We start from the raw sequence: 60,948 nt of genomic DNA, 5'->3' as shown, positions 1-60,948 counted from the left end.
GCAGCAAACGGCTGCCTGGGAAGTCCAGCACTGAAGTTAACATGAAGATTCAGTTGTCCCCTGTGGTCAATGAGAAACAGTTTTCCAGAATAGAATTCTTGTCTGTTGATGTTATCACGTGCAGAAGCATAGAAAGATGAAACTCAGAAAGGGAGAGTAGTTTCTTTTCTTTCCCAAGGAGGATACAAGCCCCAGTGCAGAGGAAAGCCTGAGGAGCACAAATGACGATGACAACACGGTGCCTTCAGCTGCAACTCTGGCAGTGTTGGGAGAAGATGCCTTTGGGCATCCCTCATGAGTCTGGAAGTCATGCATGGAGATGTGCTCCCCCAGGGATGGAAGTAGAGGAGGATGGCTTTTGCCTTTCTCTCACCAGCTGGTTAGCATGGGTTAGGGCTGGGCAGGGGGAGGAGGGAAAGCAAGCATGGAAATCAAATTCCTCCTCTTTAACCCTCGAAGGTCCTCCAGGCTTATTGCTGCAAAGTCTTCTGTATGCAGCTCCTGTCTCAGCCTGAGGAAAGCCGGCTGCAGAGCATGAGGTGCAGCTGAAGGAGGCCTGCCAGTCTCCAGGCTTGTTGTTAAAGCCCTCACCTTTCCTGGGATTCCCCTCCTGACTTCCCACTGTCACCGCAGAGGTGATGCCCTGGACAAATCCCTCCCTGCAAAGGCTCCATTTGTACCCTTGCAAACAGCGTCAAGGTCTCATCCAGCCCCGAGCTTATTGTTTCTCCAAAATAAGGGAAGAGAGACATGTTCTGGAGATCTGTTTACAAGTCGGACTATCTCCAGTTATATAATGACACAAGCCTGGCTGCCAGCAAATTGTTGCTCTGAGCTGGGGAAGACAATTAGATCGCCTCTCCGGGCGGTGAGCGCGCACAATGCAGGCTTTGTGCCACCCTGCCACCAGCCCCGGCATGTGTGAGCGAGCCCGCCTCACCCGTCGTCTTCAGAGGAAGACGTGGCAGAGGGAAAGGAAAAGCCCTCAGCCGCAGGGAGCCAGCGCCCAGGGGGCTGCTGCACCCGTGCTGGGGCGGGCATCCCCGCTGGGGGCTTGGGGTGCCAGGGATGGAGCCCGTCTGCCAGCGCCTTCCTGTCCCGGCAGCGAAGGGATGACGGTGAATTGGTTGTGGCTCCACAGGGCAGAGACGGGTCTGACCCCTCTGCTGAAACCGGGATGGGAAGTTTCGGTGTTTGGCTTCCTGCGCTTCCTGGTGCACTGACAGATTTAGGCTCTTGCTGAAACTCCTGGCGCTGCCCGCAGAGTCAGTGGAAAAAATGTGGTGTCTAGAGATGGGAAATACCAAACCCGCTCAGAAATGCGCTCACTTAAAAGGGAAAGGTGGTTTCCGGGTGAACTTGCATTCCTGTCCTCAATGGATGCGGATGGGAGCAGGGCTTTGGAAAATTCAGTCTGTGCTGCTGCAATGCAACCTGCCATGAACAATAGCTGTGTCCCGCTCAGGAGCACACCTGGGCCACGGCACACTTCCAGGAGGGTGATGCTACCCAAGCTGCATGCCTGGCTGATGGGGAGGGACCTGCCACTGCTGTCCCCTTGGCGCGGTGGGGCTGGGGCACGCCGTGGGGCTGCACGTGAGGTGCACCCTCTCTCAGCTAACCTACATGCAACAGCTGCCCTGGTCTTGGCAGGCAATGACGCATGGAGAGAAAAGATGGTATGAAATAAAACGCCGCCCAATGTCGTCAACACCCACAGTTTAATTCAGTGAAATTTCTTGTTGCTACAAGGAGTTAGTGAAAGAAAAACACTGGGAAAAGAATGCTCTGTGATGAATAAGGGTACACATAGCTGCGTTTCACAGGGGAAGTGTTGATAAACATCGCTAAACCCTCATGCTTCCGAGGAGCTGAGTGCTGATAGGCCGGGGGGGGCAGAGGAGACTTCTGCTGGCAGCTTGCTAGGGCATGGCTGCCCACGCTGAGCACTTTTACCTCGTCCTCTGCAGCATTACCACAAGCTTTGTGGGAAGCTGAGCATTTAATTAAACACACCACTGCTCTGAACCAGGCAGGAGGTTCCTACTTGCCGGGACAAAGGTGCCTTGGAGACTTTTTCCTGTTGAGACCATGGTAAGCATCCTTGGGTTAGTGACACTGGTTGCAAAGGCTATGTGTAAATCCACACTGCAGACGAACAGGTGCATCCTCTTCTGCACCGAGGCGGAGTTCCCTCCACGCTTGTGAAGCACACCTGCCCTGCATGGCCAGCATACAGTTTACTGGACACCCAGCCCATCCACACAGATAGCAGCAAAGCCCTAACAGCAGCCATGCACTTGCCTAAGACACAATGCTACCTTCAGCCCAGCCCAGCAAAAACAGTTCCCTTCGGAAGTGAGTCATATTTCTTCATCTTTCGAACCACTTCAAGCAAGTTGTCTTGCAGACTTTCTGACTGCATTTACATAAAATGCATCCTTCCTTTCTTTCTATTCCTGGTTCCATACATGGGATTATTTTAGATGGCGTGCTCAGAGGTCACTGTGACACACACACACAGAGCAGGGAGCACGCTATGCCTTCGGTAGGTACTCAGCAGCGTTGATGCAGGTGGCAGGCTTTTGGTTTTCCTGGGCACTCATAACAGCTTTACGTGCCAGCACAATGAGAGAAAAGGCTAAGCTGCTGGTCACTGCCAGAAACGCCACGAGTTTGTCTGCAAAGTGCAGCTCATAGACATGAATAACCTCACAAGACCCCTGGAAGTGAAGCTGGGAGTATGGCTTACTGGCAAAGTTGGGGAGGTGTAAGGGAGGATGGAAGTGCAAAGAGGCTTCCAGGAACGGCTTGTGCACGCATACGGCATGGTTAGGAACTGTTCCTCCCTGGGATTTGAGTTCAGGCTATCATTTATATCCCCATAGCTCTGCCAACGCGTGACGCTTGCAGCATTAGAGCTGGAACTCAAGCTCTGAGCAAGCTGGAGGCTTTCATTCACAACTGCAGGACTCAACAAGACTCTTTGGAGTCTGAGGGCAAGTGAGGCTGTACATAAAAATAGCACAAGTCCTTCACAAGTTCCACCTTACGGCTTAGTTTCCGTACCAACTGAAACAGGTATCTTCAGTTTGGAATAGTAACGACTAGGAGATATCTGAAAGACGTTCCTGAGCTTGTGAGCAGCATGGGAGCATGGATGGGGTAGGCTTTGCTGTCTCTTCCTGTACAAGACCAGGCAGCATTACATGGAGCTAGGAGGAGCAGGGCTGAAAAACAAACAGGAGGAGGTGGCTCTTCATGCAACAGGTAGCAGATCTATGGATCTTCTTACCAAAGGATGTTGTGGATATGAGACGTTTATATGGATTCAAGGAGAGTTCACGGAAGAGAAATCCACTGAGAGTTACTAAAAACATAGAAACTGTGTCTGGCTCAGGAAGTTCCTGAGCTGAAAATAGTTGGAGGCTGGGAGAACACTAAGGGGAAGTATTGTGTATGTTTTCCCTTGTTCTTACTTCTCCCTAGGCTTGCACTCATGGGCTCTGTTGGGGTCCGGATGTTAGGTTAGACAGACCTTTGGTCTGACCAAGTGGAACTGTAACCTTCATATTCACAAGGGGCGGCTTTATCCTGTTCTTGCATGGTTACTCCCCAAAGGTCACCATCTTCAAGCATCCTCACTCATTCCACATTCACCGCAGCTCAGGCACAACACACCTTTACCCTGGTCGCAGTTGACCACGCAGCGTACGATCCTGTCTGCTGGTAGAAAAATCTGTGGAACAACTGAAGCTTTGTGAAGCCTGCCATACACATCATCCCTGAGCAGCCCATCACTCTCAGGGTGTGACATTATCGGGTGTTTGGCAATAATATTGACACTGCTACCCCTCGTGCCTCCTTGCTGTCCCATTTGTTCCCACCTCAGCAAACCACGCCGAAGCTGTTGTGAACGCAGCTGTTTGCAGTAAGTGAGAATTCTGTTCTGGCCACCAGTTTGCCAACTTGGTTCCAAGTTTGGCTGTGGAAGCTGAGTCCTTACTGGCACCTCTGTTAAAAAATGCTGAAGCTGCCGAGACAGCACATAGCTCAGATGAACTGCTCTGGGGCTTTATTCATCCTACTTGGGATGTGTTTTAAAGGGTTTATTTGTAGCAATAACATTGAAAGCCTTTCTCACCCCTCTCTTCCCTGAAAAATAGTATTTGAAAGATGAGTCTTTGAATAACAACCGAGTGGCCTCGTTAGCCTTCCCTTCACATCTTCCCAGCTGCTCCTTTGAGGTCTCCTGTCCCGGGTCTCTCACTATGATTTTGAGACTGCTGCAAATCGAGAGTGATCAGGATGGCAGTGACCCCTGAAGGGGAATTGAGAAAAAAAATGGTCTGGGAAAAAGAAAAAAAAAACAAAGGCAAAAAAGGAGAAAAGGTGTATACCTGGAGCCCATCGATCCCGTTTACTCTCCCAACAGTTGGAGAGCAAAGCCTATGTGGCTACAGCAAGAGCTATCTCTGAGATAAACACATCAGTTCAAGATTTTGGGGGCTTCATAGCAAGCCATCTGTTGTGGAAACAAAACACCTAGCTCTGTCGCAGTTTAAAACTTGCTGAGGTTGATGATGTCTGATTATCAGCATGTTTGCAGTACTGCACAAATTACTTGATACAGAATGACTGCCCTAGCTTTGCTATCCCTTTTGTCACACCAACTGTGGATCCCCACTGAGGAAGCTTCAAAATTAGCCAAGCACCACCCGGAGATCTCCAAAAGTGGACTGCTGTCGCGACGGGTGGAGTGGGATTTTTGCCTCCGGTGACATTCACATTGTTGATACTCTTCTTACTTTTTGCTGCTGCTCACATAACAGAAGAAGCTATTCTTAGCCGTGGGGAGCCTGATCCTTAAGGAAAAAAAAATACCCCTCTGTGAGCCATTTCCACAACAATAACTTGTAGCGGGGAGGAAAGAGGGTCGGCCAAAATATGTAGCCCTCTTCACCAAATAAGGCCCCTTGTAAAGGCGGCCCGAGTGCTGCAAGGCTTCGGAAGGACAGGGAGGGCTTTGGAGTGGAAGAGTGAATCAGCATGGCCAGCAGGTCACACCCACATGAATAATACCTCTCACTTCCCTTGAATTGTACATTGTGATAAAGACCTAGCTGCCTTTTTTGGTATTCCAGCGTCTGCCCGAGAAGAATCAGATGTGAAATTAGGTTTCCTGTACCTTAATGGATTAATTTAGTTTGAACTAGAAATGAGGGCATGTGTACTGTCGGGAGCCAAGAGGTCTCGAATGACATACGTCTCCCTTTTAATCCTTTGTGTGTGTGTGCCTGGTGAGTCTAAACATTGATTAAATGCTTTTTTTCTCCAAAATTTCTACAAAATTTTAGGTTTACCATACAAGCAACCCCACTGATCATGTGCAAGTGCATGCAAAGCCAAAGGTGATGTCCACACTGCCATCTGCTTGGCTTCTTGGGACCCATGGAGGCATTAATGTACCACTGCATAAATATCAGCTCCTTCTTTTGTTGTTCTTGATGTTTTCTGTCTTAATAGCTGTGCTTGCCCAGAACACATCAGCTCTCCTGGCTTCCTTCTGAGCATCTGAAGGAGAACCCCCTGGCTCATGTCATTCTTCCAGCGTGCCTCATGGCAGGAAAGATGCAAACTCAACATCTTATCTGCTAATGGGTACTGCAGCAGAGGTCCTGGGAGAGATCAGGCGAATAAAGCCAGGGACAAAACAGTACTTCCAGAAAGGAATCGCAAAATCCTCACGGTGAAATGTTATGTTTTCCTTCAGAGACCTGTAACAGGCTTCCCTCTTACAGAGGGGACATGGCTGGGAATTTCCATGGTGACTGTGAATACACCACCTTTATCTGAAGGTAACTCAAGATAAACTTTTCCATGGAAAATTTTTCCGTGTGACCTGGTGAAGGCTGCTAAGTGTCTCGGACAGTTCTGACTGAACTTTCTTACACTTTTAAACTCTGTGCTGCTAAAAGAAGCATTTGCAGTTTTACCATGAGATTAGCTCCGTCCCTTTAGCGTTACAGACACAGGACTAGCAGGAGATGGCTGTGCCCAGTTAAAAATGCAAGTGCATTACTGCTGGCTTTGCTCAGAGGATACCAACTCGAGCGTTTAGGATGAGATATAATAAGAAAAAGATGGAAGAAAGGTTGTATAGATAATAGGATCACAGAGTGCAGAGTAAAGGGACCATATCAAAATCTTCTTCAATTCCAGATTCTTTATTGCCTTCCCATCATAAAAGTAACAAATTGTAGAAAATTTTAAGTCAAAACTGGTGCCAACTCTGATTCATGGACAGCAATCTAGAGCATGAGATCTTTCTGGGGTTTCCGTACCTCAAACGATACAGAAACTGGTATCTACAATAGCTTGACCATACCTTCAAATAGTGGAAGGAGTTATAATCCTTGTCACCAATTTTTCTGCCATCTCCTTTCTCAGCTGCAAATCCCTGCCACATTCAGGTACTTAGTAATGTGGTTGGGAGTGGACAGAAGACTTTTTTACTGCCAAGTAGAGTCCTGAAGTCTTACAAGTAAACCCACAAACTTTGTTTATCCCAGCCTTTCTGTATTTTGGGAGGTGACACTGGCTAACCCATGGGATTATGGCACAGTTTTTTCTGCATTGGTTCTCTGGGTGCAGTCATAAAAACTTCCATTAAGCCACTCCTGTTATGATCAGCATCACCAGTCACCCAGTGCCACCCACCCAAGCAAATGGCAGAGTACCAGCTGAGGGTGCATCCTGAGCCTTCTCTCAGGGCCGTGTTGTATGGTTACATACTGACGGTATCTCCTGAGATGGAGCAAATTCAAACTTAATTTTTAATAAAGTGTTATTTCATGCTGTTAAGAAATGCACCTTCCCCAGAGCACTGCCATGCTGTAGCAGCTTACTGCTTCACCCAATCATCTTAAAAGATAAAAGAGTCCTAGCTCTTGTGCTGCTTGTGGCTTTTGCTGGCCCTTGTCTCCCCTGGTTTCCTCACCTCTGAGCAGTATGTTTTTGTGGTCACCCACAGGTTCAGCTGCTAAACCCACAGGGGAAGGTCCCTCCACCTCAGGAAGCCCTAAGCAGCCCAAGCCCTGGGCTTGCAGCAGGAGCCCTGCGTGGCACCACACTCACTGCCACCACCTCCTCCTCCAGCCGGCTGGAAGGAGCTGAGAGTTTCCAGCTGTCTTATCCTTCTTCCTTCTTGAAGTAGAATTTCAAGGAACTGTGTCAAGTCAACAGTCTAGGACAAAGACAAGAAAAAAAACAACCACCAACCAACCACAACAAAACAAAAAAACCCCATCAGGAACACCCTGGAATTTCCTAGTGATTGCTGATAGGAGATGAAAGCCGCTGAACAACAGCATCAATGATTACGATGATTAATGTTTCTTTCCATGTGCATACTACCAAAGGAAGAGAGCTTGCTTCTTGCTTGCCCTGAGAGCAGTGTTCCTTTGTCTTGCCCATCTGCCCCTTGCACAGAGCCTTCTCCATTTTTTAAATCCAAAAATGGCTCGTAAGAAAGTGAGGCCTCCCAGCCCCACAGGTTGTCACTGTTCCAGGCCTGTCCTCTGAAGGCTGGTCACAATTACACCGACAATATTTCAGGTCTTTTCCCTTCCCTTTATTCCCCACTTCGCTAAGGGGACCCCATTTTAATTATTATTTAGGAAAAGACAGCTGCTTCCTGTTTGTATCATTAATTTATTTTGTTTCCTGAAGGGAAGCTTCGGTGAAAAGAATCTGTGGATAGCTGGAACGTCTCACAAAATATCACTGGCTGCACGGGCCAAGGTTAAATACAATAGCTAGGTTTATTTTTAAGTGATTATTATTTTTCTAAGTCCATGCCAAAGCAGAGACTAAAATTCTAGCACACATAACTAAGCTTTTACAGTAAATTCCGCCTTTCTTAACTCCCCAGAAGGAAGACAGGCATTCTTAGTTACAACAAAAGCTAAAACACCAGTTTCCCTCCAGCTATTATGAAAACCAAGGCCGGAGGGAGATGAGGTGCGGTTCCCTTTCTCCAGTTTCTCAAACCTCACACTCTGGTGAATTTGATATGCTGAAATCATGCCTGGCCATCATGATAGCCTTCTGCAACGAGACAAGTGCCTCAGTGGGTGGGGGGTGCACAGGGGATGTTGTTTATGCCATTTCAAACAGGGCTTTTGACACTGTCTCCTATAACATCCTTACAGACAGACTGATGAGGTATGGATGACATAAATGGACAGTGCGGTGGCTTGAAACCTGGCTGAACGGCTGGGATCAAAGGGTTGTGATCAGTGGCACGAAGCCCATTTGGAGGCTGGTCACTACAGGGGTGCACCCCAGGGCTTGATACTGGGGCCAGCACTGTTTAATGTCTGCAATAATGACCTGGATGATGGGACTGAGGACCCTCCTCACAAGTTTTCAGGTGATACAAAAATGGGAGGACTGGTTGCTAGAGCAGATGGCTGTGGTGCCATTCAGAGGGACTTCAGGAGGCTGGAGGTATGACTCAACAGGAATCTCAGAATGTTTACAGGGAAAACTGATGTCCTGCATGTGGAGAGGAATAACCTCAGACACCAGTATGAATCGGGGCTGACCAGCTAGCTGGAAAGCAGCTCTGCAGAAAGGGAGCGTAAGTACTGGTGCACAACAAGCTGACCGTGAACCAGCAATGTGGTCTCATGGCAAAGATGCCAAGAGCATTCTGGGGGCTGTATTACGAAAAGCATTGCCAGCAGGTTGAGGGAGGTGGTCCAACACTGGAGAGCTGGGTCCAGGTCTGGATGCCCTAGTACAAAACACGGATGTACTTGAACGAGTTCAGCAAAGAGCCCCAAAGACAATTAAGGGATTGCAGCATCTATCATACGAGGAGGGGCCGAGAGCTGGGACTGCTCAGCCTGGAGAAGAGAGGGCTCAGGGGGTATCTTATCACTATGTATAAATACCTGATAGGGAGAGGAAGGATAGAGACAGACCCTTCCCAGTGATGTCCAGTGGCAAGATGAGAGGCCATGGTCACCAGCTGAAAGAAAGGAAGTTCTGTTTAAACATTAAAAAAAAAAAATAAATATTTTTTTTAAAGAAATATATATATATATATATTTAGCTGTGAGGGTGGTTGTACACTGGCACAGATTGCCCAGAGAGGCTATGGAGTCTCCATTCTTGGAGATACTCAAACCCCAACTGGCCAGGGTTTTGGACCTGCTCTAGCTGACCCTGCTTGAGCTGGGGAGTTGGAGTATGTGATCTCATGAGATGCGTTTCAACCTCAGCTACTCTGTGATGTTGTGAACCCAAGGTGCATCAAGAGAACCAGGAGCAAATGAGGTGCCAGAGCTCTTCCAGAGCAGTGATGAGACATGAGTCATACCACCGATGCCATCGCTGACTACACGAGTTGCTGCAAGCTCCACCTCACACTTGGTCAGGTCTGTCATAACATTTTTGAAGGCCATTAACACCATCCATTTCCAAGCCTTCCACTCAACCCCCGTTCAGTGTCTCACTGTTTTGGCAGCCTCATTCTTTCCGTTCATTTCAGCTGAGAGGCACCCACTGGCCCCAGCAGCCTCGCTGCTGTCCGGTCTTCCCGCTGCAAGGAGTTATTTGGTACCAACACTATCGACCTTTTCACGAGACCAAAGATTAGGGGAGTTTTTATTTATTGCACATGAAGTAACCTCTTGCCCCCTGCCCTGTTTTTCCTGGTTTCCTTTCCTATGTTTGATTCTCTCCTTCACGAGGAGCTTTCACATGCCAAGTTGCTTTGGTGGAAACCACTCCTTGAGAAAGAAAACTTGTACAGCCCTTTCTTCTACTCCTTCTTCCTATACTGAGTATAGCTTGAAAATGAATGAGTGTTTATTTCCTTAGAACAGTAATGCTGCAAATTGAGCCATCAGAGGTAGGATATGCTGAGAAATACTCCAAAGAATGGGGTTTTAAAGGCTTGATAACAAAGTTTTGTATCTAGGGGAAGGATTTCATGCATAGGCATGGTCTTATCTATAGGGTAAGCTACACATTATTCCTTGCACATCCAATGACTGCAATGACTGCAGGTTTGCTGCAGCCTTCCCTTGGAAAATAACTTCATCTTGAAGTGAGCATCTGGTTTGGCAAAGTTAAAAACTACTGAAAAGCAGCCTTTTAATAAAAGTTTTGATAAAATAAGTTTTGGTCTAAGCTGACATTGCTGACAGCAAGCTGGTGCAGGATTCTCAGCAGATAAGTGATTGCTGCACATGGGCTTGTGCAGAGAAAGAAAGGTAGGGTGAGCAATGTGCTTGAGAAGGCATGTCCTCCTACGCCACAGAAACGTAGCACCCTTCAGCTGCACATGATGAGCAGGATGAATGAATGAGTACTGCAACCGCACACAGAATTAATTTCTGTCACATCCCAGGAAATGGTTCTTTCCCCAGGAAAGAAACAATGTTACAACGTGCATTAACGAGCATTGAGTGCAGGCAAGAACTATCATTTTAAATTGTGATTGAATTTGAGGTTTGCCCCCCCCGGGGCTAACTGCAACCAGCTGAGAAGTTTTCCAGCATTCTCTGCAGCGGGTGCTGGGTCACGGCTCGCGCCCCACCGGTTAACACATGCAGTGCTGCTAATTCCCAACAGCGCCCACATCGATGGCTGGGTGAGGCTGGGCCCTTGAAGTATAGAAGATTTGAACTTCCTTTTTATCCGGGAGGTGGGTGGGAGTCTTCCTGCTGGAGGGACAGAATTAAGAAGAAAAATAAAACTTTAACCTCTTCACTCAACTATGGAGAAGACAGTCTCAACATTGGGCAAGGTTTATTCTGCTGGGAAGCTTTGGCTATTCCCATCCTGGGTATAACACAAGGTCAACAGCAGCAGTCTCCAGGAATATTAATCTTTCACCCCTCAGACCGTGCCATGGGTAATTAATCACTTGATTGCATAACTTCTTGTAAGACAGGAAAAATAAGCTGCCTTTGCCAGCTTTTTGGACAAGTTATTTCACATACATTTGAACTTTCTTCCAGTACTTGTTGGGTTTTGATTGCAATGAATAAATTGCATCCAAACTCTTTCCCAGCCACGGAGGAGCCAGACAGCATGGAGGCAAGCAACGTCCCAGTGCAACACTGGGGAGTGGGTCACCGTGCTCCTTTCGGGGTGGTGGTGGTGGTGGTGTCCCTCCAGCCCTGAAAAGGGTGGGGGAAGGTACAGCATCCAATGGAGCAGCTCAGCCCAGGGGGATAGCAGAGCACCGTGTTACCCTGCCTTTTACATCTGTATGTAATTGAAAGCAGGATCTGGCCAAGTTGCTGTTGACTCCAGAGAGCTGGAACTTGCTTAAGAGCGAGGAAATCCTGGAGTTTAATCCTAGAAAGTGAAGTTTTGTTTCACTACAATCACCTGGGACATACCGCTGCGATGGGCCCAGCTGCAGGAGACCTTCAGGCCCCAGAGATCACGTAAAGCTGCAAGGGGTGTGGAGCCAAGCACATCGCTGGAGTGGCTGAGTATCAGCTAACCCCATCTCCCCAGCATGCTGGGGGACTTGGTCTTCATTTTTACAGCTTTATTAAATGGCAGTGAAAAAGCAAGGTTTTCTTTAAAAACATCTTCCATCACATGGTAATGAAATGGGAAACAATGCTGAGAGGCTACCTCATGCCTCATGCTCACGTGGACACCAACCACCCCACTCACTTCCAACCCTGAGTCTCCAACTTTGGGTGGAGGAGAAGGCAGCCCTGTGTGCTTCAGCACTGGTTCACCCTTCAGCAGCCCTGAGCATCTCACCACCCCAAAGCAGCTGGTGGCCGTCCTATGACTCTTTGGATTGCTCCAGCTAAATACTCAGTGAAGCTTCACCCTCACCTTTGAGTAGGTCAAACCACTCTTTTCCCATTCAGCCTGGGGCTAGCGGTGATACAAAGGGGCTAAACTATGGATGAAGTCATGGGTTACGTGTTCTCCTGAGTCCTAAAGCAGAGGGCCCTCGGTGACACACTGAGAGGGAAGCTGGAAAAAAATTCTAGTGGCCACAAGAATCGGAACTGGACCAGGCTGATGGCTGAAAGCACTGTTCTTTAACAGCTCCTGGAAAAGCAGTCAGGAAGCTTGGCTTGAAAGTATTCCTGCAAAGATCACTTCATCTTTTGGCTCTAGGTGCCCTTTGGTAAAAACTGAGAGAAACATTTCCCTGTATTAAGTGTTTCGAGATCCTTGCAGAAAGACTCTAACGAAGCGGATGGCTTAGCTATTAAGGGTTACTGCATTTTACAAGCATTATGGGTGACACGTGGGGAACTGGCACAGTGAAATGCAGTTTTCCAAAGCCACAAAGAACAGGGACAAGGCAGCAGATCAGAAATCCCATAAACACACACGCACGCTGCACCCACTGCTATACAGGATTGTGCTTGCACTTTGCTTAACCTAAAGCTTCTTGGTGCTCCCCCCCACTGTCCCTAAATGACTCTTGAAGGAAGGAGGAAGAGAGCAGCTCCTCACCTGCCTGGGGCATTTGAGACCTCCAAGAAACACCCTACACCTTTTTAGCTGGTTGCTTTGCAGAGGAAAACCATCTATCACGCGAGCTGTGATGAGAGCTCTGATGCCTCCCCGGCTGTGCACATTAACATGTGCTCCTCACCAAGCAATGTGTGGCCACAGGCGGCTCACGCTCCATCTGGGCATAGTTAAAGGGCTATCAAGAATAGGTCATCCACATGAATTTCCTCCAAATCTGGTATTGCACCAATGTAATGACATGACGCTGCTGAAATACAGGCAAATTAAAACCAAGGCCAGACAGCAGCTAATCCCCAGGTACCATTTGCATGAATAAACAAGATAAAGCCTGGGAAGACAAGCGCAGGAAATGGTTCTATTTACAGCTTGATTACACATCTTCCAAAAGCAACTGAGCCAGCTGGACAACTTACTATCTTCAACCACTCTCCTGCTGCAGGATGCTGCCCCTCCAGATTGGTTGGCAACGAAATGAAAGTAGCTTAGAAAGCAACCGCCCAGGCAGTTCAGACAGCTTATCAAAAAAGATATAACTTCCGACAGAGGATGGTGAGACACAGGTAAGGACAGAGTAGAGGGGCTGATATCTTCAGCCAAAATGTAACACAACAGGCAACTAGACAATTTTGGGGCAGCAGCAGAAGAACCAGTTCACCCAAATATCTCATGGCTCATGGACCATGAAGCGTTCTAGTTTCCATCTGTGGAAGCCCTGTTGCCAGCTCAGTTTCCTGGAAGGAGAATCTGCTTAAACCAAGGTTGAGCTACTCCCAAGACAGGCAACGCAGAACCAGTTTACGTCAGAACTTAGGAGGCTCAAAGCAACTGTAAAACTTCTCAAGAAGTAACACTTCGTCTCTGCTTGATCAGTGCAAGAAAGCTTTACCCATCCTCTTGCTTTCTCTACAGGTAATGAGGAGAAGGAAAGAGGAACAGCATAACCTAATCATTTGGGGGATCACCTTATCATGACCAGCTGCAGAGGCTTTGGGACAATAATATGCCATAGATGGGTGCAAATCAGCTAAGCTATGTTAAAAATAATTTTCAGCAGACTGAATCAGGAGGCAGCTGTTTCAGTTCACACAGTTACCACTTGCACTTGGAGCATCCAAGCTGAGCAAGCCAAGGATTGTGTTTTCTTGAGCAGAATTCAAATAGTCAGCTGAAGGTGTGGCTGCTGGGCACTGCTGAGTGGCACCCTTATCTCGACTCTTGACCAGTGGTGGAAAAAGGTGGCTGTCAGCAAGGTGACCACCAGCACCAGGTCCCTGTGCCTCTCCTCCAAGAGGCTGAATGTCAAAGTCCCATGACCTAGGTTTGAAGGAATTGCCTTGCTAAGGTCAGGAACTATTACGTTTCTCCTAGCTCATTGCAAATCAAACATTCTGTTTTGATAAATTAAAGGTTAAATCACGCTGGATTTTGCACACATTTGTAAGAGTGTGCAGACCTGTGAGTGTAGGCAGGAATTGTCGAGGACAGCATAATTGGGAAAGCTTCAGGTTGCATAATGTCTGGAGTCTGCCAGTTAATATAGGACTGCTGCTGCCTCACGCGTTACAAATTTTCCTGAGCAACTTTGTAAAGCATTAGTGGGGTAGAAGCAGATTTTTCTTTTCTTACTTATAGGACTGTTCAGCCAATGAGGCAACTGAATCAGTGGCTTTGGTGGGATAGCCACTGCCCGTGGTGGTGTCCCAGAAATAAAAATACCTCTGGAGTCCATTTTGGAAGTGAGAAGAGAGCGCTGTGAGTGCACTGTAATGCGTGTGGCTCAAGATGGTGATACAAGACTGATTTTACTGATTGTTTCTTCTTCAATTCCCTCTCCCCCTCAAGATGGTTGCAAAGAAGAAACTCCAAAGTCCTTAGGTTATTAATGTCTAAATACCTGCCAAACGTTTCCATTGCTACCTGTTTGCTAGGGAATGGAGAAGAAATCTCTCAAGATTATTTCCAATTCAGATGACATGAAGCTGGGTATCCCCGATGGGAAGACAATGTTTCAATTGGGCCTTCAGATTGTATTTACCCTCTTTTACTCTTGTTTGCTTTTCTAACAAGTATTTTTTCTGTTTGTCCTACAATTCTGCTGTTTACATGAAGGTTTTGACACAGAAACAAGGAAGGATGTGAAGACATATCAGCAACCTGCTCATACTAGACTGCACGGCTTGATAAGGATTTTCCTCTCCCATGGTTTGCACAGAAGTGGAAAAGGGTCTTATGTGGCTGGACAGTGAAGCCTTCAAGAAGTCGAACGTCCCCAGTAAACCAATATGCATATAATTTAAAAAAGCCAAATGAATAGTTCCTTGAGCAAGACCTTCACAGGTGTTACTATACTAGCAAAGGGGTGTTGGGGTCATGATTGTCACTGCTAGCTTCCTTTCTGCAGGCAAAACTTACTGCTAGCAATGGAGTTCATGAAGGTAGAAGAGTATCTCCAGGAACACATGTAACTTTCCAGGGATACCCATTATCTTACCTCCTATATAGTCTAGGCCAGTTGGAAACCATGAAAAACAAACCCTCCAGGAACTTTGCTCAAAATGAGCCAGTCACTGTGAAGAAGTCAGTGCACTGGGCTGGATGGGTGAGCTGTGAATTGGGCTGCAGAAGTTCAGTAACCAGGAAGAATCAATATTTTGGTTGGGAAATACTCAGGTCACTGGTTTGGTTGGAAACTCTAGACATCCAGTTTTTCCACATGGTGCTATTAGCCCTCTCACCCTCCACACCCCAGTCCATGCCCCTTTGAACTGCAGGCTCTGCCTGCAAGTTGGATGGGGCACAAGTGTGCCACAGCATGGTGGGCTGGCCAGGGTGGAGAGTCCCCTTCTAGCTTGGCCACACGGTCACTGTTTGGGTGTTGCAGGGTCTTTAAGTGACTCCGCTGGCTTTGGTAGCATGGTGTGCTCCAAAAGAAAATGTCTTTAGCCCACCAGCCAGACCCGTACAGAGCAGCTGCTTCCTGTCTCCACTGCTGGCTACTTGCTAACAGGCTCTGAAACAAAAAAAAAAAACAAATCCCCCACCTGTCTCTTGGAATGAGCTTTGGGTATTTGTAAGGCACAGTCAGTCATAAAATTGTTGAGGGGAGCCTAGGATCTAACCATAACCTTGGCACCATGCTCCCACTGTAATATTCGCCACCACTCTAGGGTGCGGTGCCTTTGCTTCCAGTTCTTTGCATGCCAGGAAAAATGGAGGCAAAAAGAGTAAAAATAGGCATTAAACATAAGACAGTTGTTGCCTTCGCATGACAGCAACCTCACCTCCCTGCTGCTGTGGAGATGGCGCATGGAGGAGACTTGGGCTCTCCCACAGCCTTCCTTGAATCCCTTTGTAGGTAGATTTGTTTTCTGTGGAGCAATACACATGTTTTTTCAAGGAGAGAGGTTTTGTTTGCCAAAGTGCTTCTGGAGCCTCTGCAAACCTTCCTGTCAACCCAAGTGCTCACCTACATGCTGACATTGCTATCCATACCACCTTGCAGTCAATGCAGCTCCTGTAGCACCAAGGAGACAACCCATCACAAGCTGTCCGTCTGCAGCAATGTATCTTTAACACAAATGACTATGGGTTGCCCTATTCAGTCAGTCGTCCTCTGGCTATCAGAGAACAATCAATGTATCTGCAGACACGCATGAAAAGAAGAAGCTCTTAATTCTTTTTGGCATCCACAAAGCGCTGAAAAATGACCAGTGAAAGAAAAAACCTCCACTTGGTCAGTAATTTTTTTTTCTTTTTGCAAACCATGTGTTAAAAGTGCTTTGCTGCCCAAAGAGACTTCATATGAGGGAAAAGTAAAGCTAAGTTACAACTTCTTAAAAATAGGACATAGTGTTTTATAATTCCTTCCCTCCCCCCGTTCCTGTGCAGAGCCACCCCACCCACATGAAACTGCCTCTGACTCACTCTTGTGTCTCGCTTGGAGAGAAAGGCTTTCCACCAACGGGGGCACCTGGTCAAGAACATGACATTCAGGGTGGTGTTGCCTCTTTACACTTCAAATCATTTTAAATAGCTTTCTATCTGTGACTACAGGGACCTTTGCATAGATATAAGTGTTACCAATGGAAAAGACATGTTGTCATACCCTTGCAGTAAGTAAAGAGATCAGATCTTCTGGAAAATTAGTCTTCTTGGGCCAAGTTGACTCAAAGGCTCGGACAATAAGACATCTCTTCTGTATTGGTTCATTTGCAGCATTACACTCCTCAGGCAGTGAGTTACCCTCTGCTATTCTGGGAACACACATTTGACCTCTGTTACAGGGGTTTATTGTCAACATGTGTCCACTGGGAGCCTCAGCAACTTCTCCCATTGTCTATTGTCTTATAAACAGGCTTACAAAAGCGCTGCAGGAAAGCCAATAATGCACCAAAGTGGAAATTGCTGGTAACTCAAAAGTTTAATTTTCAACTTCTGCGTCTTGCAGTGGTAGGAGAGGTGAGCCGAGCAGAAGGAACGTGCAGCTTGCTTTTCTTGGTGTCCCTATACACATAGCTGCATTGGGATGCAGAGCTGCCATGCTGCTGCAAGCTTGCTTGATGCATGGTGAGGAGGAGTCCACTGACACCAAAACCACCATGTGAACTAGGGTTACTGGTCTCCAATGGCTTCAAGGGGAAAAACTAAGAAAAGAGAGAAAAGCTGGTGGCAAAGCAGCTTTGCTGGCTGACCCTAAAGCGAAGCATAATTTCTTTTTTACCAAAACTCCCAGTTTGTGGCTGGGCTATTGTAGTAAGCGTCGAAAAGCTGTATTTTTACAGTTAACACTGAAGTCACTCAGCTTAATGCATGAATGAAACAAACCCTTGGGAGCATGGTCACCCAAGGGAAGGCAGCATCCTTGGGAAACATCCCAGTGAGATCATTTAGTCATCTTCAGTTTCATAACAGGCAAGCTCCAAACTGTGATGTGCAGAGGCAGAATCCCCCCCTGATTTTTGAGATGGTCCCACCACTTCCAATTTGCTGCTGTGGCTGGGCAAACAAAGGACATCTGCGGGCATTTTTGGGAAAGAGAGCCAAGTTCCTCCCCACGCAGAGCAGAGCAGAGCAGAGCAGATCAGAGCAGAGCAGAGCAGAGCAGCATCTGGCATCTGAGCAACAGGCAGGGATGAGCCAGCAGCTAACTGCTTTTCCTGGACCACCAGATCTGACAGAGGGGCAGGGAAAGGAGAATATGGAATAACAAAAGACTTACATTGGTGTTCTGCCAGAGGCAACCTATCCCCTCCTGTGGCAGGGAAGGGGACGGGGACACTGCATCCCTCAACAGGCATCAGTAGGTTCCAGGACAAACCAGCTGCCAGCTGGTGGGACATGCTGTGCTGTCAACCAATAACGCTCTGCCAGGGCAAGGGGAAGCCATCAGTATGACCAGGGCTACACAAGCATGAAAAGAGCAGAATAAAATAAATAATCACTTAACAAAGAGGAAAACAGAGGGGAAGCCCTAAAGAAACAGACAAGCCGCTGTGGACTCCACCAGCCATCCCTGCCACATCTCTTCCCACATGCCACCAAGGATGGCAAGGGCAAGGAAGAGTTTTTAGCCTCTCTTTGTATTTGTAACACACATGGTGCTCTCCTGACCTTGCTAGAAACCTTTGCCTTCCTCTGAGTGCTGCTGATGCCGACACACCATCCGAAGCTGCAGTAAACACCCTCGTTGGGTGCACCTCTGAACCAGGCTCAGCGATGCCATAGTTCAGGAAAGCAGGACTGAGGTGCAGCCTCGGGCAGCCCTCCCGCCTGCACCGTGCCCTCTTCACCCTCCCTGAGCTGTTTACAGCCCATGGCCATGCCTCTTTCACCAGGAAAGCAAAGGTTCCCATCCCAACAGGGACCATTTAAAAGTTGCTCAAGAGCCTGCAAAGGTTACGTTGTCTCGCTCTTTGAAAGCAAAGCAGTTTTAGCTGGAAAAGAAAGAAAAACACCCAATAGCAGCAGCAACTAGAAAAGAGCAACCCGTGGTGTTTGTTTACAAGAGCACATTCATTGGTGTCTGGAGGGTTGACTCAGTCTGAAATGAAGAGGGGTGGCACCGGGCAAGCTGTGCTGATAAACAAGTCCATCTCCCACCATGGGGTGGTCTGAGAGCTGGCTTTCCTCACCACGCCAGGCAGCCTGGGCCTCCTCCCTCAGTGGACCCTTCCCACTCGTGAAACCCCAGGGAAGCTTGGCTTTGGGGTCTCGACAGGCGAGCAGCCATCACCCTTCCTCGTGCAGGCCCTGCAGGGTGGAGAAGGGTCTTGGCATGAAGAGCTGGGGTTGGTGTCTGCTTGGGCATGCCCATGGAGGAAACGGGGGGCTCACATCCCCTGCGTGCCTCCTTGGTGCCTTGCATGCGTGGCTGCGTGGCAGATACCTAAGCTAAGTAGTCCCACTCTGTCTGCAGCCATTTCACCAACCCCAACTGTGCAGGCAAGACAGAAAGGTTGGGCTTTGGCTGCTCCTGGTGCGTGAGGCATCCTCACACCACGCAGCCTGGTTCAGTGATGAAAGGGACACAGAAACACCAGCAGGACATGTACTAAGATGGGTACAGCAAATGTATAAGGAAGATTAAATAAAAACATTTGGAGGTCTTGAAGTCTCAGAAATACCATCTGTGATTGACTGTCCCTCCCAACACACAGTGGTACTCAAGTACAACTCACCCAGCAGATGAACAATTACTTCTACATTCAAAACACCTCCAAAAGATCTTCCTGAAGTGCCCCTTTTAGCTGTGATTAACGTCTACATTTTGGAGTTAGGAATGACCTGTTTTTACCGGTCAAAATACTACATTGCTTCACAAAAGCAGGGTCAACTTCCTTAAATGAGGCAAATGCAGATTTGCCCTGAGCAGTGAAAAGACACACTTTTAAATTTGCAGAGTTGTAATGTTGAAAAAACCCCAAAAATCTAACAAAAGGACTGACTTTCTAGAGCCATCATTATCAACACACCTTACCATACCCACAAGGAGAGAGGAGTCCATTTTCTTCCTCAGACCGGGCAGTGTGAGCACACCTTGCTGGTACTCCTTCCTCCAGAAAAATACTTTCTTCACATCCAGCCCAACAGAAACTGTGTCCAGGTCATGACATAGGTGAGGAGAAGGGGTACAGGCTTTTGGAGGGGGGATATTGCCTGGCTTCAGGAGTACCCCCATCCTCATGAGCAGTGTATCACCCTCCAGTGTGTATCCAACTTTGGTCTCACAAGTGGGTAATTCAGCTGATCGTTTCTCAGCCCAGATTTCACTTCTCCTTAAAACTGTTTTGCTATTAAACCCTGGAAGTAAAGCAACCATTTGGACCCTAAAACTTCAAAACCTCAAGAGTCACAAATCTTCCATTTATGCCTTTCTTATGTGGTCCAGACACATTTTTCAGGCTTGTAGCATCGTCTGAACCCTGTTTTCCTTTATTTTGCCTCTGCAATTGGCACTGAAGTCTGTTTGCACTATGTAATCAAAAGGTATATTTGTCGCCGCAGCACTACATCTCGCATGGAAAATGGTCTCTCTCATTTCTTCCCCCTGTAATTCTCAGAGTGGCTTGGCACTGTCAGGGACAGGTGCTTAAGAAATGCTGATATATGGCAATTTTGTGTTATTGCATGAAGCTGAAACTTGCTTGCAATGCCGATATAACAGAGGACTACTACTGTGCTTCAGCTAAACCTAGGATTTATTAACAGCACGCAGGCTGGGAACGTGAATGTCTGGCAAACCTGCATCCTCTAGCATCTGTAGAAAGACATTATGAATTAAACCCCCCTTATTCCATTAAGAAATTATTCCAGAAATCCAGAGCACAATTGGCGAGCACTGGTTGTCAGATGCATGTCAATAATATTACTTAATGGGTTTCCCTTGTCTTTATGCATAAGTTCCATTTCATGCAGCCGTTGCCCCGGAGGGCAATTATTACACTTTTCTTGTGGTTTTACTCTTTTGGCCTTTGGCCTCATGCCTCAGAAAACCACCCAGGGTATCCAATCTCATAGAAAGGCTTTGTGGCCAGTTGTGCTTTCTGGAGTAAGGATTTCCCCCCCTCCCCTCAAATAAGCCACATAAATGTTTCAAAACATCCTTGGTTTCCATCAGCCCTACGATGTCATTGCCCACCCCAATGAAGAGCTATGCCCCGTGCCTCTGGCTGGCTGAGGAGAACAGCACCAATAACACGTTCATTTTTCTTGGAGAGGAATAGCAGATACAATAGCATGTTTTATGCAAAAGGACGTTTTGGAGCAACTGTTTTACTCAACATTGTATATTTACACAGTTTCAGCATCTTCAAACATATGACATGGTTAGGACCCTGAGATCTGATATTTACCTGTTTTAATACATGTCAGTAAATATTTGGGGGGGCTTGTTAACTCGAGTGACAAGACTCTTTACCCATGCACTTTCAGTTTGCTTTAAATCTGAAGCTGATTTTTATACCATATTATAACCATATTTATTTAAGTTCCCACATTCTGTCAAAGTCTGTTTACACAAAGAACATTTGTTTTCACTACTGCTTGCGAGGAATGAATATAATAAGCACCAAGGGATTTTAAGAAGTTGAGAGAATTAGTATTTGGAAACAATGCATTCGCTATTTCTTAGGGGAAGATTCATGGAGCACAGACACATTCTCCACTAAATCTATCAGGATGAGGTAGTTCTTATGGAGACCAAGCACAGCCAGCCTCTTCTCAAATTTCAAACATGTTCTAAAATCAAGAGTGTTTCTGGAAAAAACAACATAGGTTTTTTTTTTCTTTCCTCCTCCTTCCCCCAAGAAAAAAGGATAAAATAGGTTAAGATAATTTTGCTTGTTGAAATCAAAATCTGGAGTCTGGCACTGAGAGCTCGCATCAACTGCTGCCCCACAGCATCCCTTCCCACTTGTGCTGCTTCGCCATGATGTGTGCTGAGTTACTACCAAATTATTTGTCAGAGGTTGTTTGTCGTAGCTTTAATGCACCACTGTAAATTTCAGCATGTACTAGAACTGAGTAAGTCTGATTTTAAGACTATCATAAAGAATATTTTAGATCACTGAATACTGCTTGCAGCCCTGAACACGTAGGTATTTGCTTCAAGATTTCTGTGTCTGAGAGGCTGATATTACAAAACATCAGGGGTAATTTTGAAGCTTGGGTTTGCAAATAAGCAAAGGCAAAAAAGAGGGGTCTAGCTATGCCTTGTTTTGTGGTATTATTTAGAAAATGAATAGAGCAACTGCTTGTAAGGCAATCCTCATCTCATTTGCTATTGAGGTGCAGCCTGAGTAATGGCTCCCTAAAAATCAGCTTCAGCATTACCAGTTGCAAATGCTGACAGATCATCAAAATTCATGTCATTTGATTTTAGATATTATAATACCCTTTACACTTCAAATATTCCTAGGAGATTTCCTCTGCTATCTGGAAAATAATGAAGTATGTAATGGGTTATTCCCCTCCTGTCTGTGTCCTAACAAGCTAGAAACATGGGGATATTTCCATTGAAGCATTAAAAAAGAAAGAAAACGAAAAAAGGTCGGCCCTTTTTACCAAACCTTTGATTATAGATTTATTCTGACGCAAATATGCAGTTGAACTGATGTATTTAAGCTATGCATGAGTATCAGACAATACCCCCATATTTTGTACTCTATGTGTTTAAACATGACTGTATTATACTGTGAACCATTGCGTGCTTTCTGTAAGGAGAAATCTTGGTTATTTTGTCTTTTAAAGTCCCTAAGAGCCAACCAGACAAAAGCTGTTCCTGGAGGTTTGTTGTTAGAGGCTAAGCTAGAAAATATTTATGATCCATTTCATCTCCCTGCCGCCTTAAACCTGGCTGTCCATCACGAGCCAATGACATTTTCCTGCAGAAAAAGCTTTGTGGCAATAATTGTTTTCTTTACTGCTCAACAACAAATGGTTTATCTACATATCCCAAGCCCTGCAGGGCACTAATTCCTACCACCCCGTCCAGGTTCCCAACTAAAAACACTTTTAGCTTGAGCTGCGCTGACTGTAAAGCTCGAGAGGCTGCAGGAGACAGGCAATGCCTCCCAACGATTGCACCTGCAGAAGACTAAATGATTATCTTTTACCCACAGCCTTTCTTGGTCAGAGCAGCAACGTGATTCGTCTCCTGCTTTTCCCAGAGCAGCCCCCAAACACCTGTAATTACTGTCAGTCTTTACCCATGGAAAAATGAAAGTCATTCCCACCGGGTAGCCTGCAGGAACACAGACACCGCGAAGGATGTGCGCAGCATAGGATGGCAACAGGAGGCCTCAGTGGTCCAGAGAAAGTCACCAGAGAGAGGCTGAGTCCCCAGATCTTCCCATTTGAGGTGTGCTATGATGCTTGACATCATATTAAATATTCAGCAATCATTTCTATCACTGGAGAACAGTCTCTACACTCAAGACTTGGCCTCTCTCCTAATCAAATTTGCTTAGGCAATAAATTAGTGACAGTGCACGTGTCTCATATTTGTAATATATATATAAGGAACACAGAAATGTAAAGAGTTTCCTCCTTAAGTTGCAAGGTAAGCAGCCAGTTAGGTCCTGCTAACGCCTTGGCCAGGAGATGAGCTTGGAGATGAGCTTGCTCCATCACGGCCGTGCTCGTATCCTTCTCACCCTGGCTTTTGTTCTGCAGCTTACTTGCTCTTCATTTCTGGAAATCATCTCCTAAGAGGCCTGTGCAGGTATCTCTGACAGTTTCTGTCACATATTCAGCACAAGCCCCAAGAGGCAAGAAGCCCTTCGAGATTGTAGATGGTGCACAGGAAAATAATGCAACTTGCGTGAAGCGTCAACTGAAATGAAGCTTGCTGAGTCCCCGACCTCAAACAAACGCGCTCGCCACCACTTGGAAAGCTAGCGGAGAGCCCTGTCATTTAAGCCAAGTCACACAAAATATTTGACTCATGACTAGATTGACATGAGCCAAATTCAGGGATGTCTTTTTCCAGGCCACAAGCTGGTGCAAAGCAAATTTAATTGTTCTATGAACAGTCTCCTGCATTTGTTTAGGGTTTGTCTTTTCCATGGGCCTGTCATCAATAAATGAGTACACAGGAATATTCGCATAACGTTAACAGCCAGACGGCATTTGCTGGAAGATTTGAAGTGACCGGTTACAGAAAAATCATGTGAAGTCTTTCCATGGGTTAAGCGATGAGCCCACTGGCTCCCTGCAGCTGCTGGGGCTTGCTCTGCTATCGAACAGGTTTGCGGAGAGGCTGCACCACCCAGCAGCACCTTGTGCTCGAAACTGAGGGTTGAGCTCAACCACGACCACCATCACGGGAATACAGCCAGGAAGATGCTGCATGGCTTCCCCCGGCCCTGGCTGCGGGCACTGCATAAGGAGAGTGCCCAGTGCCGGGCTCCCATCCCTGCCCTCCCTGAGAGCCACGGCCCCCTCTCAGCTGCTGTTTATTTATCCTAGCGTAAAAGCTATAGAATGAATATCCCAGGTGGGGGGAAAGTGAAGCACCATGCTATAATAAGAAAACTGGTCTCAACAAGGAAGGGAGAGAGGCAGACTCTTGCAGCTAATAATTCTCAGCATGGCCTAGAATAAGGTAAATCAGGGCTGTCGGGAGGTGTCCCCAGGGGTCTGCGCTGCCTGGCTCTCCAGGCATGAAGAGAGGCAGGAGGAGCAGCTGAAGAACTTGTCTAGCTGGGCACGTCCCGTCCGCTGCTTTGTTAAAGGGCAAGACCCTTCACTGCCACAGGTTCTGCATTAAAAAAGGGAAAAGAGGTTTGGGGAATCCTCTAGTGGTGTGTGCTCAAGCCCTTTGGTGTCTGTTTCACTGCAGCACTGGCTTTGGGACCCCCGTCAACCCACAACTGCATCCTCACCCGCTACCTGCCACCTTTTGGGAGCTGCAACCCTCTCCCTCCAGATGCCTGTCTCTGCAGGGGACGATCCTGGCTGCAACCCCTTGGGTTACTCAGGTAGAAAGTGAAATAAAAGGGCTACACTGCTGGAGACGGCAAGGAGGATGCCGAGGAGGAAGCGCGCCAAGACCGGGGCCGCTGGTGACACTGGTGTTCCTCGAAATTGGAGGCAGCCACACCTCTTCCCGCAGGCGGCTGGAACCTGGGGCAGGCAGCTCCTGCTTCCTGTTATTAGAAAACCCCGGGATGCTCTCGCAAGAGGCGAGCTTATTAGCCAGCGAGTCGGGAGCAAAGAAAAGAGCATTGCCCTGCGTAACCCCGGCGGTGGGGCAGTGGGCTGAGACTGCCCAGCTCATATCACTTGTGCACCTATGCCCAAGGAGCAGGGAGGAAGAGAGAGATTGCACACAGCACTGGAATCACCGCAGCTGAGCATGGCAAATATCTAGCTGCACAAACCCATCCGAAATTCCCAAGAATAACAGGAAATCCAGCCGCTAATTTTCCATCCTGCTTGCTTTGGGGCAGGCACGCACCCCGCGAGGGCTGGAGCCAGGGAGCCCCGCAGAGCCCTGGGCGGGGGACACTCAGACGAGATAACCACACGCCTCTGAGTCGCAAGAGATGAAAATAATAATGATAATTTAAAAAAGAAGCGCCTGCCCTGGCAAACAATAGTAGGAAGGCTAAGCACCCACACAGCCACCACGGGGAGGGGACGACCCCAGCCCAGACCCCCATGGAGGAGACCGGGGAGGCAGCGAGCACCTCGGCTGCTGCCATGCTTGCTCACTGCGCGCTTGCTGTGCTCGCTTCTCCCTGCGGCCGCGCATTATCATCATTTATTCATTCCATGACCTTGAAATCCCTCTCCCTCACCAGAAAAACAACGAATCCCCGTCAGAGAAGTGGGCTCTACAAAAGGGAGGAGAAAAGAAAAAAAAAATCTAAAAAAAAAAAATAATCATGCAACCTCCCATGTTGCTTGTATTAGGTCAGATGGGAGAACTTATTTAATTAGTGACTTTTATAGGGCTTTATTTTTCGATGCCCAGTGGAGTAGTTAAGATTGGTAATAAGAAAGAAGTCTGGTCCCACGCCAGCCCTCCTAAGACAATGGTGCAGGGAGGAAAGAGCTGAGCAATATATTTGAATGTTTTCAATGCCTTGGGTTTTTGGGTTTTTTTTAAACTTTATTTTTCAGTGCCATATTGTAAAACCATTTGAAGGGTGTACACGGAGGGGAGAGGAAGGAAATTGTTCAGGGCAGCCCGAGGGGAGGATAACGATGAATAATGGAATGAACCCAGGGAAATCGCTTCTTGCTCAGGTTTCTCCATGGCTGGAGAAATTTCCCCTGTATGAGACCTGCTCAGCACAGAAAGAGGATGGCTGGCAGGTGGCCAAGTGCCAGATTTTTGGTGTAGATGGAGGTGGATGGGTCAGGTGCATAATCACAATGGGTAACTGGGAGGAGAAGGCATAAGAACAGTGCCAGTTCCCGCTCTGTTCATGCTACTGTCCCTTCTTACAACCCGTTTCTGCCACTCATCCCCATCACAAAAATAAACTGCGAGCTTTTTCCTACTGCACTTTCCAGTGAAGGAATAAAGAAGGAGCGTCAGATTCATGAATTTCCCACTGTGGGACTGTGCCTTTATTAGCATGCGGGACCAGCTGTGGGTGTTGGGGCAGGGGGCACCTTCCCCAACAGCCCTGGACCATGCAGCATGCATCCTGAGCGGCTCGGGGCCGCTTGCTCGGGATGCAACACAGCAGAGAGAGTATAAACCGAACCAGATGCTACGTTAGAGATTTTATGGCAACAGGGTTTTACTCTCTTCAGGCCCAAAAGCTGTGCCACCCGCTCACTGCCCTTTGATAGGGGAACTTCCAGAGGCTGAGAGCAAAGCTCTTCAGCGCCAAGTGTTTGAAGGAAGTTCACAGGCCACCATCTAAGACAGTAGCCTCACCAGTGGCCAAAAAGCCCCATGCAGCCTGGTTGCTCAGTAGCCAAACTTTGCTACTTGGGAGGGGAGTCAGCCTGTTTCCTGACAGCAAGAAGAATAATGTAACAGCGTTCAATAAATTCCTAGCAAACGCAACCAAAAAAAAAAAAAAAAAAGGCAACAAAAAAAAAGCGCAGACCTATTGAGCTTTGTCCTTTGCAAAATGAAAAATATGGTTGTTTTGCTCCACAGGAGGAACAGCGGAATCAGCTTTAAAATCGACAGTGGATTTGGCCAGATGCCACAGCCCTTTTGGCTTCAGCTTCCTTCCAATAGTCATCTCCCTGCCAATTTGGAGTGCACAGGACACAGCTACACACCTGATGATACGCTGAGTAATGGCCTTGGCTTGCAGCTATCTGGTCCATGCAGCAGGGAAGTGGGAGGGTGGCCATTTATCAAAGGCATTCACCTGAGCAGTCGTGGCTTCCCCATGGCTGCAGCTCCCTGGAGCGGGAGCCGGTGCCGCATCATGCTGAAAGGGATGTGACTGTTGGTACCTGAAGGATGCGTGATGGTCCCCGGGGTTCAGCAAGTGACAGGTTGCAGAGACACGAGCTCACAAGTCACCAACGCCTCTACCAGCATCTCACAGCTTCAAAGGAAAGCAAAACAGACATCCTGACATTTAAATTACGTGATTTTGTACTGTAGGGGTGGTATTTGGAGGGGGTGAACTCCTGCATGCTTCTTCTGGACCTGTCTCTGGTGTAGGTGCTTGCATCAGTACGAGCTCCAGGGCTGCTCGCTGTGATGTGCTGACATCCTGCTGTTAATGGGTTCCTCCCCCTATCACTTTAGGGATCCCCCTGCAACACTGGGTGGTTTAGGCTTCCCCCTGAAAAGCATGCACAGCACAGGGGTTGCTTCAGCCCGAGCACCACGTGGTGCCTGTGCTCCCTCCCAGAACCCAGCCTGCCTCTCGCTGGTGCTTCGCAAACCCTTGTCTTCTCCAACCCGCTTCTTGCTCCATCCTCATCGACCGCAGCACCGTTGCAAAGTGGAACCCCCAGCATCACTTCAGGTCTGCAGAGAAGGGATTTGCTTGGGAGAGACATGGGAAAGTCAACCACACTGCACTGCCACAGCAGCTGAGAGGCCAGAAGGGCTCTTGCGCAATGACAGAAACTTTAGGAGCACGTCCCGGTATCTATACGGTTATTTGTATCAGAGCGCTGACAAGAAGGAGCTTTCAGCACCGCAGCTTGGGTGACAATATTTCTTTCCTCACTATTCCTGTCTTGACATCAGTGAGAGAGTCAGGGCTCCACAAGGGCATCGTAAGATAGAAAAGACAAGTTAGAAATGGGAAAGGACATGTTGTAAAAGTCACTATTAAGCCTTCCCTTCATTCCCTCCACATTTTTTATAGGGAAAAATGTTCCCTCTGCAAAAAGAAATTTGGAAAATTTCCACCTATTCTACTGGCTGCATCCATGAGAGTATTTCTGCCTCTGGCAATAGCTTCTGCTCGAGTCTCGCTGTACCGATGAGACATACGGCTCCGACGTATGGCTCCAGTATCTTTCTTGAGCAAGGGCTGGTGTGAGCAATACAGCAGGAGGTGCTACAAATAGGCAGAAAGTTTTGCAAAAACACGGAGTGGGAAGAGTGCCGTTGCAGCTGAAACCTGTGCTTGCTACATCTAACGCAAACAGTCCTCTGCTTCCAAAATTGCACAAAGCCGGCAGCTAAAATAACTGCTTTTTGACCTTTTTATCGTGCCCCATCTCTCTGAGCCTTGCCATTCTCCTTTTGCCTGCCCCGGCCACCTGCCTTTGTCATTAGCAATAATCAGCAGCAATAAATAGGCGACATTTCATTGCTGCGGAAGCAGCCTGAGATATTTTGGGCCAAGCCAGCCAGGCTGGGGCTCGCAGAGCCTTCTGGCCAGTGAGAAAAGACACTGCTAAAGGCACCTTGCCACCCATCCTGGAGTTACAAGGTCTGCTGAGAGCAACGTGCCTGAGTGCAGCAGCTGGGAGGGTTGGGGATGCCCCAGCTGGGAGCTGGCCGGGCTGGAGGGGAGTGACCACCCAGCAGCGGCTTCTGGATCAGCAAAGAAAAGAAGGATTAAAAAACCCAGAGGCATCCTGGCTGGAAGCAAAACCCAAGTATGAAGCAGCTCTGGTGGGACTGGGGGAAGGAAAGAGGGGACATCTCTGCTGGGGGCAGGCACTTGGCAGCGGTCTGTGCAGGTCTCTGCGGGGCTTGGGAAAGGGCAACCTCTTGGGCTTCAGGGGCCGAACCAATGCGGCTGAGAGGGGAAGGCACCCCAGAGCGATGGGGAGGATCGGGTCACCAGGGCAGTGGGATGGAGGTGCTCAGATCGTTAGGGTGCCCAGCTCTCCAGGAGCTATCTGCAGAGGTACCTTTAAGGCACTGGGCCTCGCATGCTTCAGTCACGTTTTAAAAATAGGACAGGAGGCTTCTACATCACTTAGGTATTTTGGAAAATTTTACTCAGCCTTTCTGCAGCTCCTGTCAATCCTTCTCACTGCGGTGCCGAGACACATGCACGGCATGTACACAAATAGCACGCTTCCCTGGCCTCTCTCAGCCGTGGCAGGAGATACCTCGAAGGACTTCCCCAACCCTCCTCCACACCTCAGCAGGCAGGGTCTGGGGGGAAAACACCTCTGGCTTTCCTGGCAGCCGTATCCCTGTGTCCCTGCAGCATCAAACGGGACAGTAAAAAGCCCACAGCCCCGGGGTGAAGGCATCTCTGCAAGGAGATGCTTTTACCTCCAAGGCAGAGGCGATGCTCAGGTGCAACCTCCTCTGGGTTTCCAGGGATGCTCCCACTACAGCAGGTGCTGGCCCAGTGCAGAGCCCCTGAGGTCTTTGTTGCAACCCAGCAGAAAGATGACTTCATGTGACGTTGCGCAGGTCCCTTCACCTGCCCTGCAGTCACTGCTGGACAAGAATATCAATGTGTAATTGAAGAAGCAGATCAGGGGAAGAATACTGCCCGATATACTGCCAGCCACAGGGAGTTAGCAGTGGGGAAGAATGTTTCCTATTTGGGCTTTGTCAGATCAGAGAACTCTGCAAAGTTCAGCTCAGACAGTCCTACCCAGATTGTAGGGACTGTTTGTTCCCAGTTTTGGCAGGGTCGTGAATGATGCATGAGTAACAGCATCCCTTAATTAGTGTAATATGCTGTACCAGGTTAGAAAGCACTCTCTGGTTTTGTTTTTCTTCCACGCGCGTGTGTGTATTTTTCTTTAAAGGAGAAGAGAACAAACAGAAAACATTGCAGTTGTGTTTTTGTTGGTTGGGGCACCAATGAACCCTGTTCTGATTGGGCTGGTTATGAATCACTGGAGAGCCATATCCACACCAAACAGCACTGCAGCCAACCTGATGTCTGCTTGGCAGTTGTACTGAACAAAAGCTCCTTAATTATTGTTTTTGCTGCCTGAATCTTAGTGGAATAAAGAGAAAAAACCCAACCACCTTGGAATTTATGGGACTGGGTGTGTAGGAGGGTGTGCGTGTGCGTGCACCTGCGCGTGTACATATGTACCAACACACGCATGGTTTACTTTGAGTCTCAGGAGAAAGGAGAAAGCTCCATCACTGATTTCATTTTGCTTTGTCTTTCTGACTCCCTTTCTTCCCTCCTCTGGCTGTTTTTGTTTGGGGCATTTGCAACGTGCCCATCACATCCCGGCCATCAGGAATGATGTTTTCATTACTGTGACCACAAAGGACATTGCCTGTCCTCCCACCCTTCCTCCTGCGGTGCGTTCCCCCAGTGCCGCGGTACAGCTCTGCCAGCCCCTGGCCGCTGCCTCTGCCTGCTCTTCAGGAAGGGACCCTTTGCCCACACACCCCTGCTGCCAGTCCTCCACCCCCAGCATCTTTCCCACTCCTGTGCCAAGAGAAGCACTGCCACCCACCCCAAAATCCCGGGCTTAGCCCCTTCTCCTCTGACTCATGTTTTTTCCAGGAAGGGATGCCTCGAAATCTCCCTCCTTTTTCTCCTTTCCTCCAGGGTTTGCCGGAGCCACCAGAAAGGTGCCGCTGGACAACGCTGAGCCTTGGCTTGGGTCGGCACCACCTCTGCTTTTTGCCACAGGACCTCCTTGGTCTCTCCTCTCATGGGCACAGGGCGGTGAGGGATGCCACCAAAGTCACTGGCACTGAAGGCTGTGGAGCAGAGCGGCACCAGGATCTCGGACCGGTGCGGAAAGAGAAAGCTCTCTCCCACTGGGTAACCCGGCAGCAACTGCTATTTCAGTAAACATATCATTTTGTGCTCAGTAAACACACATTCCAGAGGAATGCTCTCATTGTTTTTTTGCTCTGTAATGCATTAATGAAGAAATAAAGTTTAGGTTGTGTAATGGTGACAGCTTGAAGTCATTTTGCCTAGTGTTATTTCTCAGCAAAGGCTCAGCTCTCCCTGGAACGGGAGGAAGAAAAGAAGACCAGATTTCGCCTCAAACTCACCAACATGTGCAAAAAAAATCAAAACATGACAGCAATTAACTCCCCTCCACACGCCCCAATAAAACTACCTCTCTCGCTCGCTCCGAGCTTTGTCACGTATGGGGCTGTTTATGGAGAAGACAATACAAAGTGGGTTTATACAAGGCTCTTTTAATTTTTGTTTTATATCCACTGGAACCCTCAAGTAGTGAATTCATTTCCTGATATAGTAAACATTTCTGATGGCCAGGATTCTTTCTCTTTTCCCAAATGAACACAAACCCCTGGTCTAACTCACCAGCAGTGCAGTCTATACAAACAGACCCATCAGCTACATTTTCAAAGAATGCATCTTAAGCACGCAGCTAGGAAAATAAACAAACAGCAACGCCTTCACGACAGCCCGACAGACCCCACTGCAAGCAGGAAGTTTCTCTCCCCAAAATTTGCTCAAGCCCTCAATTGCATGTGGAAAACCTATCAGCTTTTCCTCGTTTTCCACAAAACAATCTTGTCCTCGCAGTTGCACGCGGATGGCTGCCGGCTCACTGCTAAACGATCTGTGCAGTCCCTCTGATTTGTGACCCTATTTGCACTATGCAAATGTCTTCTGACAGCTCTCTTTTCCTGTCATTAAAACAAACAATGGCCCCTGTAACCAAAAAGGAAATCAGTAACAGGCGAAAGCTGTTCTTTTTCTTTGCCTTTCCCCCTGCCCCCCCATCCTGGTTCTGGGACTAACTGCTAGTAATTACCCTGAAATATTCACAACCCTTTTCCTCTCCCAAACTGTTTTACTCATCCTAGTGGCCAACGTAACATCTTTAATATAATTGCTCTTCTAAAAGACCTAAAAATGAAAAAACCCCTAATGATCAACCAGGTAAAAAACATTTTTTTTTGTTTATATATATATACACCCTTCTATCCATACACATATGGACAAAAAAAAAAAATATATATATATATATTTTAACTGATTTGAGGAGTTTTGAAAACACTTCCTAGCCTTCCAGGAATAATTTCAATATTGTTCTGAAAATGGAGAAACTGGAAATAACGAGAAAAAGAAGATAGTCATGGGTGAGGGAGGATGTGCATGAGGAGGAAGACATACCTGTCTCTCCAGTCACCTCTCCCTCCCCCCACAAGCCACACATCCAGCCCAGAGAAGCATGCTGCTGGTGGCCATGCCTTCTTAATGGCAAGTGGGAGGCACCTGATTCCAGCCCCTCCCAGCACACAGGTGCTCTGCATTTGATTTCAGTGGGAAAAGGGCTGCACTCTGAAACTTCAGGGTACTTACACACTCCTGGGATCTAGTTCTTTGTCTTTTAAAGAATACGGTATACATAACCCTAAGCTGGGCCAGTTTTTCCACCCCATCACACAAGCCTTGTGCCTGTAGGGCTCAGCTGAAGTCAATGGTGCTAATGTTGACATAAGATCGTGATGACCAAGTGGGAAATTAGTCCTGTAGCACTTGATTGTCTTTTGCAAAAATTTTCTAAATGCTCTTAATGGTTTTGTTTGTGGTACGTGTTGCTCACTCCTGATTATACTTCTGCCAAGTTGTACTTTTAACTGTAAACACTGGCCTCTCAGAAAATGTGAAGTAAAGCAAACCAGAAAAGATGTTCAAAATAATGTTACAACCTAATTTAATTTATCCCTTGGTAATTACATTTGTAGGAAATGAACAATGCAAACAAAACAGAGTCCAAGCCTTTCCAGGCATCACAATTGCTTTCACATGTGGATGCATCGGTTACAGCCAGCATACGGTTAAGTCTCCAACTGCATCAGGAGAAGTGTTTGGAAGCTGCAGTGGTGTGAGGGGACACCTGCCTTGGGTCCCTGCATGTAGGTGCCACCTATTGAACATCAGCCTGTCTGCCCATCCAGGCGAGCCAGCCTGGGCAGCCCTCCCGTCGTTCCTCCTTGTTCTGTAATTCCCATCCTTAATTCTTCCAGCACTAATCGGTCCATTCCACACGTCGATCCTGGAGGAAACGTAGCTGGATGACTACTCACCAAACTCAGTTGACCATGTGAGTGTAGTCCTGTCTCCTGGCCCTGTTCCAGTAAGATATTTACACACTCACCTAATTTTAATTGTATGAACTGCTCCCCAGATCAATCCCATCGAACTTGGGCCTCTGTTTGCAAATACTGCAGGAACTTTGCAGATGTGTTTGACACACCGTTATTACGTGAATGGTTTCTCTGGCCATTTCTCAGTCTTTTGGTTGCTTGTAAACTATGCAGCCTGACTGCAGTTCAGCTATTGGCTATTTGCCCTTTTCTTTTTTCCTCCTTATTTTTTTTTCATTTGTGCTCTTCTCAGTGAGTTTATGCACGTGTCCCTGTTTACCTCCGTCATGTGGCAGAGCTTCTCTGCTTTGATACGAGGAGTGAACCCACAAGCAGCTCTCAAAACCAGTTATGCAAAGCCCTTGCTGCATAGACCCACGTGAACACGGATTTGCACAAGCATTTGTCCAATGGTTCATATTTACACAAGTATCTGCAACGTGTCCCCATCCTCTGAGTATTTCAGCAAGTGTTGTTGTACCTGCCTGATCGCTTGCCAGGAGCAATCACTGGGAGAATCACTGGCTGTGCCAAAATAAACTCATGGTTTTTATTTGAGAGAGCATTTGTAAATAGTATTTTTCTAGCATTCACCCAGTTCTAAGTGGAACTCCCTGTGTGATGAATGCTGTTTACAGTGCAGCTCTGTTTGTTGTGAAATGGGGGAAAAAAGGCAGTTTCTTGCACTTGCTGGCAGCATGCCAATGCAATGGGGGAAGGTACATCCCCTCCTGTTGTCACTTTTGCATGAAAAGCCGATGCCCCATTTCTTGCTCTGCTTCATTCTAAAAGCCCACATGGATACACAGGATCTTCACGCTCTCAGAGCAGCTAGTAGTAAGAAAGATGAATGGGAAAGTCCTCAGCTGGGTGGAGAGATTTTGGGGTTTTTTTCCCCTACAGGTCTTGCCATGGCTTCACCACTCAAAGAGCCACCAACGGAAAGGCATGACAGACCTTGCAAGGAATGATGAGCTGCACGTATTAGCAGATTCAAAGGCAGGGAAAGCTTATCCCTGAATAGGGGAAATGCAGGTAGCAGGTGAATTTCTGAAAAGTAGATCTTCCTGGGCCAGCATAAAGCTGTGGGGACATGAGGGGCTCAGGAGTGGGGCAGGACCTGGTGCCACACAGGAGGGCAAACCAGAGAGCCAGAAGCCCCACCACTACCACTTTGTCTCTCCAGGTAATTGTGGCTTCTCCTACACACCGCAAGAAACCCACAATTTGCAATGATGAAATCACACTTTTCTTCCACAAGGGAAAAGGGAGTGGTTTTCTTTCTGCTTTTTCCTGGTTTTGCTGTGTTCAGAGTGAAAGGCAACTCTCTGCAGACGGAGCATAAGAATGGGAGTGTTGTAGTGTCTCTGCAAATGCTACACAGTCCTTCTGAAGCCCTGCATCTTCAACCGTGCAAGACCTGCCATTTTGCTCTCCACATCATCCTCACGGAAGAGAATGAAACATTTGGAAGATACTGGTGGCTCCAGAGCGGTTTGGCAAGCTGAAGGATGTGGAGGATTATACAGGAATGCCAGCTCAGTTAAGGTCAATGCCATTAGAAACCAAGAGCGACTCTGGCGTGCAAATGGCGTCACTCCAGATTTCTGAGACCTGAAGAGGCTTTTGGTCCCAGCCCTAAGGTCTGACCACCCCCCGGCTCAATGCTCATGTCTTAAATGAGAGATGGGTGCAAGCTCCTGCTGCTCCAGGGAGCCCTTTGGTCCCCAGGCTGGAAAGTAGTTGCCAGCTTTAGAGACACTTGAACCCTCTTTTTCCATTTGAGGCATGTCCTCTCTTCACCTTCATTTTTTTGCTGTTTTTTTTATTCCCACATTTAAAGCTGATTACTTTGCCTGCTACATTAGCTATTCACCTGTTCCTGTGACTGAGGAATGGCTTAAACACTCTTTTGACACGGTCCCTTGAAAATGGGTTGCTCTGCTGCGGTCAATGAACATAGCGTGGGAAAAATGCATTAATACTTTCACTGGTAACATTGAGGATAGCTATAAATAAACTCTTCATTACAGTATTTATATATTATTACATCATATAGCCACTTAAAACAGAGAGCAATTGGAAGTGTTGAATAATGTAAGGATAATCGCCTCTACATTAGTTCCACTGTCATTGACATTATGTATTGCTTGGTGATATTGCTATGCTCGTTGCTTCGCCCAGTGTTGCGTGACATTGGTGGTGACGTTAGAGTATCAACGGGCCCTCAGCAAATGACATACAGTACTTTGCATGACACATGTAGCTCATATTATATAATAAGGGTGTTTCACCAGAGAATTTTGACAGCGCATGGGTTTTTTTCTGACAGTTTATTCAAACAAGGTGTCCATTTCTTGAAGGTTTGCTTTCAAGCAGCCATCCAAACATGCCCATTGTGCAAGGCTCCAGCACCATCATACCTAGAGAAAGGAGGTTTGCATCACGGTGTCCAACTGTTCACCTTAGCATTCACCCGACGTTGCGCTGATGAGGCACACTGGGTCCCAGGTGGCTCCTGCCCTCTCATGCCATCTGCAGCCAGAGCCATAGCTGAAAGAGATGAAACCAAGATGCTCAGAGCTTGGAAAGAAGGCATTTCAGTGGTGAGTCTCAAACTCGTGTTGCCTGAATTCAGTTATGGAGCCTACAGAGGACTTCCTCCCCTCCAAAAATACTAGATTACTTCAAAGTGCTATTAAACGATACAGAAGTATCGTAATTATTTTCTTTTTTTTTTTTCCTTTTTTTTTTTTTTCTGTTGTTGTTGTTTTTGCTGCTGCTCTTCTTCCTTTTTCAGAGGAGAGGAGTGGGTGGATACATGCTTAGTGTGACCGTGCTTAGACCATGGCTGAATAGTTTTCTTGCTGACTACGGATTTCAATTTCCTCAGTTTTGACAAGCTTCCCTTTAAGGAAGTCCAACAAAACAAAACCCCTTTCTCTTGACTTGAATGTCTCATTGCTGGTTTTCATGGTAGGGATGCCCATCTCAATTACACTGTGGTCAACAGTGTTCAGTGCCTCATTGATCGTCGCTTGTCAAAGGAGCTCCTGTGTGGCATTGAGGACCAAGTCTGGAGCAAGATCTCCACCACAGCACTTGGAAGGGGCTGCTCCAAAAAGCAGTCATTTCAGATGTTGAGAAATCGCTTCTCTGAACCTTGTCCTCACATGACATATGACCAAATTCTGCACAAAGATCTGCAGTCAACTTTTATTACAGCTCCGATTTGACTGCTCCTTTGATTTATCGCAACAATGCACATTCAATATCTTTCTTCTGATCTGGAGGCCAGAAATATAACTCTACTCATATGTTTGTATTCTTAGGACTTGGGATTTCACAGATTCAGAAACTCATTCATAGATTCACAGGGTTTAAGGCCAGAAGGAACCATGAGAACATCTGGTATGACTTCCTATATTTCAAAGCCATTCAGTTGCAGCCAATTAGCCCAGTACTGAGCCCAGTAGCTTTGCTGCATCTTCCAGAAAAACATCCAGCTCCGGACATACCAAGATATGGGAATGTGAACACATCAGAAGTTGGAGAGTCACTACCTTATTGATTTTGAAGCTCACATTAATTAAAAAATGTGCCTCATTTCTAATCCACTTTTGTTCGGATTCACATCTAGCTATCAGTTTTGCACCTTTCTCTGCTTTATGACTGAGCAGAATTGCCCCGCAAGCTACGTTCTTCAAACTCTGGGGTTGCTTTTTCTTTGCCGGACATCTGGACAAAAGGTTGATGTAGCAGAAGTATTTGCAAGTCAGCTTTACTGGAGTTTTGGCTAGTTAAAAACTTTCTGCACTGTTGCTTGCATTATTATTTGTTCTTAAATAATACAGAGAAAATTCACTTGGGATACTTAAAAAATATTTTTCGAACTACTTTCACTTAGAAAAATGAACAGAAATTGAACTTGCTGATGCAAAAACCAAACTGAGGTTTCTTGCTAAAACAAGGGCTGTGACCAGCCTTGCCAAAAGGCTTCTGAACACCTCACCCATCTCCCTGTGCAGATGCGTTGTATGTTACTGCTCTCTCCCTGTCCCCTTTTGACATGGAGTTGGAGATAGATCTGTGTCTCACATCATCAGGTCATGTTTGCCAGCTTTGAAATCAGTTGTGCAATCTTATTCTGCATCTTTTCTATTTTTTCAGTAGCTATACCATTCTCTGGGACTCCTGATCCAGAGGCATTTGCTCATTACTGCGGTTTGTCCTTCTGGCTATTTGTCAAGGATGCACTTTTCTCGCAGTTGACAGTTTACACCAGAAGTTTTTAAGTTTTGTTCAGTATTATCCTTCCTTCTTCTTTCTGAGTGGGTGAAAATATTAATGCTACAGCAACGGCCTCCTGAAAGAGGCTCATTTCAATTTAATTTTCTGAACTCTATGACTTTCTCCCCTCCATCCAAATGTCATTGGTTTTCATTATTTTTAGTGTACTTAATAAATAGCAGCCGAAGAGCTGGGAAGAATCAGATACTTGTTTCACTTGGATTTCTCCATCTTTTGCAGTACATGAGGTGCTGTTTGGGCTGAGGAATGCAATGGCTGTACGCTGGCAGGCAGAAATGCCAGTGACGTTAGTGGCAGGAATGTGGGTACCACCTAGCCACCGTGTTGCTAATACTTCTAGCGTTTACCTCTGGGCCTGAAGAGCCACGTCATCCGTCTTGCTGGAAGTCATGCTCTGAACTTGTTTTGGAGAGCTGGTGCATGATTGTAAAGACTTATAGCTCAGGAATGCAGCTGTGTCTCATACAGCGCTGCGTAAAAGCATCAAGGCTGGGGCAGGAGGGACCGCTGGTCTCCCAGGAACCAAGAAAATCATTAATATTAATAGCACCAGCCTTGGAGGAGCACTCCAGGGCTCCAGCAGCCAGTGTGACCCCAGCACGCAAGGCAAAGAACAAGAGCAAACAAGAACACTGTCACTTTGCTCGGGGACAACCCTGAGACAAACGTACCTGAACAGTGCAGACATGGCAGTTACTGTGTGTTCGTAGGCTTCTGGAAATGAGCTATCACCGGGCCCTTCTGTGGGTGCATTTCATCAGCTGAGGGGACCCGCATCCAAGTCTTTGCCTGAGACCGCATTTTTGCTGGGAGGAGGACAGCGTTTGGACAGAGGCAGCCTGCCTGCCTGTGAAAAAAAAATATCCAAAACCAAAAGGATGTAAACTCTGTGGCAAAGCCTGCCATTTCTGGAAAATTCTGACTTCTTTCTGGACATTTCTACTTATGAAATATCTGCAGATCCCATGCTGCTGATGTATGATCCCCATGTGGCTCCCACCAGCTTTACAGGCAAGGAGCTGAGGTACAAGAGAAATGGAGAGGAGCTGAAGAGCTGAGGCACAGGGGAAGCCTCTGTCATCCTGCTTTCCCCTGGCCACACTTACTCTCTCTTCCAGTCTTGCAACAGCCACGGGAGAGAAACAGCCAAGCCAGGCAGAGCTGCAACGCGCTCCTGTGGATCCAGGCTAAGAGGTCTCCAAATGGCGAAAGCATTTTGGTGTGGGTGTGCAGGCTCAACCTCTTCTTCATTAAAAAAAAATAATAAAATAATAAAACAACAGAAAAGAAAGAAAAAAGATATAGAACTGCCGTGAAGGAGCCAAAGGGGATTTTTCTTTTTTTTTGTTGGCCCTCTTGCTACTTCTGTGGGAACCCAGCAGTATTGTTTCCAGAAGGCTCGGCCTCTGTCACCCAAGTCTTTGGCATGTTTGGGGACACCCTTACTACTTCCCTTTCCTCCCCTGCAGAAGAGTCCAACTCAGCTTTGACCACAAAGCCCAGGAGGCCTTGGAGTTTGTCTGAAACAAAAGAAAAAGATTGCGAAAGGCGGTGGTGTCAAATAATGCTTCCATTTAGTAGGAATTTTGCTCCCCTTGCATTCCCAGGCAGCACCTGCTGTGTGAGGCTCTTGGCCAGCTCCTCTGAGCCTCTGTGGTAAAACAAACAAAAACAGCAGGGAAAAAAATTCCTCTTTATAACGCCTGTTATCCTCAGGCTACCTTCCAACACTGCCTCGCCTCCCCATGTCGATGGTACTCTCCAGGGAAAAAAGACTACTACGGGGCCAGAAAGCCTTGTGCAAACGGGCAGTTGAGCAACGAAGGAAGAGACCCTGTCTTATTGAAAACAAGACTGTTTTCCTTCTCCTCCTTGATGTCTAAATGCAGAAGGGTCCTTATTGATGTCCCAGCCAAAAGAAAAAAACAAAACCCAAAACAAAAAACCCCAAGGGAAAAAAAAAAAAAAAAAGACATGGTGTTACTTCCATAGCAAAAGAAATTAGGAATTATCCTGCATTAGAGAAAAATAGCATTGGGAGAGAAAGGGCTGGGCAGTCTGTCTGGAGGGGCTGGGGGACATGGTCTTTGAAGATCTTCATAACTCTCAGCTCAGCCCTTGTTATCCAACGCTCTTTCTCACGTGTCTTACCTTTTCAGGGTAGTTTTGAAGCCATTTTCTTTCAGAGCATGGTGGAACCAGTTGTGCTGCAGCTTCTTCATGCTTATGTGGTGCCTGGCCCAAATGACCCACCTCTTCTGCCTGCTCAGCCCCAGTGGCGGGGACGTGCGCAGCCTTCAGGAAATGGGTTAAGCTCTCTCAGGGCTTTAACAGCATCTTTCTCACCTCAGTCTCCCTGCCTGCTCTCTACACCCTTGATCAAGGAATTAAAAAAGACTTTCAGGACTTTGTTTTTATCCTACCCTTAGGCAACACCTTTCAGACAGCTGTCCCTAGGCCAAAGAGCCCTCTGTTTGATACGGACAGAGATTCACAGGCTGGTGCAGTCACCTGGCCTGACCTTCGTAGCACAGGCTGTTGAATAACTGCTGGTACCCAAAGCAGATACTTTGGCCAGTCTCCATCCCTTCCTTCCCTCTTATTGTGCATCTGACTGAGGGTAAAGTGAACAGCAAAGATGCGGGAAGATGGAGGTACATGCTGTGAAAATCCAGCGTTTGTGGAAATGATGGGAGAAGTACAAGAGATCTGCTGCTCTCCTCCTTATCACTGCTTTCCCAAGGTGTGGGACAACACCTGTGTACAACCCACTGGGGATCAAGTTCAGGAGAGACACCTGAGCTCCTTATTTTGTTTGAAGCAGTGTTTTAGCTCTATAGGCTACTGATGTGTCTGCCAAGGTGTCTCTGCAACCTTCAAATGAAAGATGCTCTACAAAGGGCTGCCATTCCTTCTGTGGACTTGGTGTTCAATGTGAACATCCTTATTTTCGAATGTGCTACTGAAAACATCACAGAAGAAATTCAGATGCCACCTGGAGACTCTCCATGGCCCAAGAGTGAGATCTTGCTTGTCTGTCTGAAAGTTTCTGCCGCAGGAGATAACTTGTGTTTCTGAACCCAGTCCCTCTGCCTACTATGTGAGACATCCCTCTTGTACTGGCTGAACCTAGCAGTGGTGGTGAGAGCCACAGACTCTTGGACACAGTTATTCTCCACAAAGTTACAAGATGGTTCCTCCAACCAGGTGTAGGTGTCCACTTTAGGATGACATGAAACACTCTGCAGACTTTTCTGCATTGAGTAGACCACCCACGACTACAATGGGAGTTTGGATGCCTGCTTGTTTATGAAGACCTACACTGGAAACAGCTAAAGTGAGGCAGGATGAGTAGAGGATGCCTGGTGTCAGGTTCTGGGCTGAAATCATGGTGGAAATTGCTTCAAAACCAGCAGTGAGCTGCAGCCAAGTTTTATGCTTGGTGAGGACATCAGTAAGCTATGGTGAACTGCTTGTGTGAATCCAAACAGGTCCATTTGCCTGAAGCAATGTTGACATCATTCCTGTGACATTGTACTGGTACTGTTTGGTCACGTACTCTTGAAACTCTCCTGCCTTGTTAACACAACCTGAGTGATTTTGGTGCACGTTGCATTGTTGACTTGGGAGTTTTAGCCATCACTTCATTTTCTGTAGCAGAAAGTTTAACGCTAGCATTAACGCTGGAATCACTGCGAATGTCACTGCTGAAGAAGGTCTCAAGCTACCTGCCGTAGTCCAGTGCTCGTGCTCACAGAAGCAAACATCCCATCCTAGCGTATGTCCTCCAGTGCAAGGATCTCCGCTAAACAACCACTCCCCTGGCTGCGATTCCTTCTCCTGACCCCCTTCCTCCCTCTACACCCCTAGAACCAGCCTCAGCACATCGCTTCACTCGGTGGCTTTGCAATTTCAGGCTAGGGTTAGCATTGAACTAGTCAGGATGGTGCAAGGAGCCCGTATAATTACTGCTGGGATTGTGCTGCATAGGCCCCGTGTAACAAATTCGCCTCAAATAACCCAGCTTGAATGTCAAAGCCCGTGCTGTATTGTGTTTCACATTCTGGCTGTGGGAGCGCTTCCCCAGCAGGAGTCAGGGTAACAAATCCCTTGCTCTCGCAGGAGGGCCCCATAAAATGAATGATTCTGGATCTCACGCTCCTGAGGAGGTCTCAGTTACTCCAGCAGTCACTGCTTACACTGGGAGCGACTGTAGGGCATGGAGGGAGGGAAGGGTGGTTTGGCAGGCTTTGCCGTATCGTTGCCCCTGTGTTAAGAGTGGGAAGGAGCACCAGGGCTCTGTTCTCCCCTCCAATCTGCAGTTTTGCAGGGATGCTAAATCAAAAAGAAACAAAAAAAATGGAGAGTGGATAAACCCCAAGGCTGAGATTGAATGAAATGCATCCACTTGAATTCCTACACGGCTGCTGGTGACAAGAGGTCCCTGGTTCCTCCTGGCTTTAGACTTCCCTGCAAGCAGCAACAATGTCAGTGCATTCATGTGGTGGCAAAACCCGAAACAGCTCCCCCCTTGCTCCATGTGCACCAGGGCCAAAACCTTCTGCTCCCTCCTGGAGCAGCTCACGGCATCCCCTCCGTCAAGTGCTGCAGCTCGGCAGCCAGCACGGCTGCCTCTCCATCCATGTCAGAAACCTGAACTCCCCCACTCCTCGGGAGAGAGAGGTTGTTCCATGAACTATCTCCAGTCTCTTGTTATCTTGCTTTCCTTGTCAGCCAGTGAACTGTAAAGCAGCAATGGAGAGAAAAATGAACTCTGACCTCATTTCCCCCCCCCTACAATTAGCCAGAACTGTGCCTTTTATTTTTTTTTCCCCTCCTCTTTTTAAATGATTAATAAGACAATTTGGTCCTTAACTTCTGCAGTGAGGCGAGTGTGCTGACAAAGCACTGCAATGCCTCTTCCAGGTCACCCGGCAGCAGGCCATGTCTTTATGAAAACATAAAAATTGGAGGGACTTATTTGAGGAATTTGGAGACTGAGACACAAGAATTTCGCCCTTCAAACCCTGGCAACTGCAGGTCTGCAGTGGTCTCTGAGCTGCAGCGACTGCCATGGAAAGCAGTAGCCGCTCAACAGCAACCTGTGAGCTCTGAAAAACAGATCATATTTTTTTATTATGTTTCTTTCAAACATGCAGCCACTGCCCTTCACCTGCTTTACATGGTGATGGCCTTGGGGTGTGCAGCAAGCTGGATCTGGTGGCAAAACACAGATCTGTACGCACCCTTGATGGCAATGCACAGGGGCATCCTCACTCCCTCTTGCCCTGCACCTGAGCATCGCTCTTCCATGTGTGCTCATCTCTCTCCTGAGTTTCCTAAGCTCCTGCTGCAGAGGGGAGAAGGGAATTAAGGCCAGGTAGAATCTATTCTCTTCGATCATCCTTCCTGTGCCTGTGCCTGCTTCGTGCCACCTGATGCATCTGGAGACAGAAGAAGCCCCCGGGTGCTCCCAGGCTTTGCCAAGGTAGGAAGGACTCGCACCACAGGGATGCTCCTGCAGTGGCTGGCCACGGATGGGCAGGCAGGGAAATGACCTTTGCTGGGGCGCTGTAAATGTGCAGAGGACTGGAGAGAAAAGCACCGGGGTGGGGGAAATCCTGCGCTGGCCTCTGGTTGATGGCTTAAAGGCTTGCTTGGCTTTCTCCCCTAACAGCAGGTAGTGCCTGCCCTCCAGTCCTGTCGATTAGAAAGCATTGCTTCAGGAGCTGCTTTTCACACCACTCCCAGCAGACCCCTCCATATCACCGGGCCTTGAGAAAGCCAGTGCCAGGCCAATGCACACAGTAAGTTGAAGACACTTTAAAAGCAGACGAGTGCACAAGCAGAGTTTGCCAAGCTGCAGGCTGCTGCTGGAAGAGTAGTGGGATCCAAGCCTTTTTGAAAGCATCCTCGGCACGTCAGAGAAACAGTTTGCTCTCAGCTATTGCTATGGGATAGCCTGTAAACGAGGAGATTCATGCTGTATCGTCATGTCCTTGTGTGCTGGTTGTGGATCACTCGGCAGGAGGAGAGCATGCTCTTGGCTGATGGGCAGCGGTGGCACTGCCCGGGGGACTGGCTGAGGGGAGGAGAAGCCAGTGGGTGAGCATGGAGTCTCCTCCAGAGCCATGACTGCAATGGCAAACCTTTCATCACACCTCTTGATACCATCCATATAGTTAAATGGACTTCAAGGCTGCAGCACTTGCCTAAGAGAGGTATGTTCTGGCATCGAGGTTCTCATGGTTTCACCCAAAGACGATCTGCCTCGTAGGCTTTTGATGGTGTAGGTTCCACCCTCTCCATCTCCAAGCTCTGGGTGACAGGGTCTGTGTTGGCCCCCGCAGCCCCTCTCAGCCTTTCTGCCCTTGGCAGTGACCAGCTCTGAGGCGGAGCGTTTCCCTTCCCAGGAGCTCTCCCCAGCTCTTTCAATCTTTCTCAGAAGAGCTGTTATCTGTCCAGATGTTCACGAGGGGGAGGACTCCGAGAGGAGCTTTCTTCATTACCTCCAACAAACTCTCCCTTTTCTCCAGAAGATGCTTCCCACTCCTCCCACTGCACAGCTGGGACAGAGAGAAGATGATGTTAAATTTTACAGGGTTGGTAGATACAGCCTTCCGTGTGGCCATGGAAAAGGAAAGAAACAGCAGCTGCTGCCCCTGGACAAGTGCTCTGAAATGCCAAAGATGCTCTGCTAATTCATGTATGCCACTTAATAATTAAAAACTCCCATACAATTGTTCAGCAAATGCTAGTTTTTAGGCATTGTTATGAATTTTTTTACCATAGTACCTCCCAGGAGCAAGTCCGATTGGGCTCCCGTCATGCTATGTAATCTGCAAGCAGCCAGGGAGGCTGAATTCCTTTCTCTAGGAGTTGACAGTCCAAATAAACAAGGCAGACAAAGGAGAGGAGGGGAAACAGAAGCTCAAGGGAGGTGAAGTGAGTTGTCCAAGGTCACGCAGCAGGTCAGTGCCAAAGCTGGGAGCAGAACCCATGCTGCCAGCTCCTGTTCTCCTGCCCTGTCTCCCTGGAGAAGACTGGGCCAAAATAATTCATGAGACAAAGAACTTCTAACATGTTCCTTCTGGCACCATGAAGTTCTTCAGCTTGTGCAAACAGAGCATAGCCAGGTAAAGAGGCAACTGGGCACTAGTTATACTTCAGTTTACTTGACATTAGCAATGTTAGAAAAATCCTTTACCAGCTAAACTAACCTGTCATCTGGATAGAATTATCAGCATCAAGGAAGAACATCGCTTCAGGTTGCTGCTCTGCAGATCTGGGTGGTGGCGCTCAAGGTTGGACAGTATCTGCTGGAAGAAAGGTGCTGGCCTCCAGCCCCTAAGCCAGCATGGCCTGGAGATGAGGTCCCCTCCTGCTGCGTGCTGGCATGGAGGCTATGGTAGAGGTACCAACAAGCATCCTGGGCAGCTGTGTGGAGAGAGAGGGGAGAAAGAGCAGCAATCTGAGATGAAGCAAGGAACCAGCCATGCTCCAGCGTGATTTCCCTCTGGAGGGAGCTGAAGAAGCTCATGAGGCACCAATGAGGCATCTTCTGTGAGTGCAACCAGGCAGCGGACCATCCTGATCTGGTTTCAGAGCATGATGGAAGTGGTGTGACTGCTGCTCGCGGTGAGATGATCATCTCAGGACTCACCCTGTCTCCCCTGAGAAGTAGGAAAAGCCAGCACGGAAGCAACATACCATCCTTAGGGACGCGCCTGTTCCTTGCCTGGGGCAGAGCTGTTGAATGTGATGCTCTCTCAAACCCACTGGAGGCATCACTGCTTTCATGTTTCATAATTCATCTTTCAGCTGTTTCTCAAGAAAGAGGCTCCTGCTGTACACAGCATCCAAGCATCCACCCAGGTGCATGTAACTCACCATCAAAATACTACTGGCCAGCTCTTCCTTTACTCCTTTAGGCAACAGGGTATTAGCATAATACTTACACATGGGTTTTTTTTTTTTTTTCTACTGTATTCTACTAAACTCTGGCTGGTTTGCTCTTATACTGTTGTAGTAGGGAGGGAGGCCTGGAGACTGGACTAGCACATCTGATGTGCATGTGAGGGGCTGTCAAGCTCACACTCAAGCCTTCAAGCCCTTGTCTCCCTTGTGCTATGAGGCAATAACCTTCCTGAACCTAAACTGCCCTCCCTTCCTGGCAGTGTCATCCTTTAGAGAGCACACTTCCGAGAAGAGCTGCAGCATCACGTGAACACATTTGGGAAATGACTATTCTTGTTTTTGCAGTTGATTAAATGATCTTTCATTAGATGTTAAGCACAAGAACTTCCACTTTCCTTCCCCCACCCCCCCCCCACCCACCCCCAGTTAATTTTCTTGCAGCACAAAAAGGGTCTGATCTCGATGGCAAGGCTGGGCAGGTGGAAGCTGCTGAAGCCATCCTGGCTGGCTGTAATATTGCTGGCTGATTTGTTAATTATTTTCAAAAGGCTCATTATCTCCTGTATAATGTTTTGCTGCTCAGCTGCTCAAGTGGTGGGTGCCCTGGGTGGCCCTGATGCCCTCAGACCTCCCTCAGCCCATCTGAGGCTCAGGTGATTCTCAGGGCAAGACAAAGATCACAGCAGCATCTGCAGGAGCATATGGTAGGAGATCAGGGTTGGAATAGTAAAGACAGCCCAAGAGACCCCATTTATACCATATGAGACGTCTTTGCATGGAAGAGCATTTTTATCAGCCCATCTTTCCAGCATAGTGTCCTGTGAACCAGCCTCCCTGCCAGATAAATGAGCAAGATGAAGAAAACAAAAAAGAAAAAAGAAAAGGAAAGAAAAAGAAAGCCTAATGCTAATTAAGCAGCATGGCATTTTAGCAATGGACTCCCAGAGAGTCTCAGTGTTGTCCCCGAGGTCAGGCTATCGGGTGCCACATGCAACTGAGGGGCTGCCACAGCTGTCCAACATCACCTCACCTCCAGCAAAGCTCACTGCAAAACCTTGCGTGCTGCTAAACACAGGCAGTGCAAAGTGGCAGGATCTGCTCGTTCCAGCCTACATCAGGCTTTGAAATGGCAACGTCGATGTGGGCACGCAATGGGAAATGCTGGGCCCAAATCTTTTATTGGTGTAACTTTGGTGTCGGTGCCAGTGAACTCAGCAGAGAGATTTTCGATGGATCACCTATGAATGAGAGCACTTGAAGCTGATGGCCTGGACATCCGCTTGAACCTTGCCCAAATAGGTTTTTTGGCCTGGAAATGGTAAGGGATAACCAGAATCAGAAAGACTGGTTTCAGCAGGGTCAGAAATAACCGCAAGACAGCATTTCCCAGGGTATTTCGGTGCCTCTACCACCAGTCAATTCCCAAAGAGGGCAGAGGAATGTGAAAGTTGAAAAAAAGGTTGACTGAACTTTTCAAACTCAACAGAAGGGTCAAGTGCAGTTTGGTTCAAGGCTGGGTACGGGTCTTCATCTACTGGGGAGGTTCACACATACCTGGTTCAAACATAACGTCATGGCCTTTGGGCAGGAGGGACAGTAGGGAAGTGGACTCAGCTTAATCCTCAGTGAATATCTGACTGCAACAGGAAAAAATACGTGGTTTGGCAAATCTGTCACTCTCAGCAGTTTCAGTTCAGTTAAAGGGTGAGACGTCAGCGGCTGATCAGGGGCATGAGTTACCTGCCCTCAGCCCTGTGGCCAGGCAGAGCCCCTGTGACACCGGCCATGCCACGCACGGGCGCCCATGGGGCACAAAGCCCCACGAGGGCATGAGGCTGGTACAGCTTCACCCCCCACCATGCAAGCAGAAGGGCAGGCGCCCAAAGCTGAAGGGCTGCCATGATATTTGAGGTGCACTAGAAGGGCTTCATCGTGACACACCTGCCATGCCGACAGATCCTCAACTTGACCCTCTCTGCTGCCACGAGTTTTTTGTGTGACCTTGGGCAAGTTAGTCAGACCTCATTTTTTTAAGGAATCCTCTGGAGATAAACAAGCAGGAAAATGAGGCTCTGAGATACTGTGGGGGACGAGGGAAGGATGCCACATAAGTACTTAGGATGGGAGTTATGCACAAATACACGTTCACCCATAGGCTAAGGGCCCTGCTCATTCACCCACTTCTGAATTCAAACAAACATCCCTTCACAGGAAAGCAAATGCCACTTACTGGTGACTTGAGGTGCTGTTGAAATAGGTGTCTTGAGGAATACAACAAGCAGGTCTTTGATGGTGTTTTCCCTCCATTCTTCCCTCTCTCTCCCACTTGAAAGAGTTTGAATTGGCCAGGAACAGCAAGCAACGACAGAGAGAGAGCTTAACCATTAATAGGGGTGGACAATGGTTTAGGAGGTAGGTAAGGACTCTGGTTACACCTAACCAGCCAGATCTGTCTCTCTGTCATTGAGTTTTAGGATTTTTTTTGGCAAGCCGGCCCTGGCTAAAGTATTTTCAGGAGTTAATGAGCCAGAAGAGAGTCATCTTTCCCATGGGCACATTTCAAGCCTACAGTTCTTGCAGGTTTTCTTGGCTACCACATGCAGGAGCATGGCTGCGACCGGGGTTGTGAATGCTGGCGTTCTGCTGAAGGGCTGCACAGCTTGAAGCAACCCCAGTGCTCCTCTCAGCAGGGCCTCAGGGAAGAGCATGCCTTAGACCTAGACCAGATGGACTGGTGTTTGGGCAAAGGCAATGTCTGACCCAACGCAACATCAGCTTCAGCTGTCATCAGAAAGAGACATTTCAGGGCTGCTGTAACGTACGTCCAGCTGCCACGGCTGAACGCACTTGCAGGCTGTTGGGACTATAGGCATGCTGCTGCCTCTCCCTCCATCCTGTGCCTTTGTCTGGATCAAAGGAAAAAGGCTCAGTGTACTCACGGCACAGAAATGGCTGATCCTTTGGCTGCCTGGCCATGGCTGCCTGGGAAGAAGGGCAGCCAGCAAAGCTGCTTGCAGAAACACCATCCCTGGGACTTGCCCTATTTCCCAAGGAAATCTGTTCAGAAACATACTAGGATCCATACAGTAACGCTTGTTGGCATTAAAACCTGGGTTTGCTCCTCAGCCTTCTTTAAGTTCCTCAGCCAGTTAGCAAAAGAAAAAATAAAAAAAGGTGCTCTGATGTGTTATCCTGAATGGGTAGTTGTTATATAGCAAGAGGAGAGAGGTCATCGGATTCATTGATCTCAAAAAAAAAAAAGTCCAGAAAAAAAAAGTCACAATATTTTAACGCTTGCCAAAAAGCAGGATTAGGGTTGGGGGGGAGGGGGGTGGAGTTGGGCAGCTTTTTTGGGGTTGGCACTAGAAATTAACATCTTGGGGAGGGGTCAAAGTTTGCCGTCAGAAAAGTGACTTTAACCAGTTCGGGTCTGCTGCCCCTCTGCTTCTTGAGTAACATGCAAGCAGTTTTGAACACCGACAAAAACAAGTTTTCACTAAAGTCAGCACTCCCAAGCTCGTGCAAAACTAAAAGAGGGAACTGCAGGCCAGCTTTTGCTTCTTCCACCAGTGAGGCCACCAGCTGAATCCTGACCTCAGCATGTTTTTGGTAGGTGACAGCTTAAAGGCAGGAAGGACAAACACAGGGATATGAATGCACCAAGAGCCACCTGAATCCTCCTCTCACATGTGAACTGAAACCCATAATCAACTGTTTCAGAGATTCCAGCAAAGTTCAGAGCTCTGACACGGTCCATATAGTCTGGAAACTATTACGTAAACATCCTGATTTCTGAATTGCGTAGAAGACTGGAAGCAACCTCCCTTCTTGCTCAGATACCATGTGAGACTTGCAGCGTTGCCAGGTAAGGGAAAAAAAACCTACCTTGGTTTAACCCATAAACAGCGTGCAAACTGGGAAAGGCAGGAGTCACTGGAAGGAAATACATCTGGGAGGTGAAGCAATTTTGCTGAGGTTCCCTTTATTGATTCTGGTTTGTCATGAGAGATGCTTCAGATACTGGCCAAATCCAGTTGCTGTAAGAACTGCTCTGCAAATTTTTGACAAGCTTGTTCCCAGCTTTTGTGAGAGCCACAGATCCGCTCCTATGCTTGTTGGCATTGCTGGACATGGTTGGGTCCTAAGGAAGTGACAGAACTTGGGAAGTTGTGCTTAAAATGCAAAGGGCCTGACAGTAGTAATTCCAAATCGGGCTCAGAAAGAAGAAGAGTGAGCAAGCCACGCAGCACTGACGGACTGGTGGTCTTGTGCTCTCAGGGCCTCACAAAAAGGCACTCGAGATCCCTGCAAAACCTAAGAAGGAACAGTCGGAGGATTTATTAATACAGAAAAGAGTCTCAAGCTCTTCCCCACCCACCACCACCCCACAATATGATTTTATTTTAAAAACACTTACCAGCACGGAGACAATCTTCATGCCTTGTGCAAAATCTGGCATTTCCCAAGTGGCATCTGAAAACACGCCCTATTTTTGTCACACGTCTCGGCCTGCTCTAGCTCTGATCCAGGATGTGTGTATATTGCCATGAAGCTCAGCACGAGGGCAAAGAGCCTTGATGCCTGGTGAATACCCAACAGACTAAGTGGGAAACTGTTTCCCAATCCTGTGAAAATTTCCAGAATATCAGAAATGGTTTTTTCTCTTTCCTGAATCAGGACAAGGACAGAACTTGGAAAACTTTATCGAGGTCTGAGTTCGTTGATGAGCACGTCCAGAGAGGATCAACGGCAACAAAACATTTCAGTGTTGATGTTTCCCTACTTTTTTACTCCACGTTCACTTAATTTGCAATACTACTACTGAACCTAAAATATTTTCGGTGCAGGATTCCTCAGAGCTGAAACCACTTTCAAGAGACTATTGGCATTCGCTGATATCAAAACTACCTTTTTCCCACAGACAGTTTTGCTTTGGAGTAAATGGCATTTTCAGATTAAAACCCTGAAACTCTCTCAAAGGAAAAAAAACTCTTGAATGCATTGAAGAATGAGATCAGACAAGGGCCCTGTAGCTTGCACACTGAATTAGCCTGCAAAGATTTGCTTTAACTTACTCTCCTGGATGGGAGTGGCTCAGACCGTCTGCAGAGGAGCCGCTTGCTGCACCTCGTCGTCGTCCCTGTGACTTACTCAAGACCCCTGTGGAGGGACCTCGGGGGACTGGGACCCGTTCCTTGGCCAGAGCAGACAGGTTTTCTGCTGCAGAGGGGGAAGCGCATGCAAAACAAAAAGCATATGCCGGCTCCTTCGGCTGGGGCTCTGTGTGCAGCTGGCCGGACTGTGGCCACCACTTTGGGACGCGCGGGGTCTGCCCCTCCAGCGCCTGCCGGCTCCCTGGCCGCTCTCCACAGGTGGCTCCATCTCTGACACCAGTGTGCCCAGGGACATGTTCACTTGCTCTCCCTCCCTCCGCTAGTTGCACTTGAGGCCACGCAGAAGGAGCCGGGGAACACGCTGCAATCCCTCTTTCCCCAAACCGCAACCTTTGCTGCTGCCGGTTGGTCCCATCTGATAAACCAAAACAAACAGCCAGCCCGCTCCGCTCGCTTCCTCCCTCTTACGGGGGAATGAGCTCAGCACGCCCCAGCGTCTCAGCCAAATCCCGCAGGGGTAATTTAATCGCATTCCTGCTCCGTCTGCCTCAGTTACCCCACTTGGACATGTTATGTCTCCGCGCATCCTGTTGTGGCATCCTCGGCATTCCCCACCGCGCTCCCAGCCACATCGCTGCTCCGCGTACGTCACTGCCCAGGACTCTGCCGGTGCACAGGCAAGCTGTCAGAGGCTGGGGTACACTCCCGGGATAGATAGGTAAAAGCTTGCTTGAATCTATTCAACCCAGGACTTCTCCGTTATGGCAGATTTGGGGTCGGGCGTGTGCCTGATCTTTGTCGCGGCACCACAGTGAGAGAAGGCGAGTTCAGATTTAGGATTGATTTTAGCGGATTGATGGGACCTACCAAGTGGGCAAATCCCTCCTCGTGAAGTTTGCTGTCAGAAGTTTAGTGGCAGTTTTAGAAAGAGCACAAAACTCATGAGTGCTGAAAGCCACCATAAAAATACCTCCTAATGAGCAAATTAACAGCAGATTCCCAGACCTCATCAGCCAGGTTCTGCATGCGACCCTAAATGATGGAAAAATCTATTTTAAGAATGTTCAGGGAACTTCTTAGGATGTGATTTTTGTAAAAAAAAAATTTTGGTGCACTGAATGTAATATATTTTGTGCACTGCTGCAAGTACAACCTCGGCTCAGTACCCAGAGTCCGGACACACAAGGTGCTGAAAGATGGTAGGTAGAGGTCTCTTTGGGGAAGTGTAAGAGATAAGAGTCCCTTCAGAAGCATCTGCTTTCAGCCAATATCAGTGTCTTGCCTCACAGGTAGAAATGTATTAACCACAAAAAGCTTGATTTTCAAGGCCCAACTGATCTGTATTCTTGTCCATTTAAATTTGTGGGTGAATGAGGGAGTGGTTCATGAATGACTGGGATAAGAGGTGGGAGATGATCAAAATAAGGGCATGGAACAAAGCGCAGATACCATCTATTATGTGATATCATTGCCCATCTTGCTGAAAAAGTCACACAGGCAAAATATATTATTATTATCATCACTAACTTGCAAGCCAGCAAATGTTTTTTCCATTAGAATTTCCAAACATCTTCAGAACTGTCTGCAAAATTTTCATCAGTTGTTGGCTTTTTGCTTGTGCAGTTGCATCTGGTCTCGGGGCCGCATCCTGCAGGCAGGGCTGAGTTGGTGGCCACGCTGTCTCCTCATCCCATCCTCACAGAGGACTCTGGTCCCGTCTTTGTGCTGCTGGAACAGATGCTGGGAGGCCTAGCGACATTTCATTAGCCTGGAAACATACAGGAACGTGCCGTGTTGCAGGCCACAGTGTTACTCCTTGGACTGCCTTACATCACTGCAAACGTAGACAACAGATTTTAAAAGTGGAGAAACAGTCAAATGGAGGGGACAGAGGAGGTCCAACTTAAACAAGGGAGGTACAGCTCAGCCCTAGCTAGCATGGACATCACTGAAGGTAGCCAGTGCATGAAGATTACCAAAAATATTGGGCAGCAAGAGGGGAGACCGCACTGTTCGGCTCCTCTTCCCTTCCGCCCTGCTCCTGTTTGTGCAGCCCCATAACGGCACGCCTATCTTGGCCTGCTGGACTTTTGACTTGTGCGTGTTTTGGGCGCTGAGTTCAGAACCCAAAATTAGAATGAGGATGAAAAGAAAACAATTTTCCGACACAGCTTAGGTGGAATGAAAGTGCTTCTGCACCCCTGCCTGACACTCCACCTGGGGGGAGCACCCACTGGGTCACAGCTCCCCTGTCCCAGTGTGCACCCACTCTGCCCTGTGATGTTGAGGGTCCAAAAGCCCACAGGGAACCCTCGCTGTGGAGATTATCTGCTTCCAAACACCCCCATTCCAAAGCCACGGTGGATGCCATCCCCTCACTGACACGGCTGTGCCCCTGCGCAGTGTGCAGCTTTCTGCTGCTCGCTCTCCAGCCAGTGCTGCTTACTGCTGGCACAGGTGCTCCTCACCAAGGGCAGCAATTAATTATTGCTTGTACAGCAGAGCAGGGACCCAGCCCCACCATGCACACCGAGAGAAGCAGATCCCAGCCCTGCTCCTGGCCACGCTGAGCAGCTGGGAGACCTGGGGGAGTGGGGGGAGAAGCAAGCAAGCTAGAGGTGGGCAGAATAACCTGCTCCCAAACCCACTGTGAGATGTTCAGCCTCAGAAATAGGCCAATTTGGACAGTCCCAGAGCTGTAAAGTGCAGGAGGGGAATGGCTCACCTGCAGCGTGGGCTTGCCAGCCTTCACGGTGTTACCCCAGCAAAGCCCTCCAGGCTGGGAGGAGCTGGCCGCAGGGGACCTCACAGCACCCAAGGAGGGGGGTTGGTGGGGATAGGGGACCTGGGAGAAGCACCGCCTCAGCTTCCAACTAGTTGTCAGGGCTTAAGAGCAGCAGGTCATTGCTGAGAACTTCATTCATACCTTGAAAGCATCCTGTGGTCCAAGCTGAGCATCAGAAGCTATGCCACAAGCTGAGCCAGAAAAGGGGATTTTTTGCAGGAAGGAAGAACCGAAGTCCATCTGCCCATCCCATCTACTGCTTCCAAATGAGCTGGCTTGTGAGAACCCGCAGCGTTCACCAGAACCTGGGAACCAGTCACCCCAGGCACCTCCAGCATTTCTGTCCCCAGCCCCAGGAACACCAGCTCCGTTTTCACTGCAGCAACTTCTCAGCACACTCTCAGGACGGGAGGGCTGGTTTGGATTTACTAAACCCAACGCTACATGTCTCTTACATGTGCAAGTCAAGCTCTCTAGGGCTTCACATGCCATTTGTTGTTCCAGACCATGCTGATGTTGACAATTCCTTGCTAATAACGTACCCTCAGTCTCCTCAAGCAGCTAGCTCATTTGGGAATGGGGAAGGATTTTTTTTTTTACTAAAATCCCTCTTGTACCAAAGGGAAATGACCGCTTTCTCTGGGCAGCACGTGAATAATCCCAAGCAAGTGGAGCTCAGGCTTGGCAGCATGACCTCTAGGGTAGTATCTTCATAAAAGCAAATGTGAAGGTGTCCTCCTGCCCCATTATGCAGTGCAGAGAGAGTGGGATGGGTCTTTTGTGGGCCCTTGAGGGAGCATCCTTGCTGTGACCTTTAAACCTGGTCAGTTTTGCAGCTGAGGAAATAACTGCAGGGGCTGAAGGGAGGGAAACGGAGAGCAGACATGCACGAGGCTTCATTTTTGCAATGATGGCGGAAGACTTGCAAGTGTGGAAGGGAATGAAGATGCCTGGGGTGCTGCGTGGCTGGTTTCACTGCTCTCACGTGGGTTGTCATAGGTGATGGATGTAGCAGTAGTGGTTGCCAAGAGTTCCCAGGGTCTCTTCTGCCCATGGCTCCCCAGGATGGAGGTGAGAAACTGTCGAAGGGCTCAGCAGAAGCTGTTGCTGAGGAGCTCAAACTGGACCCAGCAGTATGATGTGGCAGGGACTGTCCTCCTTTCTCATCTTTTCAACCTGCAAACTCCTAGGAGCCGGCTGGGGCTGGGGACTCATGCAGATGGAGAAGGCTGTAAGAACTGCGTGGACCTTCCTGACCTGGGCTCCAGCAGCTCTGGTTTTCTTCATGTTAAAAACTCTAGAACAGAAAACACATGGTCCCACATTTGTATTACATGAGTAGCACTGGAGCAATCGGTGTGGAGCTTTGGGGAAGGGGAGGGACGCATCGGCACAGCTTAGTCTGAGATCTGTTTGATGTGCTCTGTTATTGTAAATCTAGCAAGCTATGTGTAATGGCCAAGTTAGCTTTACCACAGGATACTTTGAAAATAATAGGCAGTTCAGAGGTGATGCCAGCTTTACATTAAACTTAAACATATACTGAATATCTGTGGCATGAACAGAAGCATCAGGGCACCAAGGAGGAAACACCAAGCCCTCCCAGGGCAGGGAATTAGAGAATTGAGATGTGCATTGCATATCCCTCATTTAAGTTACCAAGTGTGAGATATGAGAGGTTGGATGCGTGGAGGCTGTCAGCCTCTGGGACTGGGACTGGGGCCATCCCAAGCCATGCCGACAATGCATAAAGAGCTACAAAAAAAGCTAAACAGGAAAGCTGAAATTTCTATGACTCACGCTTGGTATCAAAATGAGTGGTTACACTTTGCTGATAATCTCGTGGTACCTCATTTCCCCCACCACAAAATTAGGGTGATGGTTTGCTCTTATCTCCCAGGTAAGCCACAAAGATATATTCATTAAAACCTGGGTAACATTTGTTAAGGATGCAGACACTGGGGTGAGACCATCACAGAAACACCCAGAAACTAAAGCCTAAGACAATATTTTCTAAGTAGGAGACATCCATCTTGTGACAATGTTTAGTTACAGTGACTTTGATCTCTGCCAAGCCAGTCACGCCACTTAATCATCGCGGTTGATGGATGCTGGGGCAGCATGGCCGCAATTGCTCATTGTCAGGCTGATACAGAGGTCACGGGCTTTGCTAAGCTTTGGATCAAAATCCAAAACAGCCCCTGTCACGTCTGTCAGGTTTAGAAGAATAATAAATTCACTAATTTAGCTTTGGTGTTGGGTAGTAGCTGGTGCCACCTTTATCTGTTACTCCTGAGAAAATAAACCCAGCACCACCATCCCCATCGCAGCACGATGATGCTGCAACATGCTGTTAATCTTCACAATGTGAGACAAAGGCTTGGGGGGAGGTGAGGGAGGGCACGAATTTGTGGGATGACTCAAAGGCTCTGCAACACCTCCCTTGCCAGACTAGGGATGGATTTGTGGAAGTGGCTGTGTGCCCCTGAGCTTTGTGAGGGGTGGAGATGCTGGTGAACCAGACTCTGGATGCTTGCCGTAGCCTGCCACAGCTGTGGCTCAGTGGTGAGGACACTGTTATTGCAATGACAGAAAAAAGGCATCACCATACTGCGGCTCACCCTTAATCCTTTAAAAATCAGTGTGAAATTTCCAGCATTATAACTCTCCTAGATAGTTCAAGGAAGGTGCAAGAAGTAGGCACAGATAAACTATCTCTGATCTTAGCTTTTAATACCATAATATCTTTTTTTTTAAAAAAAACTCCCTTTCCCAATTTTTGTTAACATTTGCTGTCACTAACTTGTTGCCACCACGGTTTCCTACACTCCCCCAGCCCCCTTCCCTTTTGAATCTAGCTGTATTTGTGGAGGAGCCCAAGGCAATTGCTGACCCACACCGCATGTCCAGAGGGACAGAGAGGGGTGAGGATGCAGCGGGAGGAGGAGCAGCTGGGACGGGGGAGATGGCAGGTGGGGGCTGACGAGAAGGTACAAGCCCGGCAGAGACGGAGGGAGCACTGTGGACTTTATTCTCTGCCTGCAGGAACATCAACATTGAAATCTCTGCTCGGATCTGGATTTGTTGACACAAAATCCACTGCCTGAACGCGGGGGGTTGGAAGCAGTTTACCTGTTACGTTCCCAGCGCTATCTCCGGAACATAACTCCACAGGCTGGAGCAGTTGTAGTATATCTGCTGGTCTCTTATCTAATGTGTAACCTCCTGGACTGAAGACATAATGTACTGTCTATCCTTTCTGTGATAAAAATAAAGCATATAAAAACACACACACACACACATACACACACACACACACACAATCCCAGGCCAAAAACTCCCTGAGGGGAACACACTGTGACTAGATAAGAAGGTACTGGCTGGCACGTAGTTACCTCTCTGCTTTCTAACTGGGACACTCAGGGAAAGGGTGGGGTTGGGGCTGGTAGGGGGCCACAGGGGGCAAGGGGGGAGAGAGAACCACCATGGGACGGATGGCAAGGGAAGAAAAAGCACAGCAGAGAATGGTTCAAGGAAAAAAGCCAAAAGCAGATCGGACTTACTCAAGGCTTTCGGAGCCCTGCCAGTCAGCCTTAAAATCTGACCCTTCTGGGGCTGTGGGCAGCAAACCCTGCTAGTGCTGCCCTGAGGGACCGAATAGGGGGTCTCTGGGGCTCAGAGCTTCTACACAAAATAAAAACAACTCCTGGAAAACTCCTGGAGGGTCGGCATGCGTGTCACATGTGACGCCATGTCTTCCTGGTGCTCGATCCACCACACTCCCTGAAGGTCAACCTTCCTGGTGGGACCAGTCCTGTCTCTTCTAGGGGGTGATTTTTCCATCTCTCCTTTGCCACTGATTCCCTTCAGTGGTCCTGGGCAAATTTCCTCATTACCCTATTGCAACTTCTTCTGACAAATGACGGGTGGGACTTGCACCACCTCCTGGGCATGTGGGGAGACCCTTCTGCCAGGTCCTGAGAGCCACGTCCAAGATGTCAGAGGCTGGTGGGACTTGAGAAAGGAGAAGGAAAGAAGAGCTTTGAAGGAAAGGTGGCAGGGAAAGAGAAAGGAAACCAGAGGTTCAGCACCTCTACGAACCAAGCCTTGCTGGAGCTTCTGAGCCCAGCTTAGCATCCAGGGACACCAAATGCAAACCAACTGCTCAGTTTTTCACATGCTCTGGGTTCTCTTTGTATATCCAAAGCAATATAATGGACAAGGGAGAACTGCAATTGTAATCAACACTTACAGCGAGTATTTAACACAGGAAATTAACTAAAAAGATATGCCACACCAGTGCTTCCTATCAACACCTTCTGCTGGCCCCATGGTTTGGCAACAAGCAAGGAAGCGGCAGTCCCCATGCCATGCTCTTGTACCACTCTGCATCCAGCAAACCCCCCAAACTCCTGCCTTCCTCAACATTTCTTACCCTTGAGCACCATTAGAGAGAGCAATTCTTAGAAGTCCAGCAGCTTGATTAAATTTTTGCTTTATCTTGCTTTTGGACATGAGGTGATAACCTGGGTTGTACCCTGCCTCTGCCTTGGTGCTCCCTGCGTGGGGAAGCCAACGGTGCTGGTGCCCTGCCAAGGATGCATTTTACAGGCGTGTGCACGGCTCAGCTGGCAAGAGGATGCTAACAGCCCGAAAGATCACCAACCGCAGGCACGGCTCTTTGGAAACATTTTCACAACTAACTGGCTTAGCCAGTGAGGTAAAACATGCATTTTCCAAAAGAGGGCATCTCATTTTCTGTTCGATGGATGGGCTCAGGTCTTGAGTCAGAGTAAAAAGATAAAATTTGTGAAAAGCCCAAGTACTTCAGAAGAACTTAAAACTTATTTTTCCTTTAGTTTCTTTGTAGCATTTTTATGAAAAAGTTAATTCAAATTTTAAGAACTGTGCTGGGATGAAGTAGCAAAACATTTGGTTCTAAAAATGTCAATATTACATATTTGGACATTTTCTGTGTTTGTTTTTTTTTTAAACAAACAAAACAAAACACTGAAATTTATACTGGCTTTGCCAAAAATGTCAGTTCCATCAAAACGACATTTTGCAATGAGAAACTGGTTTATGCTTCCCACTCCCCCCCACCCCGCTCCCTCCTTTTGCTGACTGCTTGCATTGAACGCTTCGGCAAAAGTGGTCACCCAGGTTATACTGGGAAAAAACACTTTGTGTGCAGGGGCATTTGCACATGCAAAACCACCTTTGGCTGGTGATGCCTGCATGGGAACTGGCATGTCAGGAAAACGCAGCCCCTGCTCGGGGAGCCTTCGTCTGCAACTTGCTTGAGTGGAGTGAGGGAGCTTGCAGCAGGGTCAGGAAATAAATTCAAGCATCCTTTGCCTCGGCTATGTGGACCAGCCTTCCCGGGAGGGAGACGCAGCCCTTTCCAGCCCTGGTGCCAGCCGAGCCCTGCTGCTGCCCTGCGATAAAGCTACCCGGCAGGTGGACCCTCGGGCTCACCCCAGATGCTCCAGCAGAAGGCTGTGAGAAAGGACAGCTCGGGGGCAATCATTAACACAGGCTGCACTGCAAACACCAGTCTTCAGACCATTTCAGTCAGTGAAGCGTACTTCCCATGGGAACTCTTGGTTCTGGCTAACTTGAGGCAAGACCAATTAGAGCAGGCAGTAAATACACTTAGCATGCTCAGGGAAATACATCTAAAGCTGTTTATACACATTCCTTTGGACCAGTCAGCAACAAAAATGTCCTTACAGCTGTTCCCGCCTTCCCTTCTTCCCTCTCTGTGCCACTTCAAAAATAACACTCACCGGCCTCACCTAACCCTTGCTGGGTTTACTCCTATTCACTGCCAAGTCCATCGGCTCTTGTGTTCCACCAGCCCCATGACTGGTGAGCTTCCTGCAGGCTTCCAACCGTTGCATTTCTTCTGGCTCCCCCCAAAGTTTTTGTAACGTGATAGGAGCCAAGAGGAAAAAGGGTTGCAGGTTTCCTTGTCATTGAGGAGCTGATACCTGGTACCAAGCCACCTTCGTCACCTCTGGCCACCTTCGTCATCAGGTTGGGGCTTTGCGTACATAGCGCAGTTAATTAGTGCTAATGGCAGGTTGACAGCCATTGCCAGGGCAGTAACAGCTGTGGGGGACTGCTATCTAGCGAGGATGATCTCAGGTGGTGGGGCCATGGCTACAGGGACAGTCTGCAGGGAACAGAGAGCCCGGATCTCATGTCCCAGACCACTGCCCTGCCCACAGGGTTGTTCCTCACTGATACCACGCTTGGTTGGGTCTCATGTCGCGTAGTCGGTCACGTTAGCTGTGTGGCACTTTGCCTGGTCTCCAGGTGGGGACTGAGCCCGTTGTCAGAGGGCCCCCACTGAACCACACGGTTATGCAGCATTAATAGGGTTTGATCCTAAAGCAAGATCTTCCCACTAAGCTCCATGGAGGACCAAGACTTTCATCAAAAAAGCGAGGCTCTGTAATGTCTGTAATTTGGACTCGCTCAAGATCAGAAAAATTTTCTCTTCAAAGCCAGGATCAAACCTGAATATGACCAAGTTCTTGGGGTGGGGGGTGTGTGTGTGTGTGCCAGGAATAAATAATCTTTCTTTTCAAATCTGGTCGAGACTGGCTGAACTTATTTACTTTATATTTTATATTACCTAATGCACCACATTTTAAAAAGTTATTTCAGGATTAAAAAATAGCACTTTTCATCCTAAAAATGTTTCAAGACATATGGAGTTTTGACAGAACTGCGTTCTCCAAAGGAAAACCCGCTCTTCCCGCATTTCCCCTACCAGCTTTTTGGTGATTTCATGCACAGCATGACAGAGGTGTTGGAGTGAAGCCCCAGCCGCCCCAAGGTGCACGAACCAAAACCAACTCCCACATTCCCTTCCCAGTGCCGGTCACAGGGACACAGACACATGGGACTGGAAAAGGATGTAGGAAACTGGAGCCATGCTGTTCACCTCTACCGCTGGCTTCTTCGGTTGTCGTTATCTGGTTTACGGCCCCGTGGCTCTCTCCCCGTTGGTGCAGTGTGATGGTTGGGGGGTCTGCGACATCACACCCGCCCCAGCACGTCAGTCTGCAGCTCGCCCACTGTCTCCCTCGATCTGTGCTGCCATGTGGTGAATCCTGAAGTTACCAGCTGACAAAGAGAGAAGAGGGTGGTCAGGCACAAAGAGCTGTGGTGAGAGATGCCATCTTCTGGCACTCTGCATCCCCCTGCTTCCCCTCACAGGAGCAGCTTGTATGGGGCTGGGGCAAAGCAAGCATGGGGCACGAGAGGCACCCGTCCCTCACTGGCTTTGCAATGATCAGTCTCTGGGAGTCAAGCTATTTCAGAGGTACAGGGGGCCAGAAGGCAGACAGTGGACATGCCCTCTAGGGACAACAGATTCCTGTGTCCAACACACAGCACGTACAGCCAGGGAGCAGCATGCAAGAGGTGCTTTGTTCCCAGAGGCTTGTACCTCCAGAGCTGGGCAGGCAAGAGGGAGAGATGCATCTCCCACAGCTGACAGGTACAGGCAAGGCTCTTGGGCTTCCAATGCTTTTTCCTACCAGTGCAGCTGCTCCCAGAGCTGCCATGTGGTTAAACGACTGGCTGATATCTTCTAACCAAGCTGGAGACCAGCTCAGAAGAAGCCACTAGGTGCTGAAGCCACAGGTCCAAGTTTCAGAAGAGAGCCCTCTGCCAAGCTCAAGGAGGCTGAGCCAGAGCATCATACACACACACACACACACAAGCAATCCTCAGAACTGGGCTAGGACAATATTTGCTCAAAATATTTTAAAGCTTAATTCCAGTGACCACAGTGGCTTTGTGAGCAC

The 60,948-nt window shown here is 48.1% G+C and overlaps 2 long non-coding RNA genes across 2 annotated transcripts; one reads left to right on the top strand and one right to left on the bottom strand.

Moving 5' to 3' along the window:
• Positions 1–855: 855 nt before the first annotated feature.
• Positions 856–27,160, bottom strand: LOC114015815 (uncharacterized). The gene is made up of 4 exons (XR_003559950.2): positions 26,968–27,160; positions 17,756–17,937; positions 8,961–9,037; positions 856–4,865 (listed from the first exon to the last, which is right to left on the bottom strand). It is a non-coding gene; the product is annotated as an uncharacterized LOC114015815 (long non-coding RNA).
• A 23,818-nt stretch (positions 27,161–50,978) lies between these two features.
• On the top strand, positions 50,979–56,415 carry LOC114015822 (uncharacterized). Its single transcript, XR_003559962.1, has 2 exons — positions 50,979–51,058; positions 55,962–56,415. It is a non-coding gene; the product is annotated as an uncharacterized LOC114015822 (long non-coding RNA).
• Positions 56,416–60,948: the final 4,533 nt, after the last annotated feature.

This window comes from Falco cherrug, chromosome 10 (genome assembly GCF_023634085.1).
Source record: "Falco cherrug isolate bFalChe1 chromosome 10, bFalChe1.pri, whole genome shotgun sequence".
Lineage (NCBI taxonomy): Eukaryota > Metazoa > Chordata > Aves > Falconiformes > Falconidae > Falco > Falco cherrug.
The sequence above is the reverse complement of the archived record's forward strand: the minus strand, read 5'-3'. Positions and strand labels throughout refer to the sequence as shown.